The sequence below is a fragment of the Lycium barbarum genome, chromosome 6, assembly GCF_019175385.1.
Source record: "Lycium barbarum isolate Lr01 chromosome 6, ASM1917538v2, whole genome shotgun sequence".
Classification (NCBI taxonomy): domain Eukaryota; kingdom Viridiplantae; phylum Streptophyta; class Magnoliopsida; order Solanales; family Solanaceae; genus Lycium; species Lycium barbarum.
The window spans coordinates 38,536,168-38,608,256 of NC_083342.1; the positions used below are offsets into that span (position 1 = coordinate 38,536,168).

At 42.5% G+C, this 72,089-nt stretch overlaps 1 protein-coding gene across 1 annotated transcript; it reads right to left on the reverse strand.

Moving 5' to 3' along the window:
• Positions 1-32,675: 32,675 nt before the first annotated feature.
• On the reverse strand, positions 32,676-36,278 carry LOC132643709 (serine/threonine-protein kinase-like protein ACR4). Its single transcript, XM_060360258.1, has one exon. The coding sequence runs from the start codon at positions 35,657-35,659 to the stop codon at positions 32,969-32,971; it is 2,691 nt and encodes an 896-aa protein (XP_060216241.1). The 5' UTR covers positions 35,660-36,278; the 3' UTR covers positions 32,676-32,968.
• Between the last annotated feature and the right edge of the window lie 35,811 nt (positions 36,279-72,089).

Here is a 72,089-nt window from a genome sequence, read left to right on the forward strand (position 1 = left end):
GCTTTGACCCGAAGAACTCCGGAGGATTTAGGATCATAAAATCACGGGCCTTGGTACTTGCTGCCCGGTCACTTGAACCCACATTTTGTCGTTGTGCCTGTGCGGCAACCAACTGTGTCAACAACTGGATGGCCTCGGTCATTTGTTGACTCGAAGCAGCCGGCAGAGGAATTGGAGCTGGGGCTCCTCCTTGCTCTTCCATATTAGGCGGGGTAGAAGAAGTATTAGACAAGGCCTCGTTGTGTGATTCACCCTCTTCAATATTCATTAGGGGCTCTCTTTCTACCCGCCTCTTTGTCGTAGTCTAGCCCTTCTAGGCGGCTGTAGCTTTTCCCTTTGGCGGCATTCTGAAATCATAACACACTATTAGGGAGGATAAAATCTTATACACGGCTCTATCGCACGATCTCATAGAAGAAGGATGGTCATTTTTCCTAAATGCCCTGTAGCCACTTGTTTATTGATGTAGCGCGCTACACACCATAAACAAGACTCTACTACACACGGCTCGTAGACACTTCCTAGGACCGAACTGCTCTGATACCACTTTTGTCACGACCCGGCTAGGGGCCGCGACGGGTACTCGTGTCACACCCTAATCTCACTAGGGTGTGATGGGCACTCGACCCCATATCCGGAGCCGAGCGAACCCACAGACTTTCATTTCGTACATAATCTTTCCGGACTTTTAATCAAATAGAATGTGATACATAGTAAAACTTGCTGAAACATATATATATTTTGTAGCTTTCAAGTCAAACAAATCTGTAATCATACGGACTTTATAACTTGATACGAAACGACATATCGGCTGATGGAGCCGTTTACTAAACCGACACACCATACCCACGACTCTGTCTGCAAAGTCTCTAACATTAACAAAACCTTTAACACATATATTCTGACTCGGCAGTTCTCCAGGAGCAAATGGAGCTTGCCCTCCTCGCTGGAACATCTTCCATAATATCTTCAACTCATCTGGGAGTACCTGCGCGGCATGAAACGCAGCCCCCGAAGAAAGGGGGTCAGTACGGAATATGTACTGAGCATGTAAGGCATGAAACACAGAAAACGAAGTCACAACCGAAGTAAGATGTACAGAAGGTGAGCACAATAACCAGAATACCAAAGTGTTGCATCTGACGTACAAATCATACATAAGAGGTTCCGGAAGGCAAATACGGCAATCAAAATGCCGAAATGCTTTGCTTTCTTTTGAAAAACATTTCCGTCTCATACACACAGACAATCAAACACACAATTACTGCGGCCAAAAGTCCAGCGGTCACTATCACACATACCGCGACCAAGTGTCGAGCGGTTAGCATCCCAAACCCGACATACCGCGATCAGGGGTCCAGCGGTCAATGTCGCAGATACCGCGGTCAGGGGTCCAGCGGTCAACATCACAAATGCGGCATACCGCAGTCAGGAGTCCAACGGTCAATGTCGCACATACCGCGGTCAGGGGTCCAGCGGTCAATATCACATAGTGCGGCATACCGCGGTCAGGGGTCCAGCGGTCAATGTCGCACACATCGCGGTCAGGGGTCCAGCGGTCAATATCACATAGTGCGCACAATAATATAACCAGCCCGGGACTTGGCGAAAGAGGTAATAACAGAATGCCAAAATCGTATATCAGAAAAATACAGAAGGTAAGTAGCTTATCCAGAATATCAGAATACTTACTTTTCAATCACAAATGATGCATATCAAAGTCATGCAAAGGGCACAGGAAAATGGTCGCCACTCCCGTCTCTGGCGCCATAACACACCATACTCCAGAAGATTTCATAACACGTACACGGTATCTCGGGAACCGGACATATACCACGAGAACCTGGGGACCAGTCACATCATAATCCATATACACAGTGAAAGGGATCATAGCATATATACGAGCGGATTAGTAAGAAACTAGGTGCACATAAATTAAAACCCGATGAAAGAATCGAATGTATTATCAGGATATTCGTAACGGATTATTTATAACCGAATACTTATTTCGGATACTTATATCAGATTACTTGTGTCAGGATATTTCTATCAACATACTTATATCAGATTACTCATAGCAGACTCCTTATATCGAATTACATGCTCACATCAGGATATTCACATTAAGGAGCTTTCCAGTGACTTATGGAACGAATCAAACGGAGTCTTAGATTCATAGACGAAAGTCTTACTTTTATATCATACAAAAATAGCTCAAGTGAGACAAACGAAGGAAGTTTCGGAACTTGTGGGCCCACCTCGGGTCAAGTCGAGGTGACGGATATAAATTACTAACATTGGACTCTATGGAGTCATCCATGAAGGTTTCAGAGCGAGCCTATCACGTCTGTACGGGTTATGGATGTTTGAACAGTTTTCCAACAAAACTTAAGGGCTATAATTCAATTGTGCTGAATGAATAGTACCAAAATTCAGACTCGCATTTCTATGAGCAGAATAACCCACGAGGCTCAAATCCGAATCTAGTACACCTAGGACATGCCAAGAGAAGAAAAGGGGTAGCTTTACATACCTTTTCCGCTTTTTAGGCTACTCCAAATTCAAGTTCCAAATTCTCCAAAATCTACAATTGGTCACAAATACCAAACATTAACCATAAGCCCTTAGGAGTTCAATCTTGAATTAACATTTGCCTACAGAAATTTCGGCAGCACCTCCTCTGTTTATATGCTTAGCCCAGAATTACAATTCAGCAACCAACACATCAACAACAATACCAAATATATTAACATCATTTCCAGCACCAACATATGCCGTAAAACAGCCCGCACATTATTTTTCAAATTTTCCCAACCAACCAATTCGCGATATAACTATTTAATAATTTTATTTCCGCAAAGAGGTCAAAATTAACACTAACAACATCAATAACAACATCCTCCACATTGTACAAGTTAAATACATTTGTTTTCATCCAAAAGTTTCTTCAAACCCCATTCTACAATTCAACCATACCAACAAACGAATTTATCACGTTATTTTCTTCGTTCTAATCCGTTAAAACTCTAAATAAACTTGTTAACAATGAAAAAGATCCTTATTCATACCTTAAGTGCACAGCCACCACGTCCACCCTCTTATTTTTAGTTGATTTTTAGCTCAAATCGAAGGCAACGCGACGTAGAACACTTTTCTCTTCATGGGCTTCGGGATTCGGGGCTCCGATTTTGGTCAAAAACTGGTTTTCTCTCTAGGCTCTCCTCTCTATTTTTCTCTAGAGTTTTCCAGGTCCTCTTGGTCTGAAAATTAGGGAGAGAACCCGAATTTTTCTATTAAAAAGCGTGGGTAATGGGCCTGACCCGAATTGGATTCGGGTTGGGCCGGATTTACTGTTCAACTCGACCCTCCTGCCTTAAACTGTTCATATCTCCTTATCCCGATGTCACCTATAGGCCCACGACCTACCGTTGGAAAGATATTTCAATTATCTACAACTTTGATTTCTGGGCGTTTTCCCAAATTCCAAACTTATAATGCTGTGTTTTCCCCTCCAAGTCAGGTCATCCGAAAACGTTTTCTTAAATTGTCCTTTTGGAGGGCTTACACTCATTTTTGGCTTATGGATCCTTGTTATGACATGCTCAACTTCAAATGTACTACCGATATATCTATTCATATGTATTTTATAAGGTCCCGACGTGTGGGCCCCACCTTAACTTACTGTAACGAGGGTTTTTCGTTAAATAACTTATGAACCAATTCACACCATATTGTCTCCAAATGTCGTATGTGTATATATTCTTAGACTTAGATCACCCAATATTCATCCTTAATCCTTGTTTGACTTAACTCCTTTTCGAGCTCGTACCACGCCGTCTATGATTTTGTAGCGCGAAATTTTTCGGGGGTGTAACATTGACATATCCGAATGTACAAAATACGAGATATAACAACTCGGGGCTAACCGCCGAGCACCGCTCGTACTAGTACTCCTTAGGATTGTTTAACAATCATTTATCGGATTCATGCTCGATTTATAAGAAAACCCGTTTTCCTTTAGAAACATAATGTTTTTATACAATGAGCCCTTAGGCTAGCAAAATAATATATATGTATATATTTACACAATGACCACGCCATGAGACCACATGACCCACATTGAGTATCTATGAACCTCTATGAGATGACATTTACAATTGTACACAAAAGAATTGTTAGGCCCCGTGTTCTCGTACGATTGGAAATCGAGAAATAACTATGACTCGGGTGTTAGAAGGACCTAATTTAAATTTTGTGAATATGACTATGTTGGTTGTGAAATCTTTGATGCTAAGACCTCGGGGAAGGCCGAGGATAAATTTGGAATTTCGGGAATTAGTTTCGGGAATTACAAAACGGGACTTTTCTCGAATTGGGCCAAGAAAAATGCAATGCAAAAATAAGGCCCAAGATCAAATGGGGGCCGGCCATAGTGTGGCCCAAATCCATTTTAAAAGGGGCATGTGCTATGCACATGACCCCATAAGTGGATATATACTAAGATCATACTTAGAAATTATCACTAAATAGAACAAAAAAATAAAAATCAAGAACACCTCTAGAAAGAGGCATTCGGCCGAACCAAAAAGGAAAAGAAAGAAAAAAAAATTCCAAGCTTCTTTGTGATCCAAAAATCTTGTTCTTCTCATATTTGTGAAGTACTCAAGACGCTCTCCGACGTGGTATAATTAGCTTGGCACGAGGACGACGTTTTCGACAAGTCGGGTTTTCAAGAAAAGGTGAGAATTCTTACCCTTTTATGTTATAGAATTGATGTGAATGTGTTAAGCATTGGGAGTAGATGGAGATCCCGTAATTTTAACGTAAATAGAAAGTCGTGGGTGTGTGTTTGTAGTGTGTTTGGCCGTGAGCCATAGAGAGCAAAAATTGGTGTGAATTGATCTTGGTTAAGTTGGTATAATGTGTTGTTGTGATCCTTATATCGTAAATGATTGATTGTTGAATTAAATTGGCGGTGGAAAACGAATTCGGATATTATCGGAAAGTGTATATCCTTGGTATCTTTATGTATATCAATGTATATTTTGGGTACTAGAGACTTTAGATATGACTTTTTAATGATGTGGATGAATTCGGAATGAAACGACGTTAGTTAGAATGTTCGTCGTGAAATTTTGATATTTTGAAGAACTATGGAAATTAATTGATTTTGGTGCAATTTCGTGTATGGTTTGAATTGTAATGAGAATGTGGTTGTATAAGTTTGAATGTGGGAATGAATACAAATAGGTAGATATAGAATTGGAATTTTGAAAGTTTGAATGGAAAGTTGCCAACTTAAGAAATCATGTAGGACTTTGAAGCTAGAGTGAATTGATTGTTGCTTACATTGTTTGGTTGATGTGTGGGCTGTTGTGGTTGGTTAATTTGAGCCGAGCTACGCCTCGGGGATGTTAGATTTATAGGGGAAGTGCTGCCGAAATTTCGGTAGGCAAATATGGAGTTAAAGGCATTTTTGAGCCTAAGAATCTCAATTGGTAACTTTGACCATTTGCAGATTTTTGACGAAACGGGACGGGACTTTTGGAGGAGCTTACGACATCTGAGAGGTATGTAAAGCTTCCCAATTCTTTATTTGGCATATCTTAGTGTGTTAGTTGAATATGAGACCTTCCGGAGCATTTCTGCTCCTCGAAACCCGATCCACAGGAAAGTTACTATTCATTCAATTCGATTGAAGCCTAAAGGCTCCCTTTTGGCTAGAATGCCACTATTCGTCCGAAACCTATCGAAATGTGGTCGGGTAACCTAGAAATGATTATGTATGACCCTTGGCATATAACTGCTCGTAAAAATACGTTCGCCACCTCACTTCGACTCGAGGTGGGTCCGCTACCCCAAAATGCCCGATTTGCCCTTCGGGCCACCTTTGAGAATAAAGTTGAAAGTACCACTTCCGATCTTTGGAACATCCTCCTACGGGGTATGTTTGGACTATTAGATGCGCTAATCTATGTTCCGAACTATATGGACCATTTTGGAAACGTTTTGCAAAATGAAACCTTATGTCGGCTAAGTATTCGACTACTTTGTATTCTAAAATGACTTATGAGTTCACTTTGCTTTGAAAGACTATTTTGAAATACGATTTGCATTTGCTTGCTCACGACTCCGCTCGTGCCTTATTATGACTTCGTTCACCGGTTCCCGGGCCGGTTTTGATTCGTGCGTTGTATGATAAATTCGGCCGTATGCTGTGTTACGGTTCCCGAGGCTTCGCCATAGGGCCCGGTTCCGTTTGGAGTTATGCTGTGATATGGCTCGGGACGCGATACGCTCACCGATGATTATGATTATGTTCGGAGATGTACGGAGATTTGAAACCTTCTGGTGTTATGCTGTGTGTGGCGCCAGCGTCGGAGTGGCGACCACGTTCTTAAGCGTTTGCATGATTTTATTTGCATAAAACATATGTATATGATTTTGATACAGATTTTGACATACCAGTTTGTACCCCACTTTGACATTTGATTTGCTTTCGGTTTTGATCCATAATTCTGTACTCCGTGCTTTACATACTCAGTACATATTTCGTATTGACCCCCTCTCTCCGGGGGCTGCGTTTTATGCCCGCAGGTGCAGACATCGGTGATCCTCCGCAGTAGGCTTCACTTCTTGCTTTTCGGAGTACTCTTACTGGGTCCGGAGTCCACTCTTGGTACAGACTCCTCTACTCTGTATATCCTTTGTATATTTGACAGTTTGGGTACGGCGGGGCCCTGTCTCGCCATATGTTATGTTTTGAATTCGTAGAGGCCTGTAGTCATATTTGTGGGGCGAGGGTCCTATGTGTATGTTGTCTGATTTTGCTTTCGGGTCTTAAAGCGGTCTGTTTGATATGATGGCCCCAAATGGCCCTTCTGTATATATTTGTATTTTGACCGGCGATGCCTATTCCGCCGCTTTGTTTGAGTTTGATTTGATATGACCGCTTAAGACATATTTTCGATATAAATTATGTGTGATATAACTTTTTGAAAATTTTGAAATAAGTTTGGATTCGGAAATGAATATGCGATTTGGTCTGGGTACCCAGGTAGGGTGCCAGTCGCGGCCCACGGGGCTGGGTCGTGACAAAAGTGGTATCAGAGCGGTTTGTCCTCGGAATGTCTACAGGCCGTGTCTCGTAGAGTCTTGTTTATCGATGTGTTGTGCACCACGTCTATAAGCAGGAAGCTACAGGGCATTTAGGATGTTACTTTCTTTGTAATCTTAGATCGTGCGATAGAGCTGTGCTATTAGGATGATTTTGATCTGACTCGCCTTCGTGTTTGCAGTGATGCCTCCGAAGAAGGCAACGGCAGCCCAGAAGGGAAAGGCGAGGATTGGGGAGACTAGCCAGGCACAGCGAGCTACCCGGGCTCGTGTTTATGAATTGCCTGAGGATGTGCCACAGTCTGAGGGGTCTGCTACACCCCCACTAGTACAGCCTAGAGCAGGACCATCGGCAGCTCCAGAGGTCCGTGTACCCGCACCTGAGGCTCCAGCTCCTCAGCCAGGGGCGGAGGATCGGACCCTGAGAGAGGCTGTGCAGTTGCTGACTACGCTGGTAGCAGGGCAGGCTCGCAGACGCGGGCGGAGGGATGATGATGACGATGACAGGCGGGACAGCCTGCGAGTTCGGGAGTTTCTGCTATGTGGCCCTCCAGAGTTCTTCGGGTCCAAGCCCGATGAGGACCCCCATGACTTTATTCGGGGGATGCGACGCTCACTAGACCTAGTCAGGGCTTCGGAGACCGAGTCGGTTGAGCTGGCGTCGCACAGGCTTCGAGATGTGGCTACCCACTGGTACGAGACTTGGGAGCTGTCTAGGGGAGAGGGTGCCCCTCCAGCCACTTGGGATCAGTTTGTGACAGCATTCACCCGCCACTTTTTGCCACCAGAGTTACGGCGGGCACGAGCTGATCGGTTTTTACGTCTGCAGCAGAGGGTTTGGAGTGTTCGCGAGTATAGCCTTGAGTTTGATTCTCTGGCCCGATATGCACCGGCCGTGGTAGCAGACATGTCCGATCGGATGCATAGATATGTTATGGGATTGGACCGGTACTTGGTAGACAGCTGTATGGCCGTGTCACTGCAGGCAGACATGGATATTTCCCGGCTTCAGGCCTATGCGATGGGTATGGAGGACCGTCGCAGATCTGATCCTGCTGGCAGAGATCGAGACAGGAGGCCGCCCAAGAGGGCTAGATCCGCGGGTTATTCAGGAGATTCTCGAGGCGGACAGCCTCAGCAGCAGCAGCAGTCTGATAGATATTTTCCTCCTTCCGGCCGGGGTACTCAGTCAGGTAGCCGGAGATTCGACAGTACGGGACCGTCTGGGGCCGGTCAGAGCTCCAGAGCGACAGGATCGCAGGTATCCAGGGGTCCCAGTCAGGCCAGACCACCTAGACCCCGTTGTCCACATTGCGGGAAGTCACATCCCGGGGAGTGTTACCGAGCGACGGGAGCTTGTTTTTCTTGTGGCGGTCAAGGCCACTTTATGAGAGACTGCCCTTTGGCCAGCGGTTCGGGTAGTGCGGCGCAGCAGACAGGGTCAGCCGCCGGTTCTTCCTCTGTTCCATCTGTCCCACGCCCTGGAGGGCGGAGTATTCCAGCACCGGCAGGGCGCGGTCGAGGTCGCGGCGGTGTTGCAGGTTCTAGCGGTCCCTCGAACCGCATATATGCTTTGGCCAGCCGCCAGGATCAGGAGGCTTCACCAAATGTTGTCACAGGTACATTACTGGTTTTCTCCAGATCTGTATATGCATTGATTGACCCTGGCTCTACCTTATCATATATTTCCCCGCTCGTTGCTAGTAAGATTGGGATAGTGTCTGAGCCTATAGAGCCATTTGAGGTAGCCACGCCAGTTGGGGATTTTATTGTAGCGAGACAGATCTATAGGGATTGTTCTGTGACCATTTATGATCGTAGCACTAAGGCTGATTTGGTAGAGTTAGACATGCTCGAGTTTGACGTCATTATGGGTATGGACTGGTTGTCTTCCTGTTATGCTAATGTCGACTGCCAGCAAAAGGTAGTCCGTTTTCAGTTTCCAGGGGAACCAGTCATAGAGTGGTTCGGATCTACTGCATCGCCGAGGGGTAAGTTTATTTCATACCTCAAGGCTAAGAAGATGATTCAGAAGGGTTATATCTATCATTTGGTTCGTGTGCATGATACTGCCGCGGAGGTACCTACCCTTCAGTCTGTCCCGGTCGTCAGTGAGTTTCCAGATGTTTTTCCTGACGAGCTTCCTGGCCTTCCGCCGGAGCGGGAGATTGATTTTTCTATTGAGTTGATGCCGGATACGCAGCCTATATCTATTCCTCCCTACCGGATGGCACCAGCTGAGTTGAAGGAGTTGAAGGAGCAGCTGAAAGATTTGCTGGATAAGGGTTTTATCAGGCCCAGCACATCACCCTGGGGAGCGCCGGTATTGTTTGTCAGAAAGAAGGATGGGTCGTTGCGGATGTGTATTGACTACCGGCAGCTGAATAAGGTGACTATTAAGAATAAATATCCCCTTCCCCGGATCGATGACTTGTTTGATCAGCTGCAGGCTGCTAGACACTTCTCCAAGATAGATCTGCGCTCAGGCTATCACCAGGTGCGAGTACGGGAGTCTGATATCCCGAAGACTGCTTTCAGGACCCGGTACGGGCATTATGAGTTCAGAGTTATGTCTTTCGGGCTGACTAATGCTCCAGCGGTGTTTATGGATCTGATGAACCGGGTATTTCGGCCATTCCTGGACAAGTTTGTTATTGTGTTTATTGATGATATCCTGATTTACTCGCGATCAGCCGAGGAGCATTCAGATCACTTGCGGACGGTACTTGGCATTCTCCGTCAGCAGAAGTTATATGCTAAATTCTCTAACTGCGAGTTCTGGTTGACTTCTGTGGCATTCTTGGGTCATGTTGTCGGCACAGACGGTATTCGGGTCGATACGCAGAAGATTGAGGCTGTGCAGAATTGGCCCAGGCCTACTACACCGACTGAGGTGCGCAGTTTTCTGGGATTGGCTGGGTATTATCGCAGGTTTGTGGAGGACTTCTCTTCCATTGCAGCACCACTGACGAGGCTTACCCAGAAAGCAGCAAAATTCCAGTGGTCAGATGCCTGCGAGCGCAGCTTTCAGATGCTGAAGGAGAGATTGATTACAGCGCCAGTTCTGGCTCTTCCAGAGGGGTCTGATGGGTATGTCGTATATTGTGACGCCTCTGGTATTGGGATAGGATGTGTATTGATGCAGCACGGTCGAGTTATAGCCTATGCTTCCCGGCAGCTCAGACCGCACGAGAAGAACTATCCCACTCATGATCTTGAGTTGGCCGCGGTGATTCATGCTTTGAAGATTTGGCGGCATTATTTATATGGGGTCCATGTGGATATCTATACGGATCATAAGAGCCTTCAGTATACTTTTAAGCAGAAGGAGCTAAATTTGCGGCAGCGGAGATGGCTTGAGCTACTAAAGGATTACGATGTTGATATTCTGTACCATCCAGGGAAAGCCAACGTGGTAGCTGATGCGCTTAGCCGCAAGTCCGTAGGCAGTCTGGCTGACGTTCCATCTGATAAGAGAGATTTGGTTCGTGATATTCATCAGCTGGCCAGCCTCGGAGTTCGTTTGGCCGATTCTGGAGATTCTGGGATTTCTGTTCGCCCGGTTGCTGAGTCATCTATTATTCAGGAGGTAAAGCAGCGCCAGTTTGAGGATCCTACTTTGATTCAGTACAGGGATGTGGCCCTTAATAAAGCAACGACTCAGTTCGAAATCTCGCCTGAAGGAGTATTATTGTACGACGGCAGGTTCTGTGTACCGGATGTTGCGGGCTTACGGCGGCAGATTATGGGCGAGGCACATTGTGCCCGGTATTCTGTCCATCCTGGTTCCACTAAGATGTACCGGGACCTCAGGTGTTTGTATTGGTGGGACGGCATGAAGAAAGACATTGCTGAGTTTATTAGTCAGTGCCCGAACTGCCAGCAAGTCAAGATCGAGCACCAGAAGCCCGGTGGCTTGTTACAGGAGATGGAGATTCCAGCCTGGAAATGGGAGATGATTAATATGGACTTCGTTGTTGGGTTGCCGCGTACTCTACGCAGGTACGACTCTATCTGGGTTATTGTGGACAGGCTGACGAAATCAGCCCATTTCCTTCCGGTCCGGACAACATATTCGGCTGAGGACTATGCCAGATTATATATCAGAGAGATAGTCAGACTTCACGGGGTCCCTGTATCTATTATTACTGACCGAGGTGCTCAGTTTACAGCTAATTTCAGGAGGGATTAGGGACTCAGGTGAACCTCAGTACAGCTTTCCATCCTCAGACCGACGGGCAGGCCGAGCGCACTATTCAGACGCTCGAGGATATGTTACGGGCTTGCGTTATTGATTTCAGGGGCAACTGGGATGATCATTTGCCGCTTATAGAGTTTGCCTACAATAACAGTTATCACTCCAGCATCCAGATGGCCCCGTATGAGGCCCTTTATGGCAGGAGATGCAGATCTCCTATCGGCTGGTTTGACGTGGGCGAGACTAAGCTGATTGGGCCTGATGTGATCCAGGAGGCTGTAGATAAGGTGAAGCTCATTCGGGAGCGACTGTTAGCTGCTCAGAGTCGACAGAAAGCGTATGCTGATAGGCGACGTCGACCGTTAGAGTTCCAGACTGGTGACTGGGTATTCCTGAAGGTGTCGCCTATGAAGGGCGTTATGAGATTTGGCAGGAAGGGTAAGCTGAGTCCGCGGTATATCGGGCCATACCAGATTGTTCGGAGGATAGGCGCAGTCGCCTACGAGCTAGACTTGCCATCCGATTTGGAGTCCGTGCACCCGGTGTTTCATGTATCTATGCTGCGGAAATGTATTGGTGACCCTTCCAGGATATTCCCAGTAGATGATCTTCAGGTGACGGAGCAGCTATCTTATGACGAGCAGCCGATATCTATTCTGGATCGTCAGGTGAGAAGATTGCGCACTAAGGAAGTGCCTTCTGTCAAGGTTCTGTGGCGCAATAACAACCGGGAAGAGATGACTTGGGAGGCGGAGGATGAGATGAAGAAGAGATTCCCCCATTTATTCCCTACGCCTCCTGTAATCTAGACTTCTGTATTTGTTGTACCAATGAACGGATGGACCACGTGTGCTATTTATATAAAAAAAAAATGGTTTTTTTTCCCCGTTATGCTTGTGAGCCTTCATAAGATTTGTTTAACATTCGGGGACGAATGTTCTTAAGGGGGGGAGAATGTTAGGCCCCGTGTTCTCGTACGATTGGAAATCGAGAAATAACTATGACTCGGGTGTTAGAAGGACCTAATTTAAATTTTGTGAATATGACTATGTTGGTTGTGAAATCTTTGATGCTAAGACCTCGGGGAAGGCCGAGGATAAATTTGGAATTTCGGGAATTAGTTTCGGGAATTACAAAACGGGACTTTTCTCGAATTGGGCCAAGAAAATGCAATGCAAAAATAAGGCCCAAGATCAAATGGGGGCCGGCCATAGTGTGGCCCAAATCCATTTTAAAAGGGGCATGTGCTATGCACATGACCCCATAAGTGGATATATACTAAGATCATACTTAGAAATTATCACTAAATAGAACAAAAAAATAAAAATCAAGAACACCTCTAGAAAGAGGCATTCGGCCGAACCAAAAAGGAAAAGAAAGAAAAAAAAATTCCAAGCTTCTTTGTGATCCAAAAATCTTGTTCTTCTCATATTTGTGAAGTACTCAAGACGCTCTCCGACGTGGTATAATTAGCTTGGCACGAGGACGACGTTTTCGACAAGTCGGGTTTTCAAGAAAAGGTGAGAATTCTTACCCTTTTATGTTATAGAATTGATGTGAATGTGTTAAGCATAGGGAGTAGATGGAGATCCCGTAATTTTAACGTAAATAGAAAGTCGTGGGTGTGTGTTTGTAGTGTGTTTGGCCGTGAGCCATAGAGAGAAAAATTGGTGTGAATTGATCTTGGTTAAGTTGGTATAATGTGTTGTTGTGATCCTTGTATCGTAAATGATTGATTGTTGAATTAAATTGGCGGTGGAAAATGAATTCGGATATTATCGGAAAGTGTATATCCTTGGTATCTTTATGTATATCAATGTATATTTTGGGTACTAGAGACTTTAGATATGACTTTTTAATGATGTGGATGAATTCGGAATGAAACGACGTTAGTTAGAATGTTCGTCGTGAAATTTTGATATTTTGAAGAACTATGGAAATTAATTGATTTTGGTGCAATTTCGTGTATGGTTTGAATTGTAATGAGAATGTGGTTGTATAAGTTTGAATGTGGGAATGAATACAAATAGGTAGATATAGAATTGGAATTTTGAAAGTTTGAATGGAAAGTTGCCAACTTAAGAAATCATGTAGGACTTTGAAGCTAGAGTGAATTGATTGTTGCTTACATTGTTTGGTTGATGTGTGGGCTGTTGTGGTTGGTTAATTTGAGCCGAGCTACGCCTCGGGGATGTTAGATTTATAGGGGAAGTGCTGCCGAAATTTTGGTAGGCAAATATGGAGTTAAAGGCATTTTTGAGCCTAAGAATCTCAATTGGTAACTTTGACCATTTGCAGATTTTTGACGAAACGGGACGGGACTTTTGGAGGAGCTTACGACATCTGAGAGGTATGTAAATCTTCCCAATTCTTTATTTGGCATATCTTAGTGTGTTAGTTGAATATGAGACCTTCCGGAGCATTTCTGCTCCTCGAAACCCGATCCACAGGAAAGTTACTATTCATTCAATTCGATTGAAGCCTAAAGGCTCCCTTTTGGCTAGAATGCCACTATTCGTCCGAAACCTATCGAAATGTGGTCGGGTAACCTAGAAATGATTATGTATGACCCTTGGCATATAACTGCTCGTAAAAATACGTTCGCCACCTCACTTCGACTCGAGGTGGGTCCGCTACCCCAAAATGCCCGATTTGCCCTTCGGGCCACCTTTGAGAATAAAGTTGAAAGTACCACTTCCGATCTTTGGAACATCCTCCTACGGGGTATGTTTGGACTATTAGATGCGCTAATCTATGTTCCGAACTATATGGACCATTTTGGAAACGTTTTGCAAAATGAAACCTTATGTCGGCTAAGTATTCGACTACTTTGTATTCTAAAATGACTTATGAGTTCACTTTGCTTTGAAAGACTATTTTGAAATACGATTTGCATTTGCTTGCTCACGACTCCGCTCGTGCCTTATTATGACTTCGTTCACCGGTTCCCGGGCCGGTTTTGATTCGTGCGTTGTATGATAAATTCGGCCGTATGCTGTGTTACGGTTCCCGAGGCTTCGCCATAGGGCCCGGTTCCGTTTGGAGTTATGCTGTGATATGGCTCGGGACGCGATACGCTCACCGATGATTATGATTATGTTCGGAGATGTACGGAGATTTGAAACCTTCTGGTGTTATGCTGTGTGTGGCGCCAGAGTCGGAGTGGCGACCACGTTCTTAAGCGTTTGCATGATTTTATTTGCATAAAACATATGTATATGATTTTGATACAGATTTTGACATACCAGTTTGTACCCCACTTTGACATTTGATTTGCTTTCGGTTTTGATCCATAATTCTGTACTCCGTGCTTTACATACTCAGTACATATTTCGTATTGACCCCCTCTCTCCGGGGGCTGCGTTTTATGCCCGCAGGTGCAGACATCGGTGATCCTCCGCAGTAGGCTTCACTTCTTGCTTTTCGGAGTACTCTTACTGGGTCCGGAGTCCACTCTTGGTACAGACTCCTCTACTCTGTATATCCTTTGTATATTTGACAGTTTGGGTACGGCGGGGCCCTGTCTCGCCATATGTTATGTTTTGAATTCGTAGAGGCCTGTAGTCATATTTGTGGGGCGAGGGTCCTATGTGTATGTTGTCTGATTTTGCTTTCGGGTCTTAAAGCGGTCTGTTTGATATGATGGCCCCAAATGGCCCTTCTGTATATATTTGTATTTTGACCGGCGATGCCTATTCCGCCGCTTTGTTTGAGTTTGATTTGATATGACCGCTTAAGACATATTTTCGATATAAATTATGTGTGATATAACTTTTTGAAAATTTTGAAATAAGTTTGGATTCGGAAATGAATATGCGATTTGGTCTGGGTACCCAGGTAGGGTGCCAGTCGCGGCCCACGGGGCTGGGTCGTGACAAAAGTGGTATCAGAGCGGTTTGTCCTCGGAATGTCTACAGGCCGTGTCTCGTAGAGTCTTGTTTATCGATGTGTTGTGCACCACGTCTATAAGCAGGAAGCTACAGGGCATTTAGGATGTTACTTTCTTTGTAATCTTAGATCGTGCGATAGAGCTGTGCTATTAGGATGATTTTGATCTGACTCGCCTTCGTGTTTGCAGTGATGCCTCCGAAGAAGGCAACGGCAGCCCAGAAGGGCAAGGCGAGGATTGGGGAGACTAGCCAGGCACAGCGAGCTACCCGGGCTCGTGTTTATGAATTGCCTGAGGATGTGCCACAGTCTGAGGGGTCTGCTACACCCCCACTAGTACAGCCTAGAGCAGGACCATCGGCAGCTCCAGAGGTCCGTGTACCCGCACCTGAGGCTCCAGCTCCTCAGCCAGGGGCGGAGGATCGGACCCTGAGAGAGGCTGTGCAGTTGCTGACTACGCTGGTAGCAGGGCAGGCTCGCAGACGCGGGCGGAGGGATGATGATGACGATGACAGGCGGGACAGCCTGCGAGTTCGGGAGTTTCTGCTATGTGGCCCTCCAGAGTTCTTCGGGTCCAAGCCCGATGAGGACCCCCATGACTTTATTCGGGGGATGCGACGCTCACTGGACCTAGTCAGGGCTTCGGAGACCGAGTCGGTTGAGCTGGCGTCGCACAGGCTTCGAGATGTGGCTACCCACTGGTACGAGACTTGGGAGCTGTCTAGGGGAGAGGGTGCCCCTCCAGCCACTTGGGATCAGTTTGTGACAGCATTCACCCGCCACTTTTTGCCACCAGAGTTACGGCGGGCACGAGCTGATCGGTTTTTACGTCTGCAGCAGAGGGTTTGGAGTGTTCGCGAGTATAGCCTTGAGTTTGATTCTCTGGCCCGATATGCACCGGCCGTGGTAGCAGACATGTCCGATCGGATGCATAGATATGTTATGGGATTGGACCGGTACTTGGTAGACAGCTGTATGGCCGTGTCACTGCAGGCAGACATGGATATTTCCCGGCTTCAGGCCTATGCGATGGGTATGGAGGACCGTCGCAGATCTGATCCTGCTGGCAGAGATCGAGACAGGAGGCCGCCCAAGAGGGCTAGATCCGCGGGTTATTCAGGAGATTCTCGAGGCGGACAGCCTCAGCAGCAGCAGCAGTCTGATAGATATTTTCCTCCTTCCGGCCGGGGTACTCAGTCAGGTAGCCGGAGATTCGACAGTACGGGACCGTCTGGGGCCGGTCAGAGCTCCAGAGCGACAGGATCGCAGGTATCCAGGGGTCCCAGTCAGGCCAGACCACCTAGACCCCGTTGTCCACATTGCGGGAAGTCACATCCCGGGGAGTGTTACCGAGCGACGGGAGCTTGTTTTTCTTGTGGCGGTCAAGGCCACTTTATGAGAGACTGCCCTTTGGCCAGCGGTTCGGGTAGTGCGGCGCAGCAGACAGGGTCAGCCGCCGGTTCTTCCTCTGTTCCATCTGTCCCACGCCCTGGAGGGCGGAGTATTCCAGCACCGGCAGGGCGCGGTCGAGGTCGCGGCGGTGTTGCAGGTTCTAGCGGTCCCTCGAACCGCATATATGCTTTGGCCAGCCGCCAGGATCAGGAGGCTTCACCAAATGTTGTCACAGGTACATTACTGGTTTTCTCCAGATCTGTATATGCATTGATTGACCCTGGCTCTACCTTATCATATATTTCCCCGCTCGTTGCTAGTAAGATTGGGATAGTGTCTGAGCCTATAGAGCCATTTGAGGTAGCCACGCCAGTTGGGGATTTTATTGTAGCGAGACAGATCTATAGGGATTGTTCTGTGACCATTTATGATCGTAGCACTAAGGCTGATTTGGTAGAGTTAGACATGCTCGAGTTTGACGTCATTATGGGTATGGACTGGTTGTCTTCCTGTTATGCTAATGTCGACTGCCAGCAAAAGGTAGTCCGTTTTCAGTTTCCAGGGGAACCAGTCATAGAGTGGTTCGGATCTACTGCATCGCCGAGGGGTAAGTTTATTTCATACCTCAAGGCTAAGAAGATGATTCAGAAGGGTTATATCTATCATTTGGTTCGTGTGCATGATACTGCCGCGGAGGTACCTACCCTTCAGTCTGTCCCGGTCGTCAGTGAGTTTCCAGATGTTTTTCCTGACGAGCTTCCTGGCCTTCCGCCGGAGCGGGAGATTGATTTTTCTATTGAGTTGATGCCGGATACGCAGCCTATATCTATTCCTCCCTACCGGATGGCACCAGCTGAGTTGAAGGAGTTGAAGGAGCAGCTGAAAGATTTGCTGGATAAGGGTTTTATCAGGCCCAGCACATCACCCTGGGGAGCGCCGGTATTGTTTGTCAGAAAGAAGGATGGGTCGTTGCGGATGTGTATTGACTACCGGCAGCTGAATAAGGTGACTATTAAGAATAAATATCCCCTTCCCCGGATCGATGACTTGTTTGATCAGCTGCAGGCTGCTAGACACTTCTCCAAGATAGATCTGCGCTCAGGCTATCACCAGGTGCGAGTACGGGAGTCTGATATCCCGAAGACTGCTTTCAGGACCCGGTACGGGCATTATGAGTTCAGAGTTATGTCTTTCGGGCTGACTAATGCTCCAGCGGTGTTTATGGATCTGATGAACCGGGTATTTCGGCCATTCCTGGACAAGTTTGTTATTGTGTTTATTGATGATATCCTGATTTACTCGCGATCAGCCGAGGAGCATTCAGATCACTTGCGGACGGTACTTGGCATTCTCCGTCAGCAGAAGTTATATGCTAAATTCTCTAACTGCGAGTTCTGGTTGACTTCTGTGGCATTCTTGGGTCATGTTGTCGGCACAGACGGTATTCGGGTCGATACGCAGAAGATTGAGGCTGTGCAGAATTGGCCCAGGCCTACTACACCGACTGAGGTGCGCAGTTTTCTGGGATTGGCTGGGTATTATCGCAGGTTTGTGGAGGACTTCTCTTCCATTGCAGCACCACTGACGAGGCTTACCCAGAAAGCAGCAAAATTCCAGTGGTCAGATGCCTGCGAGCGCAGCTTTCAGATGCTGAAGGAGAGATTGATTACAGCGCCAGTTCTGGCTCTTCCAGAGGGGTCTGATGGGTATGTCGTATATTGTGACGCCTCTGGTATTGGGATAGGATGTGTATTGATGCAGCACGGTCGAGTTATAGCCTATGCTTCCCGGCAGCTCAGACCGCACGAGAAGAACTATCCCACTCATGATCTTGAGTTGGCCGCGGTGATTCATGCTTTGAAGATTTGGCGGCATTATTTATATGGGGTCCATGTGGATATCTATACGGATCATAAGAGCCTTCAGTATACTTTTAAGCAGAAGGAGCTAAATTTGCGGCAGCGGAGATGGCTTGAGCTACTAAAGGATTACGATGTTGATATTCTGTACCATCCAGGGAAAGCCAACGTGGTAGCTGATGCGCTTAGCCGCAAGTCCGTAGGCAGTCTGGCTGACGTTCCATCTGATAAGAGAGATTTGGTTCGTGATATTCATCAGCTGGCCAGCCTCGGAGTTCGTTTGGCCGATTCTGGAGATTCTGGGATTTCTGTTCGCCCGGTTGCTGAGTCATCTATTATTCAGGAGGTAAAGCAGCGCCAGTTTGAGGATCCTACTTTGATTCAGTACAGGGATGTGGCCCTTAATAAAGCAACGACTCAGTTCGAAATCTCGCCTGAAGGAGTATTATTGTACGACGGCAGGTTCTGTGTACCGGATGTTGCGGGCTTACGGCGGCAGATTATGGGCGAGGCACATTGTGCCCGGTATTCTGTCCATCCTGGTTCCACTAAGATGTACCGGGACCTCAGGTGTTTGTATTGGTGGGACGGCATGAAGAAAGACATTGCTGAGTTTATTAGTCAGTGCCCGAACTGCCAGCAAGTCAAGATCGAGCACCAGAAGCCCGGTGGCTTGTTACAGGAGATGGAGATTCCAGCCTGGAAATGGGAGATGATTAATATGGACTTCGTTGTTGGGTTGCCGCGTACTCTACGCAGGTACGACTCTATCTGGGTTATTGTGGACAGGCTGACGAAATCAGCCCATTTCCTTCCGGTCCGGACAACATATTCGGCTGAGGACTATGCCAGATTATATATCAGAGAGATAGTCAGACTTCACGGGGTCCCTGTATCTATTATTACTGACCGAGGTGCTCAGTTTACAGCTAATTTCAGGAGGGATTAGGGACTCAGGTGAACCTCAGTACAGCTTTCCATCCTCAGACCGACGGGCAGGCCGAGCGCACTATTCAGACGCTCGAGGATATGTTACGGGCTTGCGTTATTGATTTCAGGGGCAGCTGGGATGATCATTTGCCGCTTATAGAGTTTGCCTACAATAACAGTTATCACTCCAGCATCCAGATGGCCCCGTATGAGGCCCTTTATGGCAGGAGATGCAGATCTCCTATCGGCTGGTTTGACGTGGGCGAGACTAAGCTGATTGGGCCTGATGTGATCCAGGAGGCTGTAGATAAGGTGAAGCTCATTCGGGAGCGACTGTTAGCTGCTCAGAGTCGACAGAAAGCGTATGCTGATAGGCGACGTCGACCGTTAGAGTTCCAGACTGGTGACTGGGTATTCCTGAAGGTGTCGCCTATGAAGGGCGTTATGAGATTTGGCAGGAAGGGTAAGCTGAGTCCGCGGTATATCGGGCCATACCAGATTGTTCGGAGGATAGGCGCAGTCGCCTACGAGCTAGACTTGCCATCCGATTTGGAGTCCGTGCACCCGGTGTTTCATGTATCTATGCTGCGGAAATGTATTGGTGACCCTTCCAGGATATTCCCAGTAGATGATCTTCAGGTGACGGAGCAGCTATCTTATGACGAGCAGCCGATATCTATTCTGGATCGTCAGGTGAGAAGATTGCGCACTAAGGAAGTGCCTTCTGTCAAGGTTTTGTGGCGCAATAACAACCGGGAAGAGATGACTTGGGAGGCGGAGGATGAGATGAAGAAGAGATTCCCCCATTTATTCCCTACGCCTCCTGTAATCTAGACTTCTGTATTTGTTGTACCAATGAACGGATGGACCACGTGTGCTATTTATATAAAAAAAAAATGGTTTTTTTTCCCCGTTATGCTTGTGAGCCTTCATAAGATTTGTTTAACATTCGGGGACGAATGTTCTTAAGGGGGGGAGAATGTTAGGCCCCGTGTTCTCGTACGATTGGAAATCGAGAAATAACTATGACTCGGGTGTTAGAAGGACCTAATTTAAATTTTGTGAATATGACTATGTTGGTTGTGAAATCTTTGATGCTAAGACCTCGGGGAAGGCCGAGGATAAATTTGGAATTTCGGGAATTAGTTTCGGGAATTACAAAACGGGACTTTTCTCGAATTGGGCCAAGAAAATGCAATGCAAAAATAAGGCCCAAGATCAAATGGGGGCCGGCCATAGTGTGGCCCAAATCCATTTTAAAAGGGGCATGTGCTATGCACATGACCCCATAAGTGGATATATACTAAGATCATACTTAGAAATTATCACTAAATAGAACAAAAAAATAAAAATCAAGAACACCTCTAGAAAGAGGCATTCGGCCGAACCAAAAAGGAAAAGAAAGAAAAAAAAATTCCAAGCTTCTTTGTGATCCAAAAATCTTGTTCTTCTCATATTTGTGAAGTACTCAAGACGCTCTCCGACGTGGTATAATTAGCTTGGCACGAGGACGACGTTTTCGACAAGTCGGGTTTTCAAGAAAAGGTGAGAATTCTTACCCTTTTATGTTATAGAATTGATGTGAATGTGTTAAGCATAGGGAGTAGATGGAGATCCCGTAATTTTAACGTAAATAGAAAGTCGTGGGTGTGTGTTTGTAGTGTGTTTGGCCGTGAGCCATAGAGAGAAAAATTGGTGTGAATTGATCTTGGTTAAGTTGGTATAATGTGTTGTTGTGATCCTTATATCGTAAATGATTGATTGTTGAATTAAATTGGCGGTGGAAAATGAATTCGGATATTATCGGAAAGTGTATATCCTTGGTATCTTTATGTATATCAATGTATATTTTGGGTACTAGAGACTTTAGATATGACTTTTTAATGATGTGGATGAATTCGGAATGAAACGACGTTAGTTAGAATGTTCGTCGTGAAATTTTGATATTTTGAAGAACTATGGAAATTAATTGATTTTGGTGCAATTTCGTGTATGGTTTGAATTGTAATGAGAATGTGGTTGTATAAGTTTGAATGTGGGAATGAATACAAATAGGTAGATATAGAATTGGAATTTTGAAAGTTTGAATGGAAAGTTGCCAACTTAAGAAATCATGTAGGACTTTGAAGCTAGAGTGAATTGATTGTTGCTTACATTGTTTGGTTGATGTGTGGGCTGTTGTGGTTGGTTAATTTGAGCCGAGCTACGCCTCGGGGATGTTAGATTTATAGGGGAAGTGCTGCCGAAATTTCGGTAGGCAAATATGGAGTTAAAGGCATTTTTGAGCCTAAGAATCTCAATTGGTAACTTTGACCATTTGCAGATTTTTGACGAAACGGGACGGGACTTTTGGAGGAGCTTACGACATCTGAGAGGTATGTAAAGCTTCCCAATTCTTTATTTGGCATATCTTAGTGTGTTAGTTGAATATGAGACCTTCCGGAGCATTTCTGCTCCTCGAAACCCGATCCACAGGAAAGTTACTATTCATTCAATTCGATTGAAGCCTAAAGGCTCCCTTTTGGCTAGAATGCCACTATTCGTCCGAAACCTATCGAAATGTGGTCGGGTAACCTAGAAATGATTATGTATGACCCTTGGCATATAACTGCTCATAAAAATACATTCGCCACCTCACTTCGACTCGAGGTGGGTCCGCTACCCCAAAATGCCCGATTTGCCCTTCGGGCCACCTTTGAGAATAAAGTTGAAAGTACCACTTCCGATCTTTGGAACATCCTCCTACGGGGTATGTTTGGACTATTAGATGCGCTAATCTATGTTCCGAACTATATGGACCATTTTGGAAACGTTTTGCAAAATGAAACCTTATGTCGGCTAAGTATTCGACTACTTTGTATTCTAAAATGACTTATGAGTTCACTTTGCTTTGAAAGACTATTTTGAAATACGATTTGCATTTGCTTGCTCACGACTCCGCTCGTGCCTTATTATGACTTCGTTCACCGGTTCCCGGGCCGGTTTTGATTCGTGCGTTGTATGATAAATTCGGCCGTATGCTGTGTTACGGTTCCCGAGGCTTCGCCATAGGGCCCGGTTCCGTTTGGAGTTATGCTGTGATATGGCTCGGGACGCGATACGCTCACCGATGATTATGATTATGTTCGGAGATGTACGGAGATTTGAAACCTTCTGGTGTTATGCTGTGTGTGGCGCCAGCGTCGGAGTGGCGACCACGTTCTTAAGCGTTTGCATGATTTTATTTGCATAAAACATATGTATATGATTTTGATACAGATTTTGACATACCAGTTTGTACCCCACTTTGACATTTGATTTGCTTTCGGTTTTGATCCATAATTCTGTACTCCGTGCTTTACATACTCAGTACATATTTCGTACTGACCCCCTCTCTCCGGGGGCTGCGTTTTATGCCCGCAGGTGCAGACATCGGTGATCCTCCGCAGTAGGCTTCACTTCTTGCTTTTCGGAGTACTCTTACTGGGTCCGGAGTCCACTCTTGGTATAGACTCCTCTACTCTGTATATCCTTTGTATATTTGACAGTTTGGGTACGGCGGGGCCCTGTCTCGCCATATGTTATGTTTTGAATTCGTAGAGGCCTGTAGTCATATTTGTGGGGCGAGGGTCCTATGTGTATGTTGTCTGATTTTGCTTTCGGGTCTTAAAGCGGTCTGTTTGATATGATGGCCCCAAATGGCCCTTCTGTATATATTTGTATTTTGACCGGCGATGCCTATTCCGCCGCTTTGTTTGAGTTTGATTTGATATGACCGCTTAAGACATATTTTCGATATAAATTATGTGTGATATAACTTCTTGAAAATTTTGAAATAAGTTTGGATTCGGAAATGAATATGCGATTTGGTCTGGGTACCCAGGTAGGGTGCCAGTCGCGGCCCACGGGGCTGGGTCGTGACAAGAATCATCATAGGCACCTCTAGGACAATGGGGTACTTTCAGTCAGCTAACAGCCTCTAAGAATCTGGAGCAAGATCTCCTCCCTGTCGACCTGTGGGCATGAACACAGCGTCCAAAGAAAACGGACGTCAGTACGAGTATTGTACTGAGTATGTATGGCAGGAATGAAATAAACAAACATAATAGGAAAATCATGAGTCGAGAGGCAAAGGTATAACCAGCACAAGCGTCATAGGCAATCGCATTACTTACATGTATCACATTTTACATAATCATAGTATACATGTCATCACATCATATAAATCATCTCATCATAGTCCTCATCGTTAACCCGCGTCCGGGTAACCATCATATGCCGCCCACTAGTGGTGATCAGGCCCGGCCCTCTAGGCTCGGTGTAACATCACATCCCGCCTTAGCGGTGACATGGCCGGCCGTCTAGGCACGGTGGAATCATATGCAGCCCGCCTTAGCGGTGACATGCCCGACCATCGTGGCGCGGTGGAATTATATCATCACAAAATCAATCATAACACATCACTCTTACACATCTCATACCATAGCATCATGTTATCATTTCTTGGTATTCCATGCATCCCATAGTCGTGTTACAAGTTAGCATTATTTATCATCTTATTGTCATAGCATATATTAGCGTTAGGAGCATACATTAGGCTTTAAGGCAACCACACTATGTCGGGGTGACGTAAGGTCGTGAACCCCCGATTGTATTATGGACATTTCATGGGTTCATGCCTCGCCTTGAAGTAATTAAGGCATAAGGCGAGTGGTAACAATAATAACATCATTAGCATTGTAGGAACATCGTGCCACAATTTCTTGAATCTCTATACTCTAGCTCATTGTCATTATTATCATGCTTATAGGTGATTCGATATATAGAAGGACTCATAAGCTTCATCTTATAGAAGGATTATGGAAAACTTGAAGGATTCATGCCTTTTGAAAGAAGAGTTAAGCCTCACATACCTTTCTCGTTTAAGCAATCTAGCGTTCGCTTATTCTCCTTCAATGTCACGTCTCTACCTTCAAAAGAGGATTCGTACTAACGTTAGTTAATCAACTATAAGAATGCACTACTATTTCTAGAGACAATTGGGCGGCACTTCCTTTGTCTATACTACTTTTCCCATATTCCATATCAACTCCCAACACCCACAACAACAACTACATTATACCAATCAACAATCATCATTCATATACAATGACCATGATCCACCATTTCTCTTTATTTTTACCACCTTTATGGTTTTGGGTTCGCTATCGTATTTTCTCATGTATCCCACTTATCTCATGGTCTACATGTCGTTTATAACGCATTCATACTCACAACATACTAACATTCATGATTCAATTCAACTACCATTCACTCATGGCACTATTCACTCATTTATGACCCATTTGCTATGCTTTTCTACAATTCGGGTATCTTAACCTTCCAATACCTTAAACAACATGAAATGGTCATGAAACTTACCTTGGATGAGGGTGGAACAAGCCTTGAGTGGAGTCTCTGCTCTAGCACCAAAACCCTACTTCACCTCTTTTGGTTTTCTTTGAGGAAGATGAACTTGAGCTAGGTATCACACTCTTGTTTTCATGAATTTGGCGTTGTTGATCTTGATTTTCCCTTGATTCTCTTGAATTCTTGTGGATGAAGTGTTTTGGAGTATTCTAGAGAATTCTTGAATTGTGAAGATGAGAAATGAAATGAAATGAGCTTGGGGTCCCTTATACTAACTTAAAAATCTGATTTTTGTGAACAGTAGTCGGGATGCACAGTGGTCGTAAACCCAGTTTACGGGCCGTAAACAAGAATACGGCCCGTCCTCCACGACCGTATTTAAGCATATCAGAAACAGAAAGGTTTGTTGTAGGCCATGGTAGTTTACGGTCGCAGTTTACAGGTCGTATTTCGATTTACGGTCCGTATTCTGAGTCGTATTTAATCATTTCAACATTTGACAGAAAGTTGAAGTTTTGATAGTTGGAGGACGATGGCACTTTACGGTCCGTAAATCACTTTACGGGTCGTATTGTATTTTACGACCACTGGGTCGCAATGCAAATCTACAACCTTCGCGTTTTCAAAACTCATTGGTAGTCATTCCCTTCTTAGTAAAACATTGTACACTCATACTCTTCGTTGGTCTATTCATTGTATGCTCACGGAAAATTTTTCGAGGTGTCACACTTCTAGATCTAGCAGTGGTCAGTGCGCTCCATTTGATCCAGGGCTGCAGTCAGTTTTGGTATGCCATCCTTTTGAGATGTGTATGCATATGGGTAAGATGGGGCCCTGTCCCATCCTTTCTATAGCTTTCTTTACAGTAGAGGTCTGTAAACAGTTGTATGTATTAGTCAGATGATGTAGCCTTGTCGGCTTCCATTCTTTTGTGTACAGTATATGTAGCGGCCTAGCTGGCCTGCATTGTTCTTCAGTATGTGTGTGTATATACAGATTGTACAGAGTCTTTATGTTTCCCCTTTATGAGATCCGTGTATGCCATTTATGGGCCCTTGATGTTTAGTATGTTTCAGATACGTGTTTAGGGGTGTTTGGTCGCTAGAGGTCAGACACTCGTCATGACTCATCGGTTTGGGTCATGACATTTACTATTCCGCACTTTACTTCTTGTTACTATTAAAGAACATGATTCTTCAATGTATTACAGGGAAGATAAAATAATACTATCTCCTCTAACTTTAGCTTTCGAACATGTCTATCCAAAATAGCCAACAGATTTTCCTCACAGGACAAGCTCTCATTGATTTGAACTGTATCCAACTTCAAGACATAAGACCTATACTCTTATACTTCTGCAACATACACACATCCTATATAGGGTGAACCCTAGTCATGGTGGTAGGGTAAGTATCTAGGCTACCTCTTCAATATGCTCCAATACCTCAACGGGCCTATTAATCTAGAACTAAGTTTGCCTTTTTTGCCAAACCAAATTACAGCATTCAAGGGCCTAAAGTTTCAAAAAACTATATCATCCTCTATGAACTGTAAATCAAGAATCTTCTAGTCCACATAACTATTTTTCCTACTCTGAGCTAGACAAAGCCGATCATGAATCAACTTGACTTTTTTCAAGGCATGTTTCACCAAATCTGTACTCAATAGTCTAGCCTCACTAGGCTCAAATCAACCGACTAGAAAATGACACTTCCGACAATATAAACTCTTATAGGATGCCATTTGAATGCTAGGATTGGTAACTGTTATTGTATGTAAACTCACTGACAGTAACTTTTGGTCCCAAGGACTCTGAAAGTCAATAACACACGCCCTTAACATATCATCTAGAATCTGAATGTAATGCTGTTTTTAGTCATGTACTTCCTCATAGCTCCTGGCTGAATGGAATACCCTAAACTGTGAGCCTCATCACTTATCAGTTGCCACAAATCACCCACTTTAAGCACACAAATTTTACCATGAAGCCACATCATCATCCGTAGTCACTTTAGTAGCACCAACCTATTGTACCATATCTCTTAGATCATGCAATTTCTGGCCCCATGAGCAGCTTCCCGCTTTCAATTTTATTATGCTTTACCTATTTGTGTATTCATTATTTTAGTTTCAGTACATTAGACATATATTAATCCTGTATTTGTACTTCCTCATTACGCCTACATGCATTACCAATAATTTCTAAAGACTTATCTAGGTGATAAGTTGGGAGGGCGTGTTGATGGTCTTGATTGGCCCTTAGACTCATAATTGTTGTGTGTGTACAGGTATACCAGGTGGTGATTTCGTAGCTGATCAGTGACTTCATCCTACATCAGTCCCTTCCAATTAAAGATGAACCACCATTAGATCATGACAACTACCATTTCTTTTAGCAGACTAAGTATCTTACTTCTAAGTGTTATATCCCGTAATCTTGCACATTCGGAAAATTCGAAATAATTTTGACTTGTAAGAAATAAGGCCATATTTTGGTTCTATTTAATATATAAGTTGTTTATGAAGACATTGATGCGGAAATATGGAGGAAGGCTAAGGGCAAAATTGGGAATTTCGGAAATTAGTTTCGGGAATTACAAAATAAGAACCATAATTAATTGGGCTCAAAACAAAAAATAGGCCCAATTTTAGAAGGTGGCTGGCCATGACTATTGAAAGGGGCCCAAGCCCATGACAAATTTAAACAAAATAAATGAAAGGAAAGGGGCATAAATCTTCTACACTAGAATCTTCAAGAAACAAAAAAATAAACTTGAGAGCACAACAAAAGAAGGCCTCACGGCCAAGAGAGAAAAAGAAGAAGAAAAAAAAATTCTCGAGCCTTCATCCTTGGTCCAAAATTTTATCTCTTTTTGAATTCCTACTAAGCTCAAGATCCTCTTCAACGTGGTATAATTTTCGGGGCAAGAAAAATACCTTTTGTGGCAAGTGGAAAATCTTAGAAAAGGTAAGAATTTTATCTTGTTCATATTACGAAAGACATATATATATGTTGTAGTGTGTGGGAATAAATGAAAAGTATGAAAATTTTGTGTGTTGTGAGTCTGTGTGTGCGGCCGTGTATTGTGTTGAAGGAGAGGGATGAACAAAATTTTATTTATTATGTTAATTGTGTTGTGGTGGCCTTGTGATGTAAATGGAAGAATACTAGTTCAAGTTGGCAAGAAAAATTAGTTATAAGTTGTTATAGAAAATTATGTGATTTTATTATAGTTTTATGTAATTATGGAAATGGAGTTGCTAAAGTGGAATTGTGGTTGTTGTTGATGAATTTGAAAGAAGAAAAATGTGTCGTCGTAGTTTCGTTGCATTTATGGAGATTTCGAGTGGATTATGGTGTTGGTGGGATTGTTGAATATTTTGTAGATTGTTTAAAATGCTTTTGAATTGTGTCGAATGATCTTGGATTAGTACTTGAATATGTGACCGAATATGGATTGAATATAATTGAGACGCCGTTGAAGTTGTAGAACGAAATTGCTAATGCTAGTATGCGTTTTGAATCGATGGTGGATATTGTTAGAATAATTGTTGGTATTGTTGTTGATATTGTGGCCGAGTTAAAATTCTGGGATTTGTTGTTGTATTTTTTGCCGAGTTGAATTCTCGGGGATGGCGCATTTACAGGGGAAATACTGCCGAAAGTTTTGTAGATTAAGTGATGGTCTTGAATTGGATTCTAAATGTTATGGCTAATGATTGGCATATATGAATATTGTTGTAGATCTTGCGGAGCGAAAGACTTAAGTTCGGACTAGCGTAGGAAGCGGGCAAGGTATGTAAGGCTTACCTTTCCTTCTTTTGGCATGATCCTTATGAAATGAATAAATGACATATATGCATGATTTCAAGGAAATTCCCCGTTCTTAGAGCCATTAGGGTGGCTAATATCTTTGACCTCCTTAAGCCGCTTCATATGGTTTCGATACGTATTCATGATTCCGAAGCTCTATCTAATAAGTTCCGAGTTTGTCTACGATCCCTATTGGCCTATTGATACAAATATACGTAGTGTGGTTAAGATTATTGCAAAATTGGATAATAAGCTAAGCATAAGAATTCATGTTCGTAAAATGACTCTGTAGATATTAATGTTTTAAACTTTTGCATATAGTCTTGGATCGGGCTGCACGTTCCGCAGCAACACACTGTATGTTATCCTATGAGTATGCATGTATGAATCTGTTATATACACATATGATATATGATGTCGGTATATTGATATGACTAAAGTTTGATTATTAAATGCTAGCACGTTCGATTATTCCACTGAGTCTTTGACACACTTTGATACGTACGTATGATTCCAAGAGTTCTATTTGATTTGATTTGATCCATAACGATGACCGAAAGGTACTTGACCTGATTACAGCTTTGATTTTCCAAAAAATGTCTTCTGAAACGCTTATAGAGCGTTCTGTACTTCAAACGCTCGTAACTTTCGTATACTAACTCCGATTGACCCGAAACTTGTTTCTGGACCTTCAGATGTCGATAAGTATGTTTGTATCTCGGGTCTTGATTTACGTGTATATGGTTTCGCATTATTCTGTTCGTGCAAGCCTCCGTTTGGATTTCACTGAGCCCGGGCCAGGATATGTTCTCGTGTGTACTCCTCTGCATTGTTCACCGCGTCCCTCTCACTTGCGGACCGGGGCACGTTATATTTATGATATGATGACGGGGCGGTGGCCAGGATGGCATATGATGATCTTATTCACCGCGTTCCGCAAAAGAGGGCCGGGGCACGTTACATGCATACATGATATATGATATTGGCATCCATGACATATGATTCACCGCGTCTCTCACTGAGGGCCGGGGCACGTTATATGCATACATGATACATGATTCACCGCGTCCCTCACCAAGGGCCGGGGCACGTTACATGCATATTTGATACACGAGATTGACATATATGATTTCATCTACCGCGTCCCTCAATGGAGGGCCGGGGCACGTTATTTGATATATGCATATATGATACATGATCCTGACCTGCATGATCCGTGTTTTGAAAGTAAGTTCTTTTGGCACTCTAGATGACTCACTTATCTTCTGTACTTCCTTCGACATACGATAGCGGCATATATGATTTATGTCTCGAAGGTAAACGTTTTGGTATTCTAGATAGTGTCCTCATTCTAGTACTGGATATTCGATTATGGTTCTGTTTTCTATATTTCATGCCTTACATACTCAGTACATATTCCGTACTGACCCCCTTTCTTCGGGGGATGCGTTTCATGCCCGTAGGTACAGACGTTTATAGAGGTGATCCGCCAGCCTAGAGTACACATTCTGCTGTTTGAAGCGCTCCTTTGATTTGGAGTCCACACTTTTGGTACAGATCCTTCTGTTGTGCATATCTTTATGTTCGTGACTATTTTGGGTACGGCGGGGCCCTATCCCGTCATGTGATTCTGTTGTCTGTATTAGAGGCCTGTTGACATGTATGTAGGTCATGGGTCGTGTTTGTTCAGTGATGGTTATTTGGTTCGTGTCCGGCTTTCCCCTAAACTACGTTAACTTGATCGATTTATGTGCTATAATATAAGTAACGGTTTAAATAATATGTATATGATTTTGTATGCACGGGATTCATAATATGTAAGCGCAAGTGAAATTTGGTTAGTAAGTATGTACGGGTGTCCATGTCGGACACTAGTCGCGGCCTACGGGGTTGGGTCGTGACACTGAGTTTCTTTTCGTATTTTGTATACAGACTAGTAGCTCCATGACTAAGTCACTTTATAGGTTGTATAGGTAGATTTTGTACTTTTGTTAACGTTTCCGCACTTTTCTACATATTGAGACAATTAGTAGATTTTTCTCTTTATTCCTATATTTCACATGTTATAGCTTAGAGAGTTCGCTTTATGGGTAGTAGCTCGTTAAATGTCCTGTAGCAGCCTAGTGCAAGATTTGCATTGTGACATGTTTTGACCAAGTGGAGTAATATATGCGTTGTACTCTTTTTTCTCCGGATGTACCCATATTATAGTTCATTCCTAGATGTATACTATTACATACAGGTTACTAAAGAGTTTCATTAAATATGACATGAACCATTTAGATCATGTAGGAGGTTATGGCGGTCTGAGAGTTACAAACATAATGTTGAGGAGTTGCGGGGTTATGTACGGATGGAGCTCCTCTCCATTTCTTATTATCTCCATTTCCTCAAGTTCTTGCTTGGATGGGGGAGATCATGATACTTTGAAATTAATGATTGAGATTTAATTATGTAAAGTAAAGCCCTAATCATGATAAGGATAATAGATGTTAAAGCATTAAAAAGAATAAACTACTATATTTGTAAAATTGAAGAGAAAAAAAAAAGAAAAAAAAAGATATGTATGATATCAGATGACAGGTTGTGTGTGCATATCTTCCAGGGTGTAAATTCACACAAGGAACCTTGGAGGCCGTTCATCAACACTCAGATCAATAGGACCACTCTACGATTTTGCAGTATATCATGTGTATATTGCAGTATATCAGATGGTTTTTTGAGTGCCATACATGAGGTATTGTTAGTTAAAGGTTACAGAATTGCAGACATGAGGTTGGGCAAGATTGTAGGGGCTGATATACACATGTATCATGCTGGTATACAGAAATATACTGCTGATATACATGGACTGATGACCAAGTTGTGCATCAAGGTTTCAAACTTGGGACACAAATTGGTTGACATGCAGGAGATTATCATTCACATTGGCTTACAGGATTGGATTAGCAGATTTCTTCTTCAAGTTTTAGGTTTTTTAAAATTTTGGTATTTTAGTCATTTGTATTACCAACTTAAGCCATCATTTTAGACTTAAGTTGGCCATTAGATTAATCATGCTTTCTATTGGTCTATGTGACCACCTTTGTAAAGACTTTACCTTGCTTTGTTTTTGATAAAATATATAAAAACAGCCCTAGGCCACAAACCTAGTGGAATTTACCCAAAAAAAAAGATTTGATTATAGAAAATATGTATTATATTAAAATTTTCATGAGGTCACAAATCCATTTACCTTACTTTTTTAACATATTCCTTTCTAACACTAAACTCAATTGCAGCAGCATGTTTGTTATATTTTATTCTTTTTAATTTCTTAATATTACATATATTTTTCTTTTATCATACAATTTTTATAATTTTTGAATATTTTTTAATATCATATGTTAGTTTTTTTTTTATACATAGACTGAGTTAATTAGTCCCCTGAATTTACTTCTATGATTTTTCATGTCCGAATGAGAATATAAAAAAGAACTCGTATATTTCTTTTTATTATTTAATGTTACACGTTTATATATTCTTTTATTTATACTTCTCATATTTTTCATATTTGAATGAGAATGTAAGGAGCGGAAAAAAAGAATAAAAATGTGCAAAAGATAAAAGGTTCCTAAGCAAGTAGAAAGAGAGAATTTCTTTTTCATATATATTTATGGATGAGATATTGAGCAATGGGATTACAAAAATTTTGGGAGCAAATTGAAATGGAAATATCACTTATCTTAAATATGTTTAGGACCTTCCTTTAATTATTCAAATCTCAATCATTAATTCTAAACTACAACATATGTCCCCACCCAAGCAAAAACGTGAGAAATTGGAGAAAATGAGAAACAGAGAGAAGCTTCATCCGTTACGTACATAATAGAGAAGAATGGTGGGAATTACATTAGCATGATAACATGTTTTAGTGATTACAATTAACGACATGTATTACGTTTGTGCAGTGGACATCCCTAAAAGTGATTACTGATCACAATTTACAACATGTATATCCTAATTTTTATATATTCAATTTTTAATTACTTTTTTGAAAAATACATATTTATGAAAAGGACACCTTTTGTTCAATGTAAATTGGCCAAAATTAGAATAGGCGAATCCAGTTCCACCTCAACAGAATGATGCAGTACACGTCCATGATATCATGAACTCTAGTTTACCAAGAAAACATCAAATTATCAGAATTGAATGCAAAAAGAAGAAAAAAAATTGAACTTACAATTACATGATCAAACATCTAGCTAGAGCTCATCGCCTATGGTTGAGGGTGGAATTCTTGATCACAGGGGTTGTATTTATCAAGAATTCACAACATAGTTGTATACATTTGTTCCACTAACAAAATATGCATCAACATCGTTTTTGGTGTTATGTTAATTAGAAGTTGTGTTTCAAGAACAAGTGTTCATGAGGAGAAGCTGGTCCAATTTCTTCTTGCAAACTTCTCAAGCCGTCAGTGGCATTTGCACAGACGTTCCTAGTTTCTAAATTCTTTGCTTCAACATCTGCATCCGATACTGAAGACTTTCTCCTCTGAGATGATGCAACGCTTGGGAAAGTAATCCAGGAAGGAGCTCTGAATTCGACGAACCTCTGATCCTCAACATCTGTTGTTTCTGAGGTTGACCGATTTGATGAGGACTTCTTGTGCAGTCTGCTGCTTCCTAGAACCACCTCTGTTGGCAAGATAGGCTGGTCATTGCTTGGACTACCCATCAATTGAGCAAGTGCTCGCTCCAAAGCTGTCGTTACTTTGTCCATTGATGGCCTCTCCTTCCCTCTCATCCTCACGCATTTGCTCGCTATATTAGCAATTCTTCTAAGAGCTTCAACATGATCAAAAGGTGGTTTCAAGACTGGATCCAGTATTGCTTCTATATCACCAGCTTTGATTAATGGGACTGCCCACTCCACTATGTTCCCTTCATCGTATTGCATGTCAATGGCTTTCCGACCACTGAGAATTTCCAAAAGCAAAACACCAAAGCTATAGACATCAGATTTGGTTGTAAGATAATGTAGTCTGTAGTACTCAGGATCGAGGTACCCAAGCGTCCCTGCTGGTAACTCAGCTAATGGGGAACTGCTATTAGCAGGTCCAAGCAAGGAAAGCCCGAAATCAGCCACTCGAGCATTGTGTTCTTCGTCTATAAGAATGTTTGAGGACTTGATGTCTCTGTGAATCACAGGTGGACATGCATAACCATGCAAATATTCGATTCCTCGAGCAGCTTGGACTGCAATGGTTACCCTTCTTATCCAATCCAACTGGGCCTTGTTTTTCCCGTGTAGATGTTGATGCAACGAGCCATTAGCCATGTATTCATAAACTAGCAGTCTCTCTTCACCTTCTTCACAATAACCTAGCAAATTGAGCAAATGAGCATGGTTCAACCTGGACAGCAAGTCTAGCTCAGTGTGGAACTCCTTGGAATTCTTCTTCATGTCAGATGACATTATAGCCCTCTTGACAGCAACCACAGTACCGTCCTTCAAAACCCCCTTGAACACACACGAAAAGCTACCCTTTCCAACTTGTGATTCTTCTTTGAATCCCCCAGTTGCTCTCTCAAGATCTTCATAACTAAACATCTGAGCTCTCCTTATCTTAAGATCATCAAAATCACCCCTATCTTTACCAATTTCCTTTGCATTCTCAATATTCTTCCTAGGACTAGAACCACCTTTCCCTGAGCATCTACAGTTCCTTAATTTGTAGCGAACATATACGATCGAAGTCAGAGATACAACACTCACCAAGAATACTGCAAATGCAACCTCAGCAACAATTACCGGTAACTGGAGTGACCAGAATTTTGCATTTTTCTTTTCAGAAATGGGACTGGAACAGTTGGAAAAGCAGTCAACAGAGGTACAACTTGAACAATTATACGTGCACTGTCTGTTTGTAGATGAAGTGCATTCAACCTGTTGATACATTTCAGCAGGACAACCGTTGGTGCAGGGAAGGCAAATGGGGGAATTAGGAGACTTGCAAGTTGTACTTCCATTAAACTCATAGAAGCCAGAGGCACACGGTCTAGGCTTGCAGACTCCAGGAGAAACAGCCAGTGGTAGAGATGAGGGAAAGCCGAAGCCCCAACAAACAGGCAAGAGTGAAATCTCCGCCGGGATTCCACAAGTGAAGTAATCACCAGCTGCTATCTCATAAAGCCTAACTCCGCTAGGAGGTGGTGTGCTTTTCTCAACACTGTAACCCCAGCAAACGACACCACGATCATAGCTCCTAATCCCACAAGCATGAAACTTACCACTAACAACGGATAGAATTGGATCTCTAGGAGCCACTAATTCAGCATTGAGTTGAGCAGAATGAGCAGCAGAGAATTCTTGTTCAAGGTTCAAGCTACTTCCCCAGCAATACACTCGAGAACTCACCCCCTCTAGGATCCCACAGACATGATATCCCCCAGCTGCAATCTTGATAAATCTCAAATCTTTTGGTGCTAAGCTAATAACCTGGCTGCTAATCTCATCACCCCAACAGAGAACACTTCTGTTGAGCGAAAACAAAGCACAATTGAACTCAGAACCAGCTGAAATAGACTGGATCTGACCCTCAAACTCATTGTTTCTTGTCATGTTATAACCCCAGCAGTCCACCAATGAAGTGTTCCTATGCTTCCCCATTAAGGGTTGCCTTAGTCCACACAAATGATTATCACCTGCAGAGATTTCTAAGTATTGGGAGCCTTTGATCATGGGCTGAGGCACTCCCATTTGGATAAAATTGCTTCTTCCCCAACAATAAGGCTGGTAGGAGTCCATGAGAAGTCCACAGACAAAGCCATTTCCAGCAGTTAGACCAATAAAAGGGAAATGAGCTGGAATTGAATAGATTATAGCAGAACTGGAGCCATAGCAGCTCACCAGATGAGATCCATCTGACTTCAACCCGCAGAAAACAGAACCATATTCACCATAAGATATGGCAATTGAAGACATTGATCCCAACCCTGAAACTCTTGAAAATACCACAAGGAGCACAAAAGCTTTTACAAGATATCTACATTTCCACATTACCAGACAGGACTTAAAAGTGCCCATTATTACAATACAAAGTTAAAAACAAATTAAGCCACTAAGGTTAAACCAAAGTACACAAACAAAAAGTCAGTACTTTCACTTTTTTTCCTTTTCTCATCAATCTTTTTGTCAGAACTAAAACACCACTCCTCATTCTCCATAGTTTCATGAGTTAATAACAGAAAAGGAAAAAACATTGGGAAAGAGAAACTAGAAAAATGCTTCAAACATACCATGGCTGGAATCAAGAAGAGCCCAAAATTCCTCCCAAAAAGATAGTCTCAAACTACTATAATACCCTCACAGCAACTTGGCTGTACTTTGTCAATACCCTGGCTTCTTCTTGCTTAATAAAATTTGATTTGTAGCCAAGAAGCTGCATATTTCAGTTCAAGAAACACTTTCCATGTCATTTTTTAGCCCATTTCTGTGCAGTTGAAAAGGATTATGTGAAGTTATGGGTGGTTAGAGAGTGGTATCAAGAATGAAGTGGTGGTGAATATTGGTGAGAAAGAGAGGAGGCATTAAATGCCTACAGCTTTCTCAAAAAAAGCAAAGGGGGTGTAGGTGACAACATTTAATGAGACAAGTTATTGCAATATTGATATTTCAATCCCTGGATATCTGCTCACATGTCCGACTCTCTCCACCCTTACCAAAGCATTTCATTTCATGCAAATAATAAGACAAATAAAATTTCTCTTTTTCTATACAATTAAATATGACTAGTTTTTCATACTCCTTATACGGCATAATTTACTCGAATTTCCATAAGTTACTGATATATTATTACTTCCTCCGTCCCAATTTATATGATTTTATTCGAATTTCTCGTTTTCTCTTCAACTAAATTCAAAATTCCACTTTTTTCTCGTACTTCTTATACAGCATAATTAACTCAATTTTCCATATATTGTACTTTTTACTTTTTTGTCACTATTATGTCACGACCCAGCTAGGGGCCGCGACGGGTACCCGGGACTAGCCGCCGAGCACCACTCGTTCTACTACTCATCTTACTCATTTAATGCTCTTTTATCAATTTATACTTAAGACATAAGAAAATCATCTTTTCATTTGAGAACATAAAATACTTTTATGTGCATAAGCCTCTCGGCCATCAAAATAATATATATATATATATACATAGTAACAATCTCGTGAGACCATCTAACCCACACTGCGTATCTACGAGCCTCTACTAGAGTGCTGAACATGAAGACGGGACAAGACCCCATCATGCCCAAAATACATATACATGAATATACACAAAAGAATAATCAAGCACCTCCGGAACAAAGGAGTGCTTTCAATCGGCTGACAGCTACTATGAATCTGGGTCAAGCTCTCCTCCCTGTCTCCCTGTGGGCATGAACACAGCGTCCAAAGAAAACGGACGTCAGTACAAACATTGTACTGGGTATGGGAGGCATAAACAATGAAATAAGACAATGATACAAAGGAAATATCAATATAAAACATCTGTATCTGACTGTCAATATAAAAGAAGTAATGCATGTTGTCTTACTCATACTCATCGTCATATTATATATGCATAAATGTATAAGCTACCCGCCCATATAGGTTCGGTGTGATAGTGTATAAACTGCCCGTCCATATCGGATCGGTGTGGTAATCATAACATTAGCCTGCGTCCAGGCCTCCCGCGTCCGGGGTATCATCTCATGCCGCCCACTAGTGGTGTCTGCCCATGCCATCTGGCCATGGTGTATACGCTGCCCGCCTTAGCGGTGACTGCCCGGTCATATAGGCGCGGTGTTATATCATCATCATACATGCTCATCATAGTATGCTTATCATAATATACTTATCGTAATATGTTTATCATAGTACATGCATAGGACTCAAGAACAACTACACTTTATCGGGGTGACGTAAGGTCGTGATCCCCCGATTTCATTATGGAGCATTCTTTGACATTCTGCCTCACCTTGAAGGAACTAACATATAAGGTGAGTGTGAGCAATAAATAACATCATTATCATTATAGGATCATCATATCATTATAGGGCTCATAACATGTCTCTTATCTTATATAGCTATTCATAGACATAGGCTTTTAATTTTCTGGAATATAGGAACTCATGAAGAAGAAAGAGAGTCATGCTATAGGATTCATGCCATTAGAAGGAAAGGACTAGCCTCACATACCTTTGACATTTAACCAAGCTATCTGTTATAGCCCGTATTTTGTACGATCGGATATTTCAAGATAGTCGCGGTAAGTTAAGGACAAGACTATTTTCCAAAGTATTTTGATATACAAGTTGTTTATTAGTATGAAAATATTGAGAAAGGATAAGGGTAAAAAGGGAAATTCGCAAAGTGGCTCATGGTAATATTGTGAAAGGCTAGGGGCAAAACAGGAATTTCACAAAATGTTCAAGAAAATTCTTGAAAAGGCCACTTTGGCCGTGTGACATAAGGTGTGGGCCCCACTGTCACGACCCGGCTAGGGGCCGCGACGGGTACCCGGGGCTAACCACTGAGCACCGCTCCTGCTATCATTTTCTTAATCTATTCCACAGTCACTTATCGATTTCCTATTAACTTTAAGGGGAAGATCTGCTTTCCATTACAAAATATAATACTCTGATATACAAGCATATTCCAATATACTTATACGCATGCATACTACCCACGTCGTGGAACCACACAACCCACATCGAGCACCTACGAGCCTCTATTGAGTGGCATACACATTATATGCACAAAAGAATAACCCAATTAGCACCTCCGGAAGATGGAGTGCTCCTCAGCTGAGCTGGTAACTCCTATTAGTCTGGGCCGCTTTCCTGTCTACTTGTGGGCATGAACACAGCATCCAAAGAAAAGGATTTCAGTACGAGCATTGTACTGAGTATGTAAGGCATACATCTAAGAAATAAGGTAAGAATAAGAAAGTAAAGTAAAACAAGAAGATAACCGAATACAGCTTGCCTCTTAAGGCGGATCCATGCATGCATAATAGTGCTTTGCTGCGGAACGTACAGCCCGATCCATAAATATAATATGTTAGTGCCGAGGAACGAATGGCCCGATCCATAAATATAATATGTTAGTGCCGAGTAACGTACGGCCCGATCCATAACCCATATATCCCGCGTCCGCGATGGAATCATAATATGCCAGCTGATCGGGTGGCCATGCGTCTATAGCGCCTCAGCTTCCCCATTTCCCCAAAATACATACATACTTATATATATATATATATATATATATATATATATATATATATATATATATATATATATATATATATATATATACGCTTATATAGTATACATAGCATGCATGAGAGCCCAAGGAAAGTCATGTTTCTACCGGAGTGACGTAAGGTCGGTAACCTCCGATTATATTATGGAATAATCATCATAGCTTTGCCTCACCTTGAAAGAACAACTATTATAAGGCGAGACTATCAACGAAAAATAACCTTAGGAGAACATAGAATAAAATCATAAAGCTCACAAGGGGTCAATTCATATACTTTGGAATCTTTAAAAATAGTCATCATCCGTGAATAAAATTGAGAAATCAAGGAACAGCTCAACATTCTTATATCGTCATTGAAATCATGACTTGTAACCTTTAGCATGAAATCGTTCTTATATTTGGCATCGTTGTCATTGTGATAAAATATGTTCATCATTGTCATCATAAGAGCTTACAAAATCGTAAACTTTTATTTGGAAAGAAACAGGCATTGGGAAGACATTTGCGGGTTATCAAGAAACGAGTCATGCGTTGGAATCATAGAATTCTAAATTTGAAACAATGAGGTCATGAAAGAATTTATGAAACCGTAACATAAGACTCATACCTTTGAAAGAAGGGACGAGCCTTACATACCTTTGACGTTTACTATTCTTATCACTTGATCGTTCTCCTTTACCGCACTTGTATATACCTTCAAGAGAACCCGTATCGTCGTTAGCGAAGCAATTATAAGGACAGACTACTATTTCTAAGCAAGATTAGGCATCATTTCCTTTGTTCCTACTACGTTTCCCATGTTCTATTTTAGCTCCCAAACATTCGCAACAATATCCACAATATAGAAATCAGCAATCATCATTTATATACGTTTAGCAAAATCCACCAATTTTCTCCAATTTCTCCACATTTAGTGGTTTTAGCTCATCGTCACTTTTACTCATGCGTCGCACTTATTCCATGGTCAAAACGTCATTTATAACGTATTTATAATCATAGCATATCAACTTTCATGATTCCATTCAACCATCATTCCATAGTGACACTATTCACTAAATAATGGTGCACTTCCTATGTCTTACTACAATTCAAGTGTCTTAGTCTTCTAATACTTTAACCAACATGCCAAAATCATGAAACTTACCTTAGTTGATGGTTGAATAAGTCTTGAGTAGTAATACCTTCTTTGCACCAAAACCCTACTTCACCTTTCTTGTGTTTTCTTGAGGTAGATGGCCTTTACTAGCATTTCATACTCTTGTTGCATGGATTTGGTGTTGATGGTCTTAGGTTTCCTTTGATTCTCCTTGAATTTCTATGGATGAAGTGTTGAGAGAATTCTAGAGTGTTCTTGAATGGTGTAGATGCATAATGAAATAAAATGAAGCTTGGGTCCCTTTTTAATAACTCAAAATTTGATTTTTAATGAATTGTCGTCGGGGTGTACAGTGGTCGTAAACCACAGTTTACGGACCGTATAGTGTGGTCGTATTTAAGCATGTCCCAAAACAGAGAAGTTGGCTGAAGAACATGGCAGTTTACGATCGAGGTTTACGGTCCGTAAACCAGTTTACGGGCCGTATTCCAAGCCGTATTTAACCATTTTCACAATTTACAGAAAGTTGAAGTTTTTGGCAAGCTGGAGGACGATGGCAGTATACGGTCCGTAAATCACTTTACGGGCCGTATACTGATTTACGACCACTGGCTGTGCTGAAATTCTTCAACCTTATTATTTCCAAAAATTCATGAATCATCACCCCTTACTTAGTACAACATCACGCACTCATACCCTTCGTTGGTCTATTCATCGCTCATGTACGGGGACTTTTCCGAGGTGTAACATTCTTCCCCCCTTTTGGAACATTCGTCCTCGAATGTTAAATCAGCGGGGATTCTAAGAAAATTTTTCCAGAGTTTCCTTTGTCATATGGAACTACCAACTTGTCACAATAACCCATAATATCATCGCCTTACAGGGCTACATCACGACATCAACATACCTATGGCCACACACGACCAAAAGCATACAAATAAGACACACATGCCTTATATCATTGACGTTTCCTCTTGAATCTCTCCCAAGGGTTGGAATAAATGTGGGTAATTGGACCTCATACTCTCTCCCGCTTCCCAGTCCTTTCTTCCCGGTTATTATTTTACCACCAAACTCTGATTTAAGCCACCTCCTTATTTTGAAGTCCTCGCACTAACCTATCTAATGTGGCAAAGGGTACCTTTTCATACATCAACTTTCTTGTCATTTGAGCATCATTTTATTAACATGCTCCTAGTGGGAGTTCTAACATATTTATAAGCTACCTTGCTTGTTGCATACGACCTTATAGGATCTAATGCATCGGAACCTAACTCCCCTTTATTCCGTGATTCTATCGCTCTCGCAGGTTGTCATATCCTTGGGCTTCTATAGTAAGTATGTAACCTGTACTTATACCATGTCCCAAGCAATTATTCTATTTGTCTCTCACAACAATTCCAACTCGACATTTCAGTTCCGTTTACCATATACCCTCCTTCAACTTACCCCGGGCATCATGACTCTCTTATCCTTATTTTACCTCTTATTCCTCTCCTAAGTGTTCACTTGGTCTCATTGGCGACGCATAAATATCTACGAATTACATACTTTTTTTGCGCGATTCGCATTCATACCGATCTATCCGTATACCTGTATCCATGTCTGTCTTCACATTCATAGTCATATTCATCTGTATGCCGTATCCATGGTCATATTCATATAAGTATCAATATCCTTCTCAATGACCTTTTCGCTAACGCCCTTACCTCGAGAATGGAGTAACCTTACAATAAAACCCATGTTAATCTCATGAATTATTCTGTGTCTCAGGCCTGCATGCCTTCTTCTTGGGACTACCATCACCCACTATATTCACAACATTCTCCGGGGTTATATTTTCATTTGGGCTAGAAGAGTATTCAATCCCGGAAGTCATTAAATCAATATAAGGACAGAGAAACGAGAGTTTCCATTCTGCTGGAAGAGTAATAGTAACTAATCAGTACTCCCTAACCTGATTCCAACTCTTCTTCAGCCATGTCACTCAATCCGAGTTTTGTAATTTTTCTCCCCATCTTGCACCACTCGGAACCTTAAGGAACACAACATCTAAGTGTTCGGCCTCATACTTCACTAAAATTCATTTGGGATTCGTAATTTAGAGGGATGAGGAGATAGTATAATCTTAAGGAACTGTGGGTTCACCCCTACCTGTCGTCGGTGTGTTACCATCTTTGCCGACTCACGGCTCTGCTCCCTCTCCTTCTTGCTTTTGGATGTCACCTCATCCTAGCGTCTGTAGTCAACACACTCCCATAAGGCTCATCATCTTAATCTTCACGCTGGTATCCTCTCTATTCGCTTCCCCCCCTTTTAAGGGTTTTACTCGTACCTGTAAATTTTGATTTCACGTACTCCTAACTACACTACGTCTTCTCATACCGTTCCCAGCAATCTATGGCTGTAATAGTTCATGTATAACGTCTTAGCGCACCCACTTTACAGTCCTTGTAACCAAACATTGCACCCGACATAGGAATCTGAGCAACAAATTTTTTTTTTAGCTCATCTAGTAATTATGGGTCTATATCTGAATCTACTCCAATTAACAACTTCCTGCCCCATAGGGATGCTTCCATGAGTGGTAGGTCTAACCATCCACGCCACCCATCTAATGTCACTTGCCCTCTTCTTCGGCGCTCGAGATTTGCTCGTAACTCCATCCTCGTTTCTCCAGGGCTTAAACCTCTTACGCCACTAATACGCCCCATACCTTCTATTCCTTTACTCCTAATTACCCTTGACACTAGTTTCATAATTACCTTGTACCACTATCGTTATTAATTGCAACTCTATTCCATCACATCATCGTCGTAGAATAAATTCATAGCTCATGGCTATCTTTTCCTCTTCAGCCCTTTATTTCATGTACTTCAATTGTGCCAACTTGGTATAGGACATTCGTAGGGAATACTTTCTCCTTTAATTACCACACAACTATTCCTTAGTAACGTGTACTTCGTATATTTCCTTTTGCTATACTCTCGCTCTTATTCCTTCCTGCTCGACTTATCTTAGTTCCTTCCGTTTATAATCAACCCTTGACTCTTCATATGAGGGACTATATTCTTAACTTAGTACTGCTTTGTCCTCCAGGGTATACTACCTTTGTCAATCCATCCCTTGCTGCCGAAACTAATTTTGTTCGTTCTGATCATCCCCCCTCACTCCTATCATGCTGACCCTTCTCCTACTAATTATCCTACTTTCGTCATTTATTATCACTATAGTCTCGGTCTTTTACACCTACTAAAAGTATCATTCATACTCTTAATTATACCATCCACGGCTACTGCTACATCGCTATATCACTTTTCTCTAATTCTTTTTAGGTTGACTTCCCCCTTTTTGCTGGCTATTGCCTCGGTCATTGAAGAATTCCCTGCACTGAGCGTTCCCCAACAAGGTCCTTCAAGCTTTTCTCATCTGCTGCTTGCTGGTTCACTCGCTGATTTCATCCCCATATTCGTATAGGGCTTGGCACACCCTTAGGCATTTCCTCACTATACTTTACATTACAATCCTTGTTACATGCTCATTGTATCCAGATCATAACCTACCCCGTAGAGTGACACTTCTTGATCTCGTGCACCAACCTACTCATAACATAGAATAGCCTCATGAAGCCGGCACACTCAACCTGTTATTCTTTTTAGTCAGTCACATTACATTTACCATACGGACTGGTTGCCCACATATTCATATTAATCCTAAAAGGGTGCTAAAAATATACCTGGAGCAATATCAGGGGAAGACTCAGGATCCCGTCGTTCAGCTAACGCCTGGGTATGATGCTGGGATCCGCTTGGACTAGGCGTTCTTCGGTCTCCACCACTGCTTACTAGCCCCTGTGTCCCTGACCTTAGAGGGCATGCCGATGATGAAGAGCCCATTACCATTCCCATAGTCCAAACCTCAGTTTTACCACGTAGCGATGGACAATTTCGTTTTAGGTGACCTGGCAGAGCACAGGCATAACATACGTCCAAGCCCCGTCAACATGGTCCCCGATGCAACTTGCGACACTGAGCACATCGTGGTACTGGTGACCTCGCCTGGCCAGAATCACTCTGAACCCGAGAACTGGCAACTCTGAGACTCTGGGATGAACTTGAATAAGTAGGTCCATCAAATCTGGGTCTGGGAAACTGCGGAGGAACACCTCCAAACTCATGATCAGACCCTAGAGAATTAACTCCCCTTCTCCAACCCCTGTTATCGTGACCACCATCTCGCCGCTGAGCTTGAGCGACTACTAACTGAGTCAATAAAAGAATAGCCTGTCTCATCTCTTGGCCCGCGGTATCTTGTGGAGGAACGGGGGGTGCTGGAGCTAAGGTCGAGGCTCCCCTCTGATTCTCAAATGTGGGCGGAGTATGGGAACATCGAGGTGGTGCCTTATTCTGGGATCCACCTTCCTCTATACCCATAGACGGCTCTCGATCAAACCTTTCTTCAACCACTATCTTGCCCTTCTGGGCCGCCGTAGCTTTTCCTTTCATCAGCTTGCTGAAATTATAACGCACCGTTAGGGGAGGAATAATCTTATAACACAGCTCTACCGCACGATCTATTAAGAAGAAGGATGTCCATCTTTTCTAAATGCCCGGTAGCCTCCTGTTTATAGATGTGGTGCACAACACACCGATAAACAAGACTCTACTAGACACGGCTCGTAGACACTTCCTAGGGCGAACTGCTCTGACACCACTTCTGTCATGACCCGGCTAGGGGCCGCGACGGGTACTCGGGGCTAACCACCGAGCACCGCTCGTGCTATCATTTTCTTAATCTATTCCACAGTCACTTATCGATTTCCTATTAACTTTAAGGGGAAGATCTGCTTTCCATTACAAAATATAATACTCTGATATACAAGCATATTCCAATATACTTATACACATGCATACTACCCACGTCGTGGAACCACACAACCCACATCGAGCACCTACGAGCCTCTATTGAGTGACATACACATTATATGCACAAAAGAATCACCCAATTAGCACCTCCGGAAGATGGAGTGCTCCTCAGCTCAGCTGGTAACTCCTATTAGTCTGGGCCGCTTTCCTGTCTACCTGTGGGCATGAACATAACATCCAAAGAAAAGGATGTCAGTACGAGCATTGTACTGAGTATGTAAGGCATACATCTAAGAAATAAGGTAAGAATAAGAAAGTAAAGTAAAACAAGAAGATAACCGAATACAGCTTGCCTCTTAAGGCGGATCCATCCATGCATAATAGTGCTTTGCTGCGGAACGTACAACCCGATCCATAAATATAATATGTTAGTTCCGAGGAACGTACGGCCCGATCCATAAATATAATATGTTAGTGCCGAGGAACGTACGACCCGATCCATAACCCATATATCCCGCGTTCGAGCATCCCGCGTCCGGGATGGAATCATAATATGCCAGCTGATCAGGTGGCCATGCGTCTATAGCGCCTCACCTTCCCCATTTCCCCTAAATACATACATACATATATATATATATATATATACGCTTATATAGTATACATAGCATGCATGAGAGCCCAAGGAAAGCCATGTTTCTACCGGAGTGACGTAAGGTCGGTAACCTCCGATTATATTATGGAATAATCATCATAGCTTTGCCTCACCTTGAAAGAACAACTATTATAAGGCGATACTATCAACGAAGAATAACCTTAGGACAACATAGAATAAAATCATAAATCTTGCAAGGGGTCAATTCATATACTTTGGAATCTTTAAAAATAGTCATCATCCGTGAATAAAATTGAGAAATCAAGGAACAGCTCAACATTCTTATATCGTCATTGAAATCATGACTTGTAACCTTTTGCATGAAATCGTTCTTATATTTGGCATCGTTGTCATTGTGATAAAATATGTTTATCATTGTCATCATAAGAGCTTACAAAATCGTAAATTGTTATTTGGAAAGAAACAGGTATTGGGAAGACATTTGCGGGTTATCAAGAAAGGAGTCATGCGTTGGAATCATAGAATTCTAAATTTGAAACAATGAGGTCATGAAAGAATTTATGAAACCGTAACATAAGACTCATACCTTTGAAAGAAGAGACGAGCCTTACATACCTTTGACGTTTACTATTCTTATCGCTTGATCGTTCTCTTTTACCGCACTTGTATATACCTTGAAGAGAACCCGTATCGTCGTTAGCGAAGCAATTATAAGGACAGACTACTATTTCTAAGAAAGATTGGGCATCATTTCCTTTGTTCCTACTACGTTTCCCATGTTTTATTTTAGCTCCCAAACATTCGCAACAATATCCACAATATAGAAATCAGCAATCATCATTTATATACGTTTAGCAAAATCCACCAATTTTCTCCAATTTCTCCACATTTAGTGGTTTTAGCTTATCGTCACTTTTACTCATGCGTCGCACTTATTCCATGGTCAAAACGTCATTTATACCGTATTTATAATCATAGCATATCAACTTTCATGATTCCATTCAACCATCATTCCATAGTGACACTATTCACTAAATAATGGTGCACTTCCTATGTCTTACTACAATTCAAGTGTCTTAGTCTTCTAATACTTTAAACAACATGCCGAAATCATGAAACTTACCTTAGTTGATGGTTGAATAAGTCTTGAGTAGTAATACCTTCTTTGCACCAAAACCCTACTTCACCTTTCTTGGGTTTTCTTGAGGTAGATGGCCTTTACTAGCATTTCATACTCTTGTTGCATGGATTTGGTGTTGATGGTCTTAGGTTTCCTTTGATTCTCCTTGAATTTCTATGGATGAAGTGTTGAGAGAATTCTAGAGTGTTCTTGAATGGTGTAGATGCATAATGAAATAAAATGAAGCTTGGGTCCCTTTTTAATAACTCAAAATCTGATTTTTAATGAATTGTCGTCGGGGTGTACAGTGGTCGTAAATCACAGTTAAGGACCGTACGTATAGTGTGGTCGTATTTAAGCATGTCCCAAAACAGAGAAGTTGGCTGAAGAACATGGCAGTTTACGATCGAGGTTTACGGTCCGTAAACCAGTTTACGGTCCGTAAACCAGTTTACGGGCCGTATTCCAAGCCGTATTTAACCATTTTCACAATTTACAGAAAGTTGAAGTTCTTGGCAAGCTGGAGGACGATGGCAGTATACGGTCCGTAAATCACTTTACGGGCCGTATACTGATTTACGACCACTGGCTGTGCTGAAATTCTTCAACCTAATTATTTCCAAAAATACATGAATCATCACCCCTTACTTAGTACAACATCACGCACTCATACCCTTCGTTGGTCTATTCATCGCTCATGTACGGGGACTTTTCCGAGGTGTAACACCCACCCATGGCCATGTGTCCATATTTTTATTTGTAAGACTTAGGTATATATATATATATATATATATATATATATATATATATATATATATATATATATATAGATAAGTGGTGGCAAATAAGACATATTCACTCTTTTATGTTAAGAAGCTTGGAGAAGAAGAGAAAGAAAGAAGAAGAGAGAAGGAGCATTCGTCCACCATGGCCAAATTTGAAGCCATGGAAATTGATCACAAAAAAAAAATATTTTCTTCTTGCTTTTCTACTAATTGGAAGGTCCTCATTAATATGAAGGAGTTTTTGGAGCAAGCCAAGCATTTATTTGGGTGATTTACAAACCCTAGCTAAGTAAGAAGACAAGTGGAGAAATGTAAGGTTCAATCTCCTTTTACATGTGTTATGGATGATTTGTGAACGTTGTAGTATGTAGAAATGGATGAAATTCATGAAATATGTATGTGTATGGTTGTGGCCGAATAGAGGTGGTGTTGTGTAGATGTGATGAATTGATTTTATTTAGTATTTTGATTGTTGTTGTTGTGGATTCCATAATAAAAATGAAGATTTGATGACTTGAAATGAATTTGTAATTGTAGAGGAATTGTTGAATGAGTTAATGTGACATTAGTATGGTTTCTCATAATTATGAGGATGGAGTTGTTAATGAGTAGGCTGTTAGTGTAGTTTATGAATTTGGAAGGAAAGGAAATGTGTTGTTATCGTTCTTTTTAAATTTGGAAGGTTTCGGGTGAAGTGGTATATTGGTTGAATTGTTTGAAGTGTTCTTGAATCATGTTAGAATGATTTCGGATTAATACTTGAATGTGAAATCATCGGTGTTAGCTTGACTATATGAGGTTGAATTGAATATAAATGAAATGTTGTCGAATTGTGTAGAAAGGATTGCTAGTGTTAGAATGCATTTGAAATAATTGTTGAAGTTGGAGATATGATTGTTGGTATTGTTGTTGATAATTTGGCCGAGTTGAATTCTCGGATTGTTGTTGATAATTTGGCCGAGTTAGATTGTTACACCTCGGAAAAATTTTCCGTTGCTACGTAAATGAACAAACTAGTGATAAGTATGAGTGCATGATGTCCATGAGCAAGAAACGACGTTTGATGACCTTAGGTGAGATTTCGAAGGTATCCGATGTGAGATGAGAAAGTTGGCTAAATTAAGATGAGATATAAGGTGAGCAATGCATGTGCATGGACGTGGGTGACTAAAATGAGAAGTCTCAGAAATATGGGAAGTTGCAGAATTGCAACTGCCCAGTGGTCGTAAAGTGCTAGGACGGACCGTAAACTGGTATACGGTCCGTAAACTAGCAGGTCGTAAACTGCCATGCAAGGCTTCAACTTTCTGCCAGCCGAGAAATGGTAAAATACGACCTGGAGGATGGACCGTAAAGTGATTTACAGCCCGTAAACCATGGTCGTAAATCACCATGCAAGCAGCCAAAGCTTCTGGTTCTGGAAATGGTTAAAGACGATCGCGAGGGACGGTCCGTAAACTGCAATACGGGCCGTAAACCATGATGGATGACCACTGTTCACCTCAGTACAGATTTTGCAAGTCATTAAATAAAGGGACCAACACTTGTTTTATTTCATTACAACATTACACCACTTCTCTCTAAAACCTCTCTCTACATTTATTATACAAGTTTTCAAGGATACTTGAGGATCAACAACATAAAGCAAGGTGAATCAAGAGTAAGAACATCATCAAAGATCATCTAGGTCAAGAAATCCAAATGGAGAAAAACTAGGGTTTTGCTCAAAGTGGAGTATTATTATCCAAAGCTTGTTCCTACAACTTCTAAGGTAAGATTCATGATTTTTACATGATGTTTAAGATATTGAAGAGTTGAAATACATGCATTGTAGAAAATGTGGTCAAGTAGGTCATGAATGATGAATAGTGACATTTTGAGGAATAGTTTGAATTGAATCATGAATGTTGTTGTGTTGTCATATGAATGCATTATAAATGGTACTAAGATCATGAACTAGACACTTTAGACGAATGGACGAAGTTGGATGTTATGACCATGAATATGGGTGAATTAGAGGCAAATTAAGGAATCTAGATAATGTGGATAATGTGAATGACTAATGGCCATTGTTATGATATTAATGAAGGTATAGATGCTAGCATTGGAAGGAAGTGTGCAAGTGTAGAATAGTCCGACGAAAAGGTATGTAAGGCTAACCCTTCTTTCATAAGGCATGGTTCTTTGGCCAAACTATTAAATCCTCTATATGAGTATGTTGTATTCAAATGATTGACACTCCGAGCTCATAAGCTCACGATCCTCGATATGTGCTACGATTGTACTACGCACCCCATATGACGAGTAAGCATAAGAAATAGATGTAGCGAAAATGATGATGATAGGGATGACGATGATAATAATAATGATGCTAAAGGTGCCTACGGGCTATTATACTTACATGTGCCTATGAAGGGCTATAATGACACCCCGAGCTTATAACGCCGGGTAGGATATATGCATATGAATATGTATAAAGTATGTATACGATTACGAAATGCGCGCACACCTCTGCAGATGGTACGGATAACCCTGAAGCCTTGGTAGGGCCAGGTATGAGTAACCTTGAGCCTTGGTTGGCCAAGTATGAATGAAACACCGATCCTATGAGGTCGGGCATGCTATGTAAATGCTATGTATATGAAATGACTATGTATATAATATGAATATGAATGTGATAAGACTATGTATAAGAATACTAATAAGGACATGTATACGAATATGAGCACAAGTATGGTACGAGTACTATTATGGAATACGGATGATGACGTTGGTGTACAATACGTATGAAAAATGGAAAGTCCTACGAAAGGCAGGTAAGTGCTATGACGATGATATTATTGTCTCCCCCTCCTATGCTATTTCATCTGTTGTTCATCATGCTTATTTATTGATGTTGCTCATGCTTTACATACTCAGTACATTTTTCGTACTGACGTCCTTTTGTTTGTGGACGCTGCGTCATGCCCGCAGGTGCACAGGGAGACAGGCTTGATCCATAGCTGCCTATTCGGAGATTACATAGAGAGCTCCATTTCCTTCGGAGCCATATCTTTTGGGTACTCATTCTTTTGTGTATATAATTATGGGCATAGCGGGGTCCTGTCCCGCTAATGTGATATGTTATACTCTTAGAGGCTCGTAGACATGTGTGTGTGTATGGGTAGATGTGTTTGGCCTTGTCGGCCTATGTTTTGTATATCATTTTGTTGGCCACGTTGTACCATGTACATTGATGTGGCATAGATGCCTATGATGATATAAATATGTTGTTGTCCAAATGGGACTAGTTGACGAATGAATGGAAATGTATGTATAATTATGTGGCTCACCTAGATGTAAGCATAAGAGTAAGCTAAGAGGGTGCCCGGGTGGGCTAGCACCGGGTGCTCGTCACGGCCCCGAGTCGGGTCGTGACAAAAGATTCTCGGGGATGGTTGTATTTACAGGGGAAATGCTGCTCAAATTTCGATAGAATATAAGTGAATTCATTTGAAAGACTAAGACAAGTATATGTCAATGAGTCTAATGATTATGTCAATTCTCTTGAATGTAGACTAGCAAGCTTGGACAATTAAGCGTAGCTAATAGGACGTGGAACAAGTATGTAAGGCTTACCCTTTCTTTCTTTTGGCATGATCCTTATGAAACAAGCAGATGACGTATATGTATGATTTCGAAGAAATTACTATTCTTAGAGCCACTAGGATGGCTAATATTCTTGATTTCCATAAGATACTTCATATGGTTTTGATGCGTATCTATGATCTCCGAAGCTTTATTTGATATGTTTCCGAGCCTATCTATGATTCTCATTCACTTCTTGATATGAGTATTCTCAATATGATCGAGTTTATTATATGATTGGATAACGAGATGAGCATAAAGAGTTTTGTTTCTAAAAGAGTTCTGTAAGTTTTAATGTCCCTAACTTTTGTAAACGATCTCGGATTGCTTTGAAATGTTCGTAATGGTTTCTGTACCAAGATGTCCATAACTTTCTCATACAAAACCGGATTGACTTGAAATATGTTTATGATCCTTCAAATGTCGGTAAGTGTACGTATCTATCGAGTCTTGATTTATGTGCATATGGTTTCGCATTACTCTGCTCGTGCAAGCCTCAGTATGTCCTTCACTGCGCCCCGGGCCAGGTTCTGTTATCGTGCGCCTCCTCTGCATTGTTCACCGCGTCCCTCATCGGAGAGCCGGGCTCTGTTATATGTATGTTTGTATATGATGATATGATGATATGGGGATGGCGGCTAGGATGGCATGTGATGATCTCATTCACCGCGTCTCTCCCTAGAGGGTCGGGATCTGTTATATGCATATATGATAAATGATGTCGGCATATATGATGACTCCATTCACCGCGTCCCTCACTAGAGGGCCGGGATCTGTTATATGTGTATATGATATATGATGTCAGCATACATGATGACTCCATTCACCGCGTCCCTCACTAGAGGGCCGGGATCTGTTATATATATATATATGTATATGATGACATATGATGTCGGCACACATGGTTTGTGTTTGGAAAGTAAGCATTTTGGCACTCTGGATGATTTACTTATTTTCTGTACTTCTTCTGACATATGACATCGGTATGCATGATCTGCGTTCGGAAGATAAGCACCTTGGTATTCTAGCTAATGTACTTACTTTTTGTACCGTTGTTCCGATTATGGTTCTGTTTTCTGTATTCTGTGGCTTACATACTCAGTACATATTCCGTACTGACCCCCTTTCTTCGGGGGCTGCGTTTCATGCCGCGCAGGTACACCCAGATGAGTAGAAGCCTTCGCTAGAAGGTGTTCCAGCGGGATTGGCGAGCTCCACTTCCCTCCGGAGTGTTGCCGAGTCAGAGTATATGTGTTATGATTTCTGATTGATGTTAGAGACTTTGCAGATAGAGTCGTGGGTATAGAATGTTAGTCTTGAAAGCGGCTCCACCAGCCGATGTATCATAATGCATTATGTTATGAGTTTCATTTGATTAAAGATTTTACTTGTCTTAAGAACGATGAAAGGAAAGTTTCTGAATGCCTTTACGATGTATTTCATTCTCATTTAATTTAAAAGTCCAAAGAGATTATGTATGTAATAAGAGTCAGCGGGTTCTCTCGGCTCCGAATATGGGGTCGGTTGCCCATCACACCCTAGTAAGATTAGGGTGTGACACTATCACTTGCTTGTTCTCCTTCGATATCACGTTTCTACCTTCAAGAGAGAATTCGCGCTAACGTTAGTTAATCGTCTATAAGAACGCGCTACCATTCTAGGAAAAATTGGGCAGCATTTCCTTTGTTTATACTATTTTTCCCATATTCTATATCAACTCCTAAGCGTTCATAACAACATTCTCAATATGATAGGCAACACTCATCATTCATTTACAATATCCGTATTTCACAATTTGTCCATAATCATAGCCATGGTTCATTGTTGCATTTTCTCACATAGGATACTTATTCCATGTTCTAAATGTCATTCATAACATTTTTATAATCACAAATTATCAATGATCTTGGCTCAATTCTAACCTTTACTCAACAATACTACTATTCACACTTTCATGACCCATTTCTTACATCCTTCTATAATCCAAGTGTTTCAACTCTTCCATACCCTAATTAACATGTAAATGCCATAAAACTTACCTTAGATGTTGTAGGAACAAGCCTTGAGTGGTATTACTCTTCTTGCACCAAAACCCTAGTTTGCTTCTCTTGAAATTTCTTAACTTGGATGAACTTTGATGAGTTTCATACACTTGATTCACTTGGATTCTTGATATTGATCTTTGATTTCCTTTGTTTTCTTGTAGATGAAGAGTGGAGAATATTCTAGAGGTTTCTAAAGTGAACTATCGTGGAAATGAAATGAATTTAACGAGCTTGGGTCTCCTTTTAATGACTTAAAATCTGATTTGGAATGAACAATAGTTGAAGTGCACAGTGGTCGTAAACCCAGTTTACGGTCCGTATTCCAGTTTACGGTCCGTATTCCAGTTTACGGTCCGTATTCTGTGGGCGTATTTAAGCATAATAGAACCAGAAAGTCAGGCTGAGGACATGGTGATTTACGACTCAGTTTACGGGCCGTATTTCAGTTTACGATCGACTGGGCCGAAGTGCAAATGTTGCACCTTAGAAAATTCCCCGTTGGTACGCAAGTAAACGAACTAGTGATGTGTGCGAGGAGTGCGAGTGTATAATGTTTCATGAGCAATGTGCGTATATGGACGAGAATGATTAGAATGAAAAATCGAGAAATGTGAAAAGTTCAAAGTTGGCAAAACTGCCCAGTGATCGTAAAGTGCAAAATACGGACCGTAATATGGAATACGGTCCGTAAACTGGCAGTCGTAATTTGCCATGCAAGGTTTCAACTTTCTGCCCAGCTGAGAGGTGGTAAATTACGACTTGGTGGACGGACCGTAAAGTGATTTACGGCCCGTAAACCATGGTCGTAAATCACCATGCATGCAGCCAAAGTTTCTAGTTCTGCTTAAGGTTAAAGACGACCACGAGGGATGGTCCGTAAACTGGAATACGGAAAGTAAACCTCCATGGACGACCACTATACACCTCAGTACAGAATTTCAATTCATTAAATATGAGGACCAAGACTTGTTTTATTTCATTTCTACATTACACCACTTCTCTCTAGAATCATCTCTCTACATTTATTTCATAAGTTTTCAAGGGTTATAAGTCACCAACAACATAAACAAGTGAAGCAAGTGTAAGCAAGCCATTAAATACCAATCAAGTCAAGAAATGCAAATGTAGAAAAACTAGGATTTTGCTCAAAGTGGAGTATTATTAACCAAAGCTTGTTCCTACAACTTCTAAGGTAAGATTCATGATTTTTACATGATGTTTAAGGTATTGAACAGTTGGAATACATGGATTGTAGAAAATATGGTCAAGTAGGTCATGAATGATGAATAGTGACATTTTGTGGAATAGTTGGAATTGAATCATGAATGTTGTTGTGTGGTGATACGAATGCATTATAAATGGTACTAAGATCATGAACTAGACACTTTAGACGAATAGGCGAAGTTGGATGTTATGACCATGAATATGGGTGAATTAGAGGAAAATTAAGGAATCTAAATAATGTGGATAACGTGAATGACTAATGGCCATTGTTATGATATTAATGAAGGTATAGACGCTAGCATTGGAAGGAAGCGTGCAAGTGTAGAATAGTCCGACGAAAAGGTATGTAAGGCTAACCCTTCTTTCATAAGGCATGGTTCCTTGGCCAAACTCTTAAATCCTCTATATGAGTACGTTGTATTCAAGTGATTGACACTCCGAGCTCATAAGCTCATGACCCTCGATACGTGCTACGAATGTACTACGCACCCCATTGACGAGTAAGTATAAGATAGAGATGTAGCGAAAACGATGATGATAGTGATGACGATGATAATAATAATGATGCTAAAGGTGCCTACGGACTATTATATTCACATGTGCCTATGAAGGGCTATAATGACACCCCGAGCTTATAATGCAGGGTAGAATACATGTACATGGATGTATATATATATGTATGTATATGATTACGTAACGCACGCACACATCTGCAGATGGTTCGAATAACCCTGAAGCCTTGGTAGGGCCAGGAAGAAATAACATTGAGCCTTGGTTGGCCAAGTACGTATGAAACACCGAACCTTATGGTCGGGTACGCTATGTATGTATATAAGTGTATGGCTATGTATATAATATGAACATGAATGTGAAAAGACTATGTATAGGAATGCGAATAGGGGCATGTATACGAATACGAGCACTATTATGAAATACGCATGAGAAATGGAAAGTTCTTATGAAAGGCAGGTAAGTGCCATGACGATGATACTATTGTCTTCCCTCCTATGCCACTTCATATATCGTCTATGATGCTTCTATATTGATGTTAATCATGCTTTACATACTCAGTACATTCTTCGTACTGACGTGCTTTTGTTTGTGGACGCTGCGTCATGCCCGCAGGTGCACAGGGACACAGACTCGATCCATAGCTGCTTATTTAGAGATTAGATAGCGGAGCTCCATTTCCTTCGGGGCCATAGCTTTTGGGTACTTATTCTTTTGTGTATATATTTATGGGCATAGCGGGGTCCTGTCCCGCTCATGTGATGTGTTATACTCTTCCGAGAGGCTCATAGTCATGTGTATATGGTTAGACATGTCCGGCCTTGTCGGCCTATGTTTTGTGTATCATTTTTGTCGGCCACGTTGGCCCATGTACATTGATGTGGCATAGAGGCCTATGGTGATATAAATGTACTGTTGTCCAATTGGGACTCGTTGACGAATGAATGGAAATGTATGTATGATTATGTGGCTCACCTAGATATAAGTATAAGAGTAAGCTAAGAGGGTGCTCGGGTGGGTGAGCACCGGGTGCCCGTCGCGGCCCCGAGTCGGGTCGTGAAAAAAGTGGTATTAGAGCAGTTCAGTCCTAGGGTGTGTCTACGAGCCGTGTCTAGTAGAGTCTTGGTTATGGGTGTGTTGCGCGCCACACTTATAAACAAGAAGCTGCGGACATTTTAGGAATAAATGACCTTCTTTCTTCATAAGAATCGTGCGATAGAGCTATGATGTAGGAAATTCTTGCTCCTAAATCGTGTGTTGTGTATTTCAGAGATGCCTAAAAAGGGAAAGGCTAAGGCAGCCCAAAAGGGCAAGACGGTGGCAGAGAAGCGGGCTAAGAAAGCACCGCCACCGGTAGTAGAGAAAAGTGAGTCCCAGAGTGCGGCTCAATCTCAGTCCTCCCAGACAGTGCCTATTACTGAGGAGCGTGAGGGAGCCTCAGCCCCAGCTCCAGCACCTCCAGCTCCTCCACCGAATGCTTCTGGCCAAGATGTGAAAGAGGCCATTAATTTGTTGACCCAGTTGGTTGCGGCCCAGGCTCAAAGGCAGGGTTCAGGGTATGGTGATAGGGCTGTTAGTGCAAGGGCCCGTGATTTCATTACTTTGAACCCCCCGGAATTCTTTGGGTCAAAGCCGGAGGAGGATCCCCAGGACTTTATCGATGGTATGCTAAGGACGCTCCGGTTGATACATGCTTCAGACACCGAGTCGGTAGAGCTAGCGTCATATAGATTGAGAGATGTCTCGATCCAGTGGTATACGGTGTGGATGGCTTCACGGGGGGCCAATGCACCTCCCCCGGTATGGCAAGAGTTTGATGATGCTTTTCTCCGTCACTATATGCCTCCAGAAGTTCGGCGAGCAAGGGCCGATAAATTCTTAAATTTGAGGCAAGGTAGTATGAGTGCCCTAAAGTATAGCCTCCGCTTTAACTCCTTGGCTAGGTATGCTTCGGCCATGGTGGCAGATATGGGCGACAGGGTACACCGATTCGTAAAGGGCCTAGGGCCACACTTGATGGATAAATGCTTGACTGCGTCCCTTCAGGACGGTATGGATATTGCACGCATTCAAGCACATGCTCAGAACTTAGAAGTAAGCTTACAACAGCGGAGGAGTGAGCGTGAGCAAGATCGGGGACATAGCAAGAGAGCTAGATCTTCAGGTCCGACAAGCGAGTTTAGAGGCGGACACAGGCAGCAGTTCCCTAGACATTCAGGCTATTCTATGACCAATGTATCTCCTCGGTTTCCAGGCCAGAGCCTCGATAGATCTGCTCGTTCAGGGCCGAGTCCCAGTTATTCAGGACCTCAGTTCAGAGATGATTCAGGCCAGTCAAGGCCACCTGTACCACGATGTTCCCAGTGTGGGAAGTTGCATTGGGGTCGATACCGATTGGGCTCGGATGGTTGCTATTCATGTGGTCAACCAGGCCATATCATGCGTGATTGCCCCTCAGTACAGGGTAGAGGTAGGACCCATCCAGCAGGGTCGGCAACCGGATCATCAGCATCTGTACGCCCTACGGGGCCAGGTTCACATGCGCCAGTCGGCCATGGTAGAGGTAGAGGCAGATCTCCCAGTACTAGCGGTCCTCAGCACCGTATTTATGCTTTGGCTGGACGCCAAGATCTTGAGTCTTCTCCTGATGTGGTCACAGGTATATTATCGGTATTCTCTCATGATGTGTATGCTTTGATTGATCCGGGCTCCACATTATCATATGTTACTCCATATATTGCGGGTCGATTTATAATTGAGCCGGAGTCTATCAAACCTTTTGAGGTGTCTATACCCGTGGGTGAAACGGTAATAGCTAGCCGAGTATATAGGAATTGTGTGATTGTGATTTGTGATCGTCGTACCATGATTGATTTGCATGAGCTAGAAATGGTAGATTTTGACGTTATTATGGGCATGGATTGGTTGGCTTCTTGTTATGCCAATGTTGATTGCCGAATGAAGATGGTTCGTTTCCAGTTTCCGGGAGAACCAGTCTTAGAATGGAAAGGGAATGCGGCATCACCAAAAGGTAGGTTTATTTCCTATCTAAAGGCAAGGAAAATGATCACAAAAGGGTGCATTTATCATCAAGTACGAGTTCAAGATGTAGAAGCTGAGTCGCCGACTCTACAGTCAGTTCCAGTGGTGAACGAATTTCCGGATGTGTTACCGGGAGAGCTTCCAGGCCTTCCTCCCGAACGGGAAATTGATTTTTCCATTGATGTGTTTCCAGGCACCACACCTATATCTATTCCCCCATATAGAATGACACCCGCGAAATTGAAAGAGTTGAAGGAGCAATTGAGGGACTTGCTTGATAAAGGCTTCATTAGGCCTAGTTCATCCCCGTGGGGAGCACCCGTATTGTTCGTCCGAAAGAAGGATGGCTCCTTGAGAATGTGCATTGATTATCGGCAATTGAATAAAGTGATGATTAAAAACAAGTATCCTCTTCTGAGTATCGATGATTTATTTGATCAATTGCAAGGTGCCGAATGGTTTTCAAAGATTGATTTGAGGTCCGGGTACCACCAAGTAAGAGTTAGGGAGAAAGATATCCCTAAGATAGCTTTCAGAACAAGATATGGCCATTTCGAGTTCCGAGTAATGTCGTTTGGGTTAACTAATGCACCGGCAGCGTTTATGGACTTAATGAATAATGTATTCAGACCTTTTCTGGATCTATTCGTGATTGTATTCATCGACGATATCCTGGTGTATTCTAGATCCGAGACAGATCATGCGGAGCATCTGCGTATAGTCCTTGGAGTTCTGCGAGCTCAAGAGTTGTTTGCAAAATTCTCCAAGTGTGAGTTTTGGTTGAACTCAGTATCATTTCTGGGCCATGTTGTTACAGCTGATGGTATTCGGGTGGATAGCCAAAAGATTGAGGCCGTGAAGACTTGGCTAAGGCCCACGACTCCTATGGAGGTTCGTATCTTTTTGGGCTTAGCAGGTTATTTGTAACACCTCGGAAAAAAATTTCCCGTTGGTACGCAAGAGAACGAACTAGTGATGAATATGAGTGCATGATGTCCATGAGCAAGAAACGACGTTTGATGACCTTAGGCGAGATTTCGAAAGTATCTGATGTGAGACGAGGAAGTTGGCTAAGTTAAGATGAGATACAAGGTGAGCAATGCATGTGCATGGACGGGGGTGTTTGAAATGAGAAGTCTAAGAAATATGGGAAGTTGCAGAATTGCAACTACCCAGTGGTCGTATATTGCAAAATACGGACCGTAAAGTGCAATACGGTCCGTAAACTGGCGGTCGTAAACTGCCATGCCAAGCTTCGACTTTCTGCCAGCCGAGGAAATGGTTAAATACGACCTGGTGGACGGACCGTAAAGTGATTTATGGCCCGTAAACCATGGTCGTAAACCACCATGAAGGCAGCCCAGCTTTTGGTTCTGGGAATGGCTAAATACGCCCATGGAGGACGAGCCGTATAGTGGAATACGGTCCGTAAACCTCCATGGACGACCACTGTTCACCCAGCACAGATTTTCCAATTCATTAATGTCACACCCCGACCTTACTAGGGTGTGATGGGCACCCGACCCCATATCTGGAGCCGAGCGAACCCGCTGACTCTTATGACATATATAACTCTTGAATCAGTTCAGGATAAAATACATAGTAAGCTCTCAATTTTTATTTTTTTTTCATAAGTAAAATCTATCATCATGTGGGACCCGTGACATGAAACATAATATTATGTTGACTGGCGAAACCGTCTACAAAGATGACACTCTATACCCACGACTCTGTCTGCAAAGCCTCTAACATTGAACAAGGACATCATAGCATAGTACGCTGACTCGGCTACACTCCAGGGCCAAGCGGAGCTCGCCAACTTCGCTGGAACGCCTTCTATAATGACTTCGGCTCATCTGGGTGTACCTGCGCGGCATGAAACGCAGCCCCCGAAGAAGAGGGGTCAGTACGAGCAGTGTACTGAGTATGTAAGGCATGAACGACAACACAATGAGAGGTACCAGTGGAGATAATCACAAAGGAATCATATGGAATCTCATAGGGTACATATCATGTCATATCATATCGTGTCATATCATATTATATCATATCATATCATGTCATATCATGACATATCATAGCATATCCTGTCGTATCATATCATAGCATGTCATATCATATCATATCATATCCTGTCGTGTCATATCATGTCAGGTCATATCATATCATATCATGTCATAGGGAGACATATTGTCACGACCCAACCCCGTAGGCCGTGACTAGTGTCCGTGCTGGACACCCAAACGTACCCAATAACCCAAACCAGCAGACTAGCAGATTATATAAATATAAAAGTCAGTCGACGTTACTAGTGTCACAGAGGAACATATATAGCACATGGAAGCCGATAAGGCTATCACAAATCATAGCAACCCAAAACATATACAGAACCCACATGTATGTCTACAAACCTCTACAGAACATAACAGAATCATAAGACGGGACAGGGCCCCGTCGTACCCCTGAATAACGTACATATATACAACAGTAGCAGACTGTACCAGAGTATAGGCTCTGGACAAAAGAGCGCTCCAGAATAGCAGAATAGGTGTCCTAGGCAGGTGGGTCAGCAAATCTGTAGTCTGTACCTGCGCGGCATGAAAACGCAGCCCCCGAAGAAAGGGGTCAGTACGAAATATGTACTGAGTATGTAAAGCATGGAACGTAGTAAACAAAGTCATAATCGGAACAAGAGATACAGAAAATGAACGGAATATCCAGATTAGCAAAATGCTGATCATAAAGCATAAATAGTACTTACAGGAAACGTATGTCATACCTGGTCCCATTACGGAACAAAATCATAACCGGAACAGAACGTACAGAAATGTGAGTGAGATGTCCAGAGTATCAAATGCATATTTTCAAAACATGAAGAGTGTGTACAGAAACATATGCCATATCATATCCGGCCCCTTCCAGGGGACTCGGCAGACAGAACGTGGTCACCCCCCGACACTGGTGCCACAACACATAAGGATCAGAAAAGGGGAATAACCCCGTAACATAGCATATCATATCAGATGGCCATATCAGATCATATCATATCATATCAGAATAGTGTACATGGCACAGCATACTCCACAACCCATGTACATGTATACCTGCCCCCTCACATCGAGGCACGGCGAACAATGCAGTGGAAGACGCTTGAGAACATATCCTGGCCCGGGCTCAGTGTGGGAAACGTTGAGGCATCCACGAATGGAGTAGTGAGAAACTAAATGCAATAAAATACCTTATATATTTCCAGAGACTCAATGAGGCATATCAAATGACGAATCAAATCAATAAAATCGAACGGAATCATAATAAGTGAATTTCGAATGTCATAATGGATTACGGAAGCATAATCTTTCTAAGTTCGTTTCCAAGTTCCAAAACAGTTTACAAGACTTAATAGAATATTTAAAACAAGTTTTATTTAGTAGTTACAAGAGTAGTTAAAACATTTCTTAAAAAAAACGCTCGAAGACAAGTCATAACCACTAAAAGGGTAAATCGGAAATAGTGAACCCACCTCGGGACAAACGAAGCGGTGGGCTCAAATTACGTATTTAAAGCTTATAAAGTCACCTACGGAGGTTCTAGGGGCATTCCATAATTTTCTAAACAATTTGCGGAAGTTTGCACAATTCTTTCAATAAAGCATACTTATAGGGTTCAATTCCATTGAATGAAAAGGGGGTATTTTCAAATGCGGATTCCGATGAGCAGAACGCTTTTCGAGGCTCAAATCCGATCCTAGTACACCTAGGGCATGCCAAAAGAAGAATCGGGATAGCTTTACATACCTTGTATGCTCTTTACGCCTTTCCAAATTCAATTCCCGTTTCGCCCAAAATCTGTAATTGGTCACATTTACCAATTCTCAATTTCCAATCTTTAAGTATTCAATCTTTATTCATAATTGCCTACAGAAAGTTGGGCAGCATCTCCCCTATACATATAGCATCCCCGAGAATTTAACTCGGCCAAAACAATCAACAACAACCCAACAACAACATCAACAACAACAATAGTCACCATAAACACAATATAACATAACTAGCTATCTTTCCAACATAATGTCATAACCTTCATTTCAACTTCAATTTCCAAACTAATCTCAATGGTTTCACATTCATCATTAATCTAGATCATCACAATATAATTTGGAAATATTTCATATCATTCCTACGAAATATTCACAAGATATACAAAATATACAAACTTTCCACCAAAACATAATTCACCCAAAACTTCAAATCTTCAACCTACATATTCATAACATATTTCCACCTTCCAATTTCATCAACCATAATCATAATTTACATCTTAACAACTTCATTTCCATAATATCTCAAAATTATTCTAAGGTGACATAATCTTCTACATTCCAACTTCAACCAAAATTCATTCAACTTTCATTTCCAATATAATTTTCACCATAACCACAACTAGAATACAACATAAAATTCAACTCATATCATATATACAACAATATACACACACGGCTACATACATATATACATACCCACTTTGCAAACTTCCATATTTCCATAATTTCTACTCATTTCCACATACCACAACATAAACAAACCTTCATAACATAAGAAAAAGGAATTGATTCTTACCTTTTTCTACAAACTTCTTCACTTGAACAAGTTGTCAACTTGAAGAAATAAGTGCTCTTTCTTCCAAAACAACTACACCAAGTTGTAGAGGACACTTAATTTAGTAGGAATTCAACAAGAAAATAATTTTAGAGGCAAGATTTTGAGGGGTGATTTTTCTATGGCCAAACCCGAAATGGCCTTATTTTTGCTCTTCTTTGTGTTTGTTTTTCTCTTCTTTGCTTCATGAATGTTCTTGGTTGAAAATGAAGACTTAGCCCCTTTTTATTATTAATCACATGACTAATTTAAATGGGCTTGGGTCCTTTATTAAGGACCATGGACGGCCACCTCCTCACTTGGGCCTGAATTTTTCTTTTCATTTTTTTGGGCCAATTCGGTTGGTCCCGAGTTGGGCCTAGCCCACTGACCTTTCGACCATAAAACGTTCATATCTCCTTGTACCGACGTCACCTTGGAACCCACGACCTATGGATGGAAAGCTAATTCAATTATCTACAACTTCTATTTCTTGGTATATTTCCAAAGTCCAAACCTATAATACCGTTTTTGCCCCTCCAAGTCAGGTCATCCGAAAACGTTTTCTTAAAAATATTCGTTTGGAGGGCTTCCACTTTGATTTGGACCAAGGGTACTTCATGAGTTGTGTTTAACTTCACATATGTGATTCATATAATTTGTCACATGTCCCAAAAAAAAATCTTGATGTGTGGGCCCCACCTTAACTTACAATTAATCCGACGTTCAAAAATACGGGATGTAACATCCTCCCCCCCTTTAGAACATTCGTCCTCGAATGTTCAACTAGCCTTATGGGGTATTATAATACGTCGGAGAGGTCTCTTTCTTTCCTTCAAAATTTCCCAAACGTTATGTCACGACCCAACCCCGTGGGCCGCGACTGGTACCCTAACTGGGTACCCGTACATACCTACCTGACCGAATTTCGTATCATACAGATATTTTTTTTTTTAAAACAGATGTTACAGAAGTAGGCCGATACACGGCACGCGCGCAAACATATATATATATATATATACCTGAACATGCAGACATTTACAGATAAGCCGATAAGGCTAACATACAGACGAAACCCGTAACCCACACATCTATCTACAGGCCTCTACAGACATACAGAATCATATGACGGGACAGGGCCCCGCCGTACCCAGAATTTCCATACATACAGAACATACGGAAAACAGAAGATATATACCAAAAGTGTATGCTCCGGATCAAAGGAGCTCTTCAAAACAGCTAAATATGAACCCTACGCTGGCGGCGTATCACTTGGTGCGTCTGTACCTGCGGGCATGTAGTGCAGCCCCCGAAGAACCGGGGGTCAGTACAAAAATGTACCGAGTATGTAAAGCAGAAATATATCAAACATAATCATGATCTGGACCGGAAGCGCAGAAATATAATAAACAGGCTCATAAGCCGGACAGACAGAGTCATAGTCCCGACAGACGGACAGAATCATGGTCCAGACAGACAAAATCAGACTCCCTACGGACACACAGAATCGGAATCCATACGGACATACAGAATCATAACCAGTCGGACAGATAATCCGGACGGACAGACAGAATCATAACCAGTCGGACAGATAATCCGGACGGACAGACAGAATCGTAACCAGTCGGACAGATAATCCGGACGGACAGACAGAATCATAACCAGTCAGACAGATAATCCGGACGGACAGCCAGAATCATAACCAGTCGGACAGATAATCCGGACGGACAGACAGAATCATAACCAGTCGGACAGATAATCCGGACGGACAGACAGAATCATAACCAGTCGGACAGATAATCCGGACGGACAGACAGAATCGTTTATAGGGTACAGGAACGTGGTCGCCACTCCTGCCATTGGCACCACAACACAACATATATCAGAAATTCTTCTCCGATCTCCGTCATACATCATAACATAACCACGGTACTCGGGGGCGGACAGATAACACGGCACCCCGAGCCCGGACACATCATACTTCATAATATATCCTCGGTAACCGGGGACGGACATATAACACAGTACCCCGAAACCGGACACATCATACTTCAGAATTCACATATGGGGCTCAGCGGCCCACCGCACGATATACGTACCGGCCCGGGATCCGGTGAAAGGAATCATAGCACATGCACGAACTGATTAATGAAAAACCACATACGTACAGATCGTCGTACAGATTCAACGGAACAGAAATAGGCCAACTGGCAGATGGAATCAAAGTATTCAGATAGTTTTCAAACTACGCACCTACACGTCACTTGGGGAGGCACGACAGATCATAACCCGAACTAGATTTTCAGATATCAAAACCATATTGTGAGATTTATATAAAAACAGTCATATTATGTTCAAAATGATAGTTCAGATGTTGCCTGTGAAAAACGGACGGAAATGAGGCAATTTAGATCATTCACGGGGTATCGGGGCTCCGTGGGCCCACCTCGGACCAACTCGAGGCAAGATACATAAATTACTGATAAAAGACCTTATGAGGTCATCCATAATCATTCGGAAGTATTCCGACTCCGTTCAGGAAGGTTTCGTACAAAAGCACCCTTTAAAGATATTTTATAAGGACATGGTTCCAATCTTACTGAAGGAATTGGAGCAGATTTCCATATCTAATTCCGAGGAACGGAGTCGTATTTAAGGCTCGCGGCCGAGCCTATTATGTTCAGAACATGCCTAAGAATGAAGGGAAAGACTTTACATACCTTAGCTGCGTCTTACGCTTGTCCAAATTCAATTCCCGTTTCGCTCAAAATCTACAAATGGTCACATTTACCAATTGTCAATAGTAAGACTTTTAGCATTCTTTAATTCACTATTTGTCTACAGAAATTTGGGCAGCATCTCCCCTGCTTATATGCCTAGCCCGAATTTTTAATTCAGCAGTCAACAACACAACAACAATACCAACATCAATAATATCCTTTTTTTCATATCAACATATTCCATAAAACAGCCCACACGCTGTTTTCCAACTTTCATAACTAATTAACTCAGTATACAGTTATTTAATCGCGTCTTCTTCGTAAATAAACTAGTATTAACACAAATAGGAAGAGATTCATACCTTTCTCCTTTTAATATTGTTGTATCTTCCCTTTTTCACCTTATTTTTATGCCACAACACACCGCCATACGATTCTGCAGTGAAAATTATACGCTATCCGGACCGAAATTGGGAAATTATACCTGGTTTGGGCTAAAATTTGGTGGTGGAAAGTTGGAGAGTTTTCTGGGATTTTTGGGGTGTTTTTCGTGGGTTTTTGCTGAAAATGAGGGGGTCTCCCCCTCTTTATGATTGATTTGGAAGCTGCCAGAAGCAGCTGGAAAACTGCTCTTCGCGATCGCGCTGCCTTCTGGCGCGATCGCGTAGAGTTAAAATTTCTGACTTGATGTTCGTTCAGTAAACCGGTCATAACCTTTGATCCCGATATCGTATGAGGGCCCACGACCTATGGATGGAAAGATAATTCAATTATCTACAACTTTTATTTCTGGAGTTTTCCCAAATTACAAACTTATAATACCGGTTTTGCCCCTGGAAGTCAGATCATCCGAAAATGCTTCCTTAAATTGTCCTTTTGGAGGGCTTCCACTTTGATTTGGCCCAAGGGTCCTTCTTGAGTTGTGTTTAACTTCACATATGTGATTCATATAATTTGTCACATGTCCCAAAAAAAATCTTGATGTGTGGGCCCCACCTCAGCTTACAAATAATTCGACGTTCGAAAATGCAGGATATAACATTCTCCCCCCCTTTAGAACATTCGTCCTCGAATGTTCAATTGACCTTAGGGGTCTCGTGACACTTCGGGGAGGTTCCTTTCTTTCCTTCAAAATTCCTTTCAACGTTACGATTGCCATCAACATCTTTCACCTCTTGTCACACTTCTCGGTTCCTTACAACGTTATCATAATTTCACGTTACATCAAATAGGTTCATAACTAGAGCCAGACGCACAAAAGCATATCGGACAGATCCATGATCAGAGTTAGACGTACAGAGATGTACCAGACAGATTCGTATCCAGAGTCAGACATACAGAGGCGTGTCAGACAGATTTGTAATCAGAGTCAATCGTACAGAGGTATGTCAGACAGAAACGTATTCAAAATCAGAAGTGCAGAAGTATAACAAACAGATTTTTGATCAGAATCGGACCACTCTTATTAAGGCTCCAGTGGTTTATGAAAATTTCCCTTATCGATATTTCATTATTAATCCCGACAATAATACCACAGGTTTTTTTTTTTTTTTTTTTTGTTGTTTCCTTCCCAGGGGGGTCACCCATCCCAGAATTACTCTAGCCTTAGCACGCTTAACCTCGAAATTTTCATGCATTTTGATGCGTTACGGCTAGTATAATTTCGTCGACCGCCCCGCACGACCTTTGTCACGTAATTTAGGGCAAATCGAGATCTTGGTACATTTTCGGAAAATTCTCGTAGTGGGTCCCACCCCGAGCTAAACCGTACAGTTATCATTTCGCCCTTCCGAATCCTCGGTGTCTATCGAGTTAGACATCACCTTACCCTTACTAGTACCCGGAAGAAGGAAATCACATGACGTAACAAAATACAGACTTGTTCATACTCATATCCCTCAAAAGAGATCAGTAGCATACCTGGGTGTGCACTGGAAGACGCTCCTGGGTCCTGCCGGCCGGTCAAAGCAAATACGCGGTTCGAAGGACCGCTATAACCCGAAGCTGCACCGCGACCTCTGCCACGACTCGCTGGTGCTGGTGCTGGTACTCCTCGCCCCGTGGGGCGTATAGCTGCCGAAGGGGAAGATAAGCCAGCAACTGACCCGGTAAGCTGGGTTGAACCACCTGGACCACCCCTATATGGACACTCTCTCATCGTATGGCCTTGTTGGCCACAAGAATAGCAGGCACCAGTGGCACGATAACACTCGCCGGGGTGGCGCCTCCTGCAATGAGGACATCGAGGTATGGATGGCCCCATCTGACTGAAACTCCCATCTACCCGCGAACTCGAAGCCATGGAGTTCTGTCCCGAAAACTGTGGGGGCGTACTGTATGCTGGCTGGGATGGACACCTGCTACCCTGCCACTGAGAAAACTCACCCTGGAATCCCCCTGAATACCCGGCCGATCTGGCTCTCTTAGGCCGGCTCCTGTCGGGACCCCTATCAGGCCGACGCTCCCTACGCCGGTCCTCCATGCCCTGGGCATATGCCTGTACCCGGGCAACATGCATCCCTGGCTGGGAAGCCATCGCCAGGCAGCCATCAATCAAATAGGGGTCTAGCCCTATCACATACCGGTGCACCCTGTCGGCCATCTCTGCTACTATAGCGGGTGCATACCTAGCCAATGAGTCGAACTCCAGGCTATACTCTCGAACACTCCTACCGTTCTGTTTCAGATGCAAGAATCGATCAACCCTGGCTCTCCGTAGCTCTGGAGGTAGAAAATGCTCAAGGAAGGCCTTAGTAAACTCGGCCCATACTGCTGGGGGAGCTCCGTCGCCCCTGGAGAGCTGCCAAGACTCATACCAGTTCGCCGCTACCTCGTATAACCGATACGAAGCCAACTCAACGGACTCAGTCGGCGAAGCCTTAATCAACCGTATCGTGCTCTCCATCTTTCTAATAAACTCCTGGGGGTCCTCCTCAGGTTTTGTCCCGGAGAATTCTGGAGGATTACATGTCAAGAACTCACGAGCCCTGGAGCTTTCATATCTGTCCGCACGACCACCCCCAAATCCATGTCTACGAACCTGCTCTGCCATCAGCGTGGTCAACAACTGGACCGCATCTCGCATAGCCCTGCCCTCCGCCCCTGCCTGTGGAGCTGGAGGCTCGGGCACTGGAACCTCGGGAACTCGCGGTGGAGCCGTCTCCTGATCAGCAGCTTCTGCTGCTCCGATATCCTCCAGCAAGGGGGGGTGTAACAGATCCAGATGATGGGGGCACATCCTCAAGTGCAGGCTGCACACTGGCCCTGGTAACTCTCTGGGCCCGGCTGGTCTCCCCTGCCTCAATCCCCGCCTTGCCCTTCTGGGCAGCTGTTGCCTTCTTCGGAGGCATCGCTGAAAACATAACAGATCGTTAGGAGAAGATCATCCTAATCATACAACTTTATCGCACGATCTAAGAATCCAAAGAAGGGTAACATCCTAGATGCCCTGTAGCTTCCTGTTTATAGATGTGGTGCACAACACATCGATAAACAAGACTCTACTAGACACGGCCTGTAGACATTCCGAGGACTAACTGCTCTGATACCACTTCTGTCACGACCCAACCCCGTGGGCCGCGACTGGTACCCTAACTGGGTACCCGTACATACCTACCTGACCGAATTTCGTATCATACAGATATTTTTTTTTTAAAACAGATGTTACAGAAGTAGGCCGATACAGGTACGGCACGCGCGCAAACATATATATATATATATATACCTGAACATGCAGACATTTACAGATAAGCCGATAAGGCTAACATACAGACGAAACCCGTAACCCACACATCTATCTACAGGCCTCTACAGACATACAGAATCATATGACGGGACAGGGCCCCGCCGTACCCAGAATTTCCATACATACAGAACATACGGAAAACAGAAGATATATACCAAAAGTGTATGCTCCGGATCAAAGGAGCTCTTCAAAACAGCTAAATATGAACCCTACGCTGGCGGCGTATCACCTGGTGCGTCTGTACCTGCGGGCATGTAGTGCAGCCCCCGAAGAACCGGGGGTCAGTACAAAAATGTACCGAGTATGTAAAGCAGAAATATATCAAACATAATCATGATCTGGACCGGAAGCGCAGAAATATAATAAACAGGCTCATAAGCCGGACAGACAGAGTCATAGTCCCGACAGACGGACAGAATCATGGTCCAGACAGACAAAATCAGACTCCCTACGGACACACAGAATCGGAATCCATACGGACATACAGAATCATAACCAGTCGGACAGATAATCCGGACGGACAGACAGAATCATAACCAGTCGGACAGATAATCCGGACGGACAGACAGAATCGTAACCAGTCGGACAGATAATCCGGACGGACAGACAGAATCATAACCAGTCAGACAGATAATCCGGACGGACAGCCAGAATCATAACCAGTCGGACAGATAATCCGGACGGACAGACAGAATCATAACCAGTCGGACAGATAATCCGGACGGACAGACAGAATCATAACCAGTCGGACAGATAATCCGGACGGACAGACAGAATCGTTTATAGGGTACAGGAACGTGGTCGCCACTCCTGCCATTGGCACCACAACACAACATATATCAGAAATTCTTCTCCGATCTCCGTCATACATCATAACATAACCACGGTACTCGGGGGCGGACAGATAACACGGCACCCCGAGCCCGGACACATCATACTTCATAATATATCCTCGGTAACCGGGGACGGACATATAACACAGTACCCCGAAACCGGACACATCATACTTCAGAATTCACATATGGGGCTCAGCGGCCCACCGCACGATATACGTACCGGCCCGGGATCCGGTGAAAGGAACCATAGCACATGCACGAACTGATTAATGAAAAACCACATACGTACAGATCGTCGTACAGATTCAACGGAACAGAAATAGGCCAACTGGCAGATGGAATCAAAGTATTCAGATAGTTTTCAAACTACGCACCTACACGTCACTTGGGGAGGCACGACAGATCATAACCCGAACTAGATTTTCAGATATCAAAACCATATTGTGAGATTTATATAAAAACAGTCATATTATGTTCAAAATGATAGTTCAGATGTTGCCTGTGAAAAACGGACGGAAATGAGGCAATTTAGATCATTCACGGGGTATCGGGGCTCCGTGGGCCCACCTCGGACCAACTCGAGGCAAGATACATAAATTACTGATAAAAGACCTTATGAGGTCATCCATAATCATTCGGAAGTATTCCGACTCCGTTCAGGAAGGTTTCGTACAAAAGCACCCTTTAAAGATATTTTATAAGGACATGGTTCCAATCTTACTGAAGGAATTGGAGCAGATTTCCATATCTAATTCCGAGGAACGGAGTCGTATTTAAGGCTCGCGGCCGAGCCTATTATGTTCAGAACATGCCTAAGAATGAAGGGAAAGACTTTACATACCTTAGCTGCGTCTTACGCTTGTCCAAATTCAATTCCCGTTTCGCTCAAAATCTACAAATGGTCACATTTACCAATTGTCAATAGTAAGACTTTTAGCATTCTTTAATTCACTATTTGTCTACAGAAATTTGGGCAGCATCTCCCCTGCTTATATGCCTAGCCCGAATTTTTAATTCAGCAGTCAACAACACAACAACAATACCAACATCAATAATATCCTTTTTTTCATATCAACATATTCCATAAAACAGCCCACACGCTGTTTTCCAACTTTCATAACTAATTAACTCAGTATACAGTTATTTAATCGCGTCTTCTTCGTAAATAAACTAGTATTAACACAAATAGGAAGAGATTCATACCTTTCTCCTTTTAATATTGTTGTATCTTCCCTTTTTCACCTTATTTTTATGCCACAACACACCGCCATACGATTCTGCAGTGAAAATTATACGCTATCCGGACCGAAATTGGGAAATTATACCTGGTTTGGGCTAAAATTTGGTGGTGGAAAGTTGGAGAGTTTTCTGGGATTTTTGGGGTGTTTTTCGTGGGTTTTTGCTGAAAATGAGGGGGTCTCCCCCTCTTTATGATTGATTTGGAAGCTGCCAGAAGCAGCTGGAAAACTGCTCTTCGCGATCGCGCTGCCTTCTGGCGCGATCGCGTAGAGTTAAAATTTCTGACTTGATGTTCGTTCAATAAACCGGTCATAACCTTTGATCCCGATATCGTATGAGGGCCCACGACCTATGGATGGAAAGATAATTCAATTATCTACAACTTTTATTTCTGGAGTTTTCCCAAATTACAAACTTATAATACCGGTTTTGCCCCTGGAAGTCAGATCATCCGAAAATGCTTCCTTAAATTGTCCTTTTGGAGGGCTTCCACTTTGATTTGGCCCAAGGGTCCTTCTTGAGTTGTGTTTAACTTCACATATGTGATTCATATAATTTGTCACATGTCCCAAAAAAAATCTTGATGTGTGGGCCCCACCTCAGCTTACAAATAATTCGACGTTCGAAAATGCAGGATATAACATTCTCCCCCCCTTTAGAACATTCGTCCTCGAATGTTCAATTGACCTTAGGGGTCTCGTGACACTTCGGGGAGGTTCCTTTCTTTCCTTCAAAATTCCTTTCAACGTTACGATTGCCATCAACATCTTTCACCTCTTGTCACACTTCTCGGTTCCTTACAACGTTATCATAATTTCACGTTACATCAAACAGGTTCATAACTAGAGCCAGACGCACAAAAGCATATCGGACAGATCCATGATCAGAGTTAGACGTACAGAGATGTACCAGACAGATTCGTATCCAGAGTCAGACATACAGAGGCGTGTCAGACAGATTTGTAATCAGAGTCAATCGTACAGAGGTATGTCAGACAGAAACGTATTCAAAATCAGAAGTGCAGAAGTATAACAAACAGATTTTTGATCAGAATCGGACCACTCTTATTAAGGCTCCAGTGGTTTATGAAAATTTCCCTTATCGATATTTCAT

What these genes read in the sequence shown, in the direction of transcription:
- LOC132643709 (XM_060360258.1), bottom strand. Translation starts at nt 35,659, where the DNA reads ATGGGCACTTTTAAGTCCTGTCTGGTAATGTGGAAATGTAGATATCTT.